Source organism: Hemitrygon akajei, chromosome 2, assembly GCF_048418815.1.
Source record: "Hemitrygon akajei chromosome 2, sHemAka1.3, whole genome shotgun sequence".
Taxonomy (NCBI): Eukaryota; Metazoa; Chordata; class Chondrichthyes; order Myliobatiformes; family Dasyatidae; genus Hemitrygon; species Hemitrygon akajei.
The window spans coordinates 180,357,122-180,429,210 of record NC_133125.1 but is presented as its reverse complement, the minus strand read 5'-3'; the positions used below and the strand labels follow the sequence as shown (position 1 = coordinate 180,429,210).

The 72,089-nt window shown below is 45.7% G+C and overlaps 1 protein-coding gene across 2 annotated transcripts; it reads left to right on the top strand.

Moving 5' to 3' along the window:
• The first annotated feature begins 28,594 nt into the window (after positions 1–28,594).
• LOC140718901 (zinc-binding protein A33-like) lies at positions 28,595–55,236 on the top strand. 2 transcript variants are annotated; one of them, XM_073033187.1, is made up of 6 exons: positions 28,595–29,744; positions 29,824–29,919; positions 36,298–36,531; positions 37,160–37,182; positions 37,270–37,388; positions 54,621–55,236. In XM_073033187.1, exons 1-6 carry the CDS (start codon positions 29,334–29,336, stop codon positions 55,151–55,153), a joined length of 1,416 nt encoding a protein of 471 aa, XP_072889288.1. In that variant the 5' UTR covers positions 28,595–29,333; the 3' UTR covers positions 55,154–55,236. The 2 variants fall into 2 exon arrangements, with proteins under 2 accessions (XP_072889288.1, XP_072889296.1); XM_073033195.1 differs by lacking the exon at positions 54,621–55,236 and adding an exon at positions 45,776–46,847 and having other exon boundaries at positions 28,879–29,744.
• The last annotated feature ends 16,853 nt before the right edge of the window (positions 55,237–72,089 follow it).

Sequence of the window (72,089 nt, the reverse complement as noted above, 5' to 3'; positions counted from 1 at the left end):
TGTCACTCTCCCATAAAGATGTGACTGTTGAGAACCCGGGTAACAGTTGTATGCACTGTCTCTCTCATCTCAGCCACTAAAGCTTGTAACTCCTCCAGAGTTGTCATATGTCCCTTGGTGGCTTTCTTCAATCGTCCCCTTCTACATGGTCACTCAGTTTTTGAGGACTGCCTGCTCTTGACAAATTTACAGTTGTGCCATTTTCTTTCCATTTCTTGATGATTGACTTCATTGTACTTTAAGGGATAGTCAGTGACTTGGAAATGTATCCATCTCCTGACTTGTGTTTTTCAACAACCTTTCCACAGAGTTGCTTTGAGTGTTCTTTTGTTTTCATGATGTAGTTTTTGTCAGGATACTGACTCACCAGCAATAGGTCCTTCCAGATACAGGTGTATTTTTTACGAGAATCAATTGAAACACCTTGACTGCACATAGGTATCTCTATTTAACTAATTCAACAACTTCTAAGACCAATTGGCTGCACCATTGATGATTTGCTGTGTCATATTAAAAGGGGTGAATACTTGTGTAATCAATTACTTTGTGTTTTATATTAGTAATTAATTTGCATCACTTTGCGAGTTCTGTTTTCACTCTGACACAAAAGACTTTTTTTTGTTGTGTTTATAAACAAGCTGAATTAAATCCATTGTGATTCAATGTTGTAAAACAATAAAAAATGAGAACTCCAAAGGGTGGTGAATACTTTTTATAGGCTCTGTATAAACAGACCCCTGATCAGGACTAAGAAGGCGATCTACAAATTACAATAGGAGATAGAAAATGGGAAATTGTGTGCCTCAGTGTCCTGGAGAGCTGTGTTGGCTGGGGTCAGTACCTTGTGTTTTGGCTCTTGGTAGGGTGACCTTTGACAAACAGGTCAAGGGTAGAGGTCAGACTATGAGTGATCCACTCGTCCTCCAAGTTCAGAGGTTCAGCTCAGGGCTAACAACCCTGACTAGTCAAAAATCAATTGTTACAGAAACAGCAGTAAAGAATCCTTCTATCATGGAGGATCTTTGTTGCTGGTCTAAACATCAGTGGTGTAACGGGCAGAGAGAAAAAAATTGGCAAGATGCCACACATGAGGCTGCTAAACAAGTTTAAATCCCATGGCATTACTGTAATCCCATGGCAGTGGCTGATTGGCAGGAGGCAAAGACTGGGAATAAATAGAGCCTTTGCTAGTTGGCTGCTGATGACCAGTGATGTTCCACAGGGGTCTGTGTGTTAGGAACGCTTCTTTTTGCCTTGTCTGTCAATGACTTGGATGTCAGAATTAATGGCTTTGTTGCAAAGTTTTTGTAGATGATAGGTGGAGGGGCAGGTAGATTTGAGGAAGTAGAGGTGCTACAGAAGGACAGATAGATTAGGAGAATGGACAAAGAAGAGGCAGATGGAATAGAGTGTTGCGAAGGTTATGGTCATGCACTTTGGTAGAAGAAAGTAAGGATAGACTATTTTCTAAATGGAGAGGAATTTCAAAAATCTGAGATGCAAAGGGACTTGGTGGCTCTGAGCCTCTACTCAATGGAATTCAGAAGAATGAGTGGTGTTGTCATTGAAACCTACTGAATTTTGAAAAGCCTTGATGGAGTGGATGTGGAGAGGATGCTCCAAGATGCAGCTCCAGCTGTATACTCCAGTCTGGGTCCATGTCTGATCCATGCTCCAGACCCTTGCTCCAGTTATATGCTCTATTCCAGGTCCAGGACTGATCTACACTCCAGGCTCTTGCTCCAGCTGTACGCTGCAGTCTGGGATCTGTCTGCACACTTCAGACCAGGCCCTGCCAACAGATGCACACTCCGTTCTGCATCCAGGCTCCAGTTACATGTTTCAGTCCACGGTCCAGAGTACTCTGTGCTCCACCTCCAGCTTTTAGTGGTGGTCCAGGCTCCCTGCTCCAGTTGCAGTGGGATCTCATTGAACCCGACTGAATGATGAAAAGATTAGATAGGATGGATGTGGAGAAGATGTTTCCTATGGTGGGGGTAACCGGAACAAGAGGGCACAGATTCAAAATTTAGGAGTGACCCTTTAGAACAGAGGTAAGAAGGAATTTTTTGAGTCAGAGGGCAATAAAATGAGGTATGCTCTGTCACAGACTGTGGTGGAGGCCAAGTCCGTGGGTACATTTAAGGCAAAAGTTGATCGTTTCCTGCTCAGTCAGGGCATCAAAGGATATGGTGAGAAGGCAGGTGTATGGGATTGAGTAGGATCCGGATTAGCCATGATAGAATGGCAGAGAAGATTCCATGGCCTGAATGGCCTTATTTTGCCCCTATGTCTTATGGTCTTCTGGTCTAATGTCTGTGCATATAACTAGTGCTGCCTTGCCTCGGTTCTCCTCCTCTTCCTGTCTTCCCGCAGTACGAGAAACTCAAACAGAACATGGAGTTTATCTTGTCCATGATCCACACCATCTGGTCCCTACGTGCCGACTACAACCTCACCAAGATCAGAGCTGCCTGTGAGTCCACGTTTCTACTCCGCAGCCCATGCGGTTCGCTTGAATTTCCTGGGCTGCGCGTCCCACACCTGCCTCTGTGTGGCGCTGTTCCCAGAGCTGAGTGACGGTTCAGTCTCCCTGGTCAGTGTGGATGGTCACCCAGATCCCAGCTGACGGCTGTCCGGTGTAGCACAGAGGGAAGTTAGCGCTGGGGGAGATGCTGTCCTTGAGAGGAAATGTTGGATGGTGAACCCTGCTTCTCTCCTACGTGTGGATCTCTGGGAGTCCATAACCAAGTGGGTTATCACGTTCAAAATTGAAGCAACACACACAAAGTGCTGGTGGAAAGCAGCAGGCCAGGCAGCATCTATAGGAAGAAGTACAGTCAGCGTTTCGGGCCGAGACCCTTCGTCAGGACTAACTGAAAGAAAAGATAGTAAGAGATATGAAAGTAGGAGGGGGAGGGGGAAATCCAAAATGATAGGAGAAGACAAGGGGGGGAGGGTTGAAGCTAAGAGCTGGAAAGGTGATTGGCAAAAGTGATACAGAGCTGGAGAAGGGAAAGGATCATGGGACGGGAGGCCTAGGGAAAAAGAAAGGGGGAGGGGAGCACCAGTGGGAGATGGAGAACAGGCAAAGAGTTCTCCTCTGAGAGGGGCAGAGAGAGAAAATAAAAGGGGGGGGGATAAATAAATAAATAAACAAACAAATAAATAAGGGATGGGGTTAGAAGTGGAGGAGGGGCATTAAAGGAAGTTAGAGAAATCAATGCTCATGTCATCAGGTTGGAGGCTACCCAGACGGCATATAAGTTGTTGTTTTTCCAACCTGAGTGTGGCTTCATCTAGACAGTAGAGGAGGCCATGGATAGACATATTCTCAGTGTGGATTTCTTTCTGCCACCCCTTCAGTCAATGGGCAAGAGCCTCGTTCGCTCCATCTGTCACTCAGCCTCACTCACGTGATCATTGGGGACACGTGTCACCCGAGCAAGGATTGTGTGAGGCATTTGGGTGGGAAGGAGAGGCCAATGCAGGAGACACAGCGAGGTATCACAAAGCAAACAGGGTGCAGCAGTGTTGGAGGCATGAGATCTGAGAAAGGGTGCACAGAGGGTGAGGAGCAGGGGAAATCCTGGAGGAAAGAACAAAACAGATTTTTAATTTATTTATTTGTTAAGATAACACAGAAGAGACCCTTCCAGCCCTTCACGCCAGGCTGCTCAGCTATCCGCCAGATTAATCCTCGTCTAAACATGGGACAATTTTTAATGAGTCAACTGGTACATCTTTGGACTGTGGCAGAATCCTGAGGTCTTATCAGGGAGAAGGCAGGAGATCGGAGCTGAGAGAGAAAATGGATCAGCCATGATAAAATGCAAAGCAGACTTGATGGGCCAAATGGCCTAATTGTTCTTTTTTGTTCATCCTTTTCTGTTAGGGATTAGTAGAGTTGAGAGAATGGCTCCAGGGGCAGTGTTTTGCACTCTGTGTGGGATGTGGCTCCCAGATAAACTCATCTGCACCAGGTTCACTGAGCTAAAACTCCTGAAAAATTGTATTAATGAACTGGAGCGGCAGTTCGATGACCTTCGACTCATATGGGAGAGTGAGGAGGTGATACATAGGAAGAACAGAGAAGTAGTCACCCCTGGAAGAGCAGAGGGATGAAGAGGACTGCAGTATTGAGAGGAGATTCCATAGTTAGAGGAAAAGAAGTGAGATTCTGTAGGCACGACAGAGACACCCGGATGATAAGCCAAACACTGCACATCATTAAATGCACTCCATCGCTACGGTGAATCACGGTGATGGCTGCACCATGCTGTGGGGATGCTTCACTGCAGCAAGCCCTGGAATGTCTGTGAAAGTAGAGGGTAAAATGAATGCAGCAAAATACAGAGAAACCTTGGAGGAAAGCCAGATGTAGTTTGCAAGAGTACTGTGACTTGGGCGACGATTTGCCTTCCAGCAAACAATGACCCCAAGCAGAAAGCAAAAGCCACACAGGAATGGCTTAAAACCAACAAAGTTAATGTCCTGGAGTGGTCAAGTCAGAGTGCAGACCTCAATCCAACTGAAAAGTTGTGGCTGGACTTGAAAAGGGATGTTCACTCATGATCCCCATGCAATCTGACAGAGCTTGAGCAGTTTTGTAAAGAAGAACGGAGGAATGGGTTAATGGGCAGTGATGAAAAATTGACAAGGTGCCACACATGAGGCTGTGGAACAAGGTAAGAGCCCATGCTATTACAGAAAATATATTAGTATTGATAAAGCAGTGGCTGATTGGCAGGAGGCAAAGACTGGGAATAAATGGAGCCTTTTCTGTTTGACTGCCAGTGACTAGTGATGGTCCACAAGGGTCTGTGTTGGAACTGCTTCTTTTCACCTTGTCTGTCACTGACTTGGACGATAGAGTTGATGGCTTTGTTGCAGAGTTTTTGCAGACAATAGGTGGAGGGGCAGGTAGTTTTGAGGAAGTAGAGAGGCTACATAAGGACTTAGATAGATTAGGAGAATGGGCAAAGAAGTGGCAGATGGAATACATTGTCCAGAAGTATATGGTCCTGCTCTTTGGTAGAAGAAAGAAAAGGCTAGACTATTTTCTAAATGGAGAGAAAATTCAAAACTCTGAGGTGCAAAGGGACTTGGTGGCTCTGGGCCTCTACTCACTGGAATTCAGAAGAATAAGTGGAGATCTCATTGAAACCTATTGAATGTTGAAAAATCTCGATAGAGTGGATGTGGAGATGATGCTCCGAACCTCATCTCCAGCTGTGCACCCCAGTCTGGTCCATGTCTGATCCATACTCCGGGCCATTGCTCCAGTTACATGCTCCAGTCCGGTCCGTGTCTGATCCATACTCCGGGCCATTGCTCCAGTTACATGCTCCAGTCCAGTCCGTGTCTGATCCATACTCCGGGCCATTGCTCCAGTCTGGTCCATGTCTGATCCATACTCCGGGCCATTGCTCCAGTTACATGCTCCAGTCCGGTCCGTGTCTGATCCATACTCCGGGCCATTGCTCCAGTTACATGCTCCAGTCCGGTCCGTGTCTGATCCATACTCCGGGCCATTGCTCCAGTTACATGCTCCAGTCCGGTCCGTGTCTGATCCATACTCCGGGCCATTGCTCCAGTCCGGTCCGTGTCTGATCCATACTCCGGGCCATTGCTCCAGTTACATGCTCCAGTCCGGTCCATGTCTGATCCATACTCCGGGCCATTGCTCCAGTTACATGCTCCAGTCCGGTCCGTGTCTGATCCATACTCCGGGCCATTGCTCTAGTTACATGCTCCAGTCCGGTCCGTGTCTGATCCATACTCCGGGCCATTGCTCCAGTTACATGCTCCAGTCCGGTCCGTGTCTGATCCATACTCCGGGCCATTGCTCCAGTTACATGCTCCAGTCCGGTCCGTGTCTGATCCATACTCCGGGCCATTGCTCCAGTTACATGCTCCAGTCCGGTCCGTGTCTGATCCATACTCCGGGCCATTGCTCCAGTCTGGTCCATGTCTGATCCATACTCCGGGCCATTGCTCCAGTTACATGCTCCAGTCCGGTCCGTGTCTGATCCATACTCCGGGCCATTGCTCCAGTTACATGCTCCAGTCCGGTCCGTGTCTGATCCATACTCCGGGCCATTGCTCCAGTTACATGCTCCAGTCCGGTCCGAGTCTGATCCATACTCCGGGCCATTGCTCCAGTCCGGTCCGTGTCTGATCCATACTCCGGGCCATTGCTCCAGTTACATGCTCCAGTCCGGTCCATGTCTGATCCATACTCCGGGCCATTGCTCCAGTTACATGCTCCAGTCCGGTCCGTGTCTGATCCATACTCCGGGCCATTGCTCTAGTTACATGCTCCAGTCCGGTCCGTGTCTGATCCATACTCCGGGCCATTGCTCCAGTTACATGCTCCAGTCCGGTCCGTGTCTGATCCATACTCCGGGCCATTGCTCCAGTTACATGCTCCAGTCCGGTCCGTGTCTGATCCATACTCCGGGCCATTGCTCCAGTCTGGTCCGTGTCTGATCCATACTCCGGGCCATTGCTCCAGTCCGGTCCGTGTCTGATCCATACTCCGGGCCATTGCTCCAGTCCGGTCCGTGTCTGATCCATACTCCGGGCCATTGCTCCAGTTACATGCTCCAGTCCGGTCCGTGTCTGATCCATACTCCGGGCCATTGCTCCAGTTACATGCTCCAGTCCGGTCCGTGTCTGATCCATACTCCGGGCCATTGCTCTAGTTACATGCTCCAGTCCGGTCCGTGTCTGATCCATACTCCGGGCCATTGCTCCAGTTACATGCTCCAGTCCGGTCCGTGTCTGATCCATACTCCGGGCCATTGCTCTAGTTACATGCTCCAGTCCGGTCCGTGTCAGATCCATACTCCGGGCCATTGCTCCAGTTACATGCTCCAGTCCGGTCCGTGTCTGATCCATACTCCGGGCCATTGCTCCAGTTACATGCTCCAGTCCGGTCCGTGTCTGATCCATACTCCGGGCCATTGCTCTAGTTACATGCTCCAGTCCGGTCCGTGTCAGATCCATACTCCGGGCCATTGCTCCAGTTACATGCTCCAGTCCGGACCGTGTCTGATCCATACTCCGGGCCATTGCTCCAGTCCGGTCCGTGTCTGATCCATACTCCGGGCCATTGCTCCAGTTACATGCTCCAGTCCGGTCCGTGTCTGATCCATACTCCGGGCCATTGCTCCAGTCTGGTCCATGTCTGATCCATACTCCGGGCCATTGCTCCAGTTACATGCTCCAGTCCGGTCCGTGTCTGATCCATACTCCGGGCCATTGCTCCAGTCCGGTCCGTGTCTGATCCATACTCCGGGCCATTGCTCCAGTTACATGCTCCAGTCCGGTCCGTGTCTGATCCATACTCCGGGCCATTGCTCCAGTCTGGTCCATGTCTGATCCATACTCCGGGCCATTGCTCCAGTTACATGCTCCAGTCCGGTCCGTGTCTGATCCATACTCCGGGCCATTGCTCCAGTTACATGCTCCAGTCCGGTCCATGTCTGATCCATACTCCGGGCCATTGCTCCAGTCCGGTCCGTGTCTGATCCATACTCCGGGCCATTGCGCTAGTTACATGCTCCAGTCCGGTCCGTGTCTGATCCATACTCCGGGCCATTGCTCCAGTTACATGCTCCAGTCCGGTCCGTGTCTGATCCATACTCCGGGCCATTGCTCCAGTTACATGCTCCAGTCCGGTCCGTGTCTGATCCATACTCCGGGCCATTGCTCTAGTTACATGCTCCAGTCCGGTCCGTGTCTGATCCATACTCCGGGTCATTGCTCCAGTTACATGCTCCAGTCCGGTCCGTGTCTGATCCATACTCCGGGCCATTGCTCTAGTTACATGCTCCAGTCCGGTCCGTGTCTGATCCATACTCCGGGCCATTGCTCCAGTTACATGCTCCAGTCCGGTCCGTGTCTGATCCATACTCCGGGCCATTGCTCCAGTTACATGCTCCAGTCTGGTCCGTGTCTGATCCATACTCCGGGCCATTGCTCCAGTTACATGCTCCAGTCCGGTCCGTGTCTGATCCATACTCCGGGCCATTGCTCCAGTCCGGTCCGTGTCTGATCCATACTCCGGGCCATTGCTCCAGTTACATGCTCCAGTCCGGTCCGTGTCTGATCCATACTCCGGGCCATTGCTCCAGTTACATGCTCCAGTCCGGTCCGTGTCTGATCCATACTCCGGGCCATTGCTCCAGTCCGGTCCGTGTCTGATCCATACTCCGGGCCATTGCTCCAGTTACATGCTCCAGTCCGGTCCGTGTCTGATCCATACTCCGGGCCATTGCTCCAGTTACATGCTCCAGTCCGGTCCGTGTCTGATCCATACTCCGGGCCATTGCTCCAGTCTGGTCCGTGTCTGCTCCATACTCCGGGCCATTGCTCCAGTCCGGTCCGTGTCTGATCCATACTCCGGGCCATTGCTCCAGTCCGGTCCATGTCTGATCCATACTCCGGGCCATTGCTCCAGTTACATGCTCCAGTCCGGTCCGTGTCTGATCCATACTCCGGGCCATTGCTCCAGTCCGGTCCATGTCTGATCCATACTCCGGGCCATTGCTCCAGTTACATGCTCCAGTCCGGTCCGTGTCTGATCCATACTCCGGGCCATTGCTCCAGTTACATGCTCCAGTCCGGTCCGTGTCTGATCCATACTCCGGGCCATTGCTCCAGTTACATGCTCCAGTCTGGTCCGTGTCTGATCCATACTCCGGGCCATTGCTCCAGTCCGGTCCATGTCTGATCCATACTCCGGGCCATTGCTCCAGTTACATGCTCCAGTCCGGTCCGTGTCTGATCCATACTCCGGGCCATTGCTCCAGTTACATGCTCCAGTCCGGTCCGTGTCTGATCCATACTCCGGGCCATTGCTCTAGTTACATGCTCCAGTCCGGTCCGTGTCAGATCCATACTCCGGGCCATTGCTCCAGTTACATGCTCCAGTCCGGTCCGTGTCTGATCCATACTCCGGGCCATTGCTCCAGTCCGGTCCGTGTCTGATCCATACTCCGGGCCATTGCTCCAGTTACATGCTCCAGTCCGGTCCGTGTCTGATCCATACTCCGGGCCATTGCTCCAGTCTGGTCCATGTCTGATCCATACTCCGGGCCATTGCTCCAGTTACATGCTCCAGTCCGGTCCGTGTCTGATCCATACTCCGGGCCATTGCTCCAGTCCGGTCCGTGTCTGATCCATACTCCGGGCCATTGCTCCAGTTACATGCTCCAGTCCGGTCCGTGTCTGATCCATACTCCGGGCCATTGCTCCAGTCTGGTCCATGTCTGATCCATACTCCGGGCCATTGCTCCAGTTACATGCTCCAGTCCGGTCCGTGTCTGATCCATACTCCGGGCCATTGCTCCAGTTACATGCTCCAGTCCGGTCCATGTCTGATCCATACTCCGGGCCATTGCTCCAGTCCGGTCCGTGTCTGATCCATACTCCGGGCCATTGCGCTAGTTACATGCTCCAGTCCGGTCCGTGTCTGATCCATACTCCGGGCCATTGCTCCAGTTACATGCTCCAGTCCGGTCCGTGTCTGATCCATACTCCGGGCCATTGCTCCAGTTACATGCTCCAGTCCGGTCCGTGTCTGATCCATACTCCGGGCCATTGCTCTAGTTACATGCTCCAGTCCGGTCCGTGTCTGATCCATACTCCGGGCCATTGCTCCAGTTACATGCTCCAGTCCGGTCCGTGTCTGATCCATACTCCGGGCCATTGCTCTAGTTACATGCTCCAGTCCGGTCCGTGTCTGATCCATACTCCGGGCCATTGCTCCAGTTACATGTTCCAGTCCGGTCCGTGTCTGATCCATACTCCGGGCCATTGCTCCAGTTACATGCTCCAGTCTGGTCCGTGTCTGATCCATACTCCGGGCCATTGCTCCAGTTACATGCTCCAGTCCGGTCCGTGTCTGATCCATACTCCGGGCCATTGCTCCAGTCCGGTCCGTGTCTGATCCATACTCCGGGCCATTGCTCCAGTTACATGCTCCAGTCCGGTCCGTGTCTGATCCATACTCCGGGCCATTGCTCCAGTTACATGCTCCAGTCCGGTCCGTGTCTGATCCATACTCCGGGCCATTGCTCCAGTCCGGTCCGTGTCTGATCCATACTCCGGGCCATTGCTCCAGTTACATGCTCCAGTCCGGTCCGTGTCTGATCCATACTCCGGGCCATTGCTCCAGTTACATGCTCCAGTCCGGTCCGTGTCTGATCCATACTCCGGGCCATTGCTCCAGTCTGGTCCGTGTCTGCTCCATACTCCGGGCCATTGCTCCAGTCCGGTCCGTGTCTGATCCATACTCCGGGCCATTGCTCCAGTCCGGTCCATGTCTGATCCATACTCCGGGCCATTGCTCCAGTTACATGCTCCAGTCCGGTCCGTGTCTGATCCATACTCCGGGCCATTGCTCCAGTCCGGTCCATGTCTGATCCATACTCCGGGCCATTGCTCCAGTTACATGCTCCAGTCCGGTCCGTGTCTGATCCATACTCCGGGCCATAGCTCCAGTTACATGCTCCAGTCCGGTCCGTGTCTGATCCATACTCCGGGCCATTGCTCCAGTTACATGCTCCAGTCTGGTCCGTGTCTGATCCATACTCCGGGCCATTGCTCCAGTCCGGTCCATGTCTGATCCATACTCCGGGCCATTGCTCCAGTTACGTGCTCCAGTCCGGTCCGTGTCTGATCCATACTCCGTGCCATTGCTCCAGTTACATGCTCCAGTCCGGTCCGTGTCTGATCCATACTCCGGGCCATTGCTCCAGATACATGCTCCAGTCTGGTCTGTGTCTGATCCATACTCCGGGCCATTGCTCCAGTTACATGCTCCAGTCCGGTCCGTGTCTGATCCATACTCCAGGCCATTGCTCCAGTCCGGTCCGTGTCTGATCCATACTCCGGGCCATTGCTCCAGTTACATGCTCCAGTCTGGTCTGTGTCTGATCCATACTCCGGGCCATTGCTCCAGTTACATGCTCCAGTCCGGTACGTGTCTGATCCATACTCCGGGCCATTGCTCCAGTTACATGCTCCAGTCCGGTCCGTGTCTGATCCATACTCCGGGCCATTGCTCCAGTCTGGTCCGTGTCTGCTCCATACTCCGGGCCATTGCTCCAGTCCGGTCCGTGTCTGATCCATACTCCGGGCCATTGCTCCAGTCCGGTCCATGTCTGATCCATACTCCGGGCCATTGCTCCAGTTACATGCTCCAGTCCGGTCCGTGTCTGATCCATACTCCGGGCCATTGCTCCAGTCCGGTCCATGTCTGATCCATACTCCGGGCCATTGCTCCAGTTACATGCTCCAGTCCGGTCCGTGTCTGATCCATACTCCGGGCCATTGCTCCATTTACATGCTCCAGTCCGGTCCGTGTCTGATCCATACTCCGGGCCATTGCTCCAGTTACATGCTCCAGTCTGGTCCGTGTCTGATCCATACTCCGGGCCATTGCTCCAGTCCGGTCCATGTCTGATCCATACTCCGGGCCATTGCTCCAGTTACATGCTCCAGTCCGGTCCGTGTCTGATCCATACTCCGGGCCATTGCTCCAGTTACATGCTCCAGTCCGGTCCGTGTCTGATCCATACTCCGGGCCATTGCTCCAGATACATGCTCCAGTCTGGTCTGTGTCTGATCCATACTCCGGGCCATTACTCCAGTTACATGCTCCAGTCCGGTCCGTGTCTGATCCATACTCCAGGCCATTGCTCCAGTCCGGTCCGTGTCTGATCCATACTCCGGGCCATTGCTCCAGTTACATGCTCCAGTCCGGTCCGTGTCTGATCCATACTCCGGGCCATTGCTCCAGTTACATGCTCCAGTCCGGTCCGTGTCTGATCCATACTCCGGGCCATTGCTCCAGTTACATGCTCCAGTCCGGTCCGTGTCTGATCCATACTCCGGGCCATTGCTCCAGTTACATGCTCCAGTCTGGTCTGTGTCTGATCCATACTCCGGGCCATTGCTCCAGTTACATGCTCCAGTCCGGTCCGTGTCTGATCCATACTCCGGGCCATTGCTCCAGTCCGGTCCGTGTCTGATCCATACTCCGGGCCATTGCTCCAGTTACATGCTCCAGTCCGGTCCGTGTCTGATCCATACTCCGGGCCATTGCTCCAGTTACATGCTCCAGTCTGGTCTGTGTCTGATCCATACTCCGGGCCATTGCTCCAGTTACATGCTCCAGTCCGGTCCGTGTCTGATCCATACTCCGGGCCATTGCTCCAGTCCGGTCCGTGTCTGATCCATACTCCGGGCCATTGCTCCAGTTACATGCTCCAGTCCGGTCCGTGTCTGATCCATACTCCGGGCCATTGCTCCAGTCCGGTCCGTGTCTGATCCATACTCCGGGCCATTGCTCCAGTTACATGCTCCAGTCCGGTCCGTGTCTGATCCATACTCCGGGCCATTGCTCCAGTCCGGTCCGTGTCTGATCCATACTCCGGGCCATTGCTCCAGTTACATGCTCCAGTCCGGTCCGTGTCTGATCCATACTCCGGGCCATTGCTCCAGTCCGGTCCGTGTCTGATCCATACTCCGGGCCATTGCTCCAGTTACATGCTCCAGTCCGGTCCGTGTCTGATCCATACTCCGGGCCATTGCTCCAGTCTGGTCCATGTCTGATCCATACTCCGGGCCATTGCTCCAGTTACATGCTCCAGTCCGGTCCGTGTCTGATCCATACTCCGGACCATTGCTCCAGTTACATGCTCCAGTCCGGTCCATGTCTGATCCATACTCCGGGCCATTGCTCCAGTTACATGCTCCAGTCCGGTCCGTGTCTGATCCATACTCCGGGCCATTGCTCCAGTTACATGCTCCAGTCCGGTCCGTGTCTGATCCATACTCCGGGCCATTGCTCCAGTCCGGTCCGTGTCTGATCCATACTCCGGGCCATTGCTCCAGTTACATGCTCCAGTCCGGTCCGTGTCTGATCCATACTCCGGCCCATTGCTCCAGTTACATGCTCCAGTCCGGTCCGTGTCTGATCCATACTCCGGGCCATTGCTCCAGTCCGGTCCGTGTCTGATCCATACTCCGGGCCATTGCTCCAGTCCGGTCCGTGTCTGATCCATACTCCGGGCCATTGCTCCAGTTACATGCTCCAGTCCGGTCCGTGTCTGATCCATACTCCGGGCCATTGCTCCAGTTACATCCTCCAGTCCGGTCCGTGTCTGATCCATACTCCGGGCCATTGCTCCAGCTGGGATCCAGGCTATGGTTGTACACTTCAGACTGGCCTGTAGCAACAGATGCACACTCCATTCTGGTTCCAGGCTCCAGCTAAAGCTCAAGTCTGGGATCCCGAGTACTCTGGGCCCCAGCTCCAGCTGTTAACGTTGGCCCAGGCCCCCTGCTCTTCCCCAGATAGAGGCTCCCTGCCCCTGCTCCGGCTGCACGCTCTGTCTCCCAAATTCGGTGAGGCTCCATCTTCAGCTGCAAGCTCTGGCTGGCCCTCCACCTTCTGATCTCCTTCATGCCTTTCGTCACCGAGGAGCTGTACCAAAGTTTGTCCAGGTGACTTGTTCAGGACCCGTCGAGTATCACCGTGACCTCGTACCCCCAGTGTGATGAGGTTTGTGTGTGTCTGTGTGTATGTTTGCTCGCTGTAGAACTCACAAGTAACCGGTAATCAGAATCAGGTTTATTACCACTGACGTCTGTCATGAGATGTGTTGTTTTGTGGCAGCAATACAGAGCAAGACATAAAAATTAGTATGTTACAAAAACAAACATATAAAAATAAATAAATCGTGCAAAAAATGCAAACAAAATAGAACACTTAAACACAAGCGACTCTGCAGTTGCCGGAAATCTTAAACGTATATGTTATTATTGGAGAGAGTCCAGAGAAGGTTCTCAAGGATGATTCTGGCAATGAAGGGGTTAAAATACGAGGAAGATTTGTCAGCTTTGGGCCTGTATTCACTGGTATTTGGAAGAGTGCAGTAGGTTCGCATTGAAACCTATCGAATATTGAAAGGACAAGAGAGGGTGGATGTGGTGATGTTTCCTGTGGTGGGGTATTGAGAACTAGAGGGGACAGCCTCAAAATTGACGGGCGACCCTTTAGAACAGAGGTAAGGAGGAATATTTTTTGCCAGAGAGCAGTAAACCTGTGGAATGCTCTGCCACAGACAGCAGTGAAGGCTAAGACTGTGTGGATATTTACGGCAGAAGTTGATCGGTTCCTGATCGTCAGTGCATCAAAGGATAAGGCGGGGGTATAGGGTTGAATAGGATCCGGATCGGCCGTGCTGGAATGGCGGAGCGGACTCGATGGGCTGAATGGCCTAATTCTGCTCCTCTGTCTTATGGTCTCATGTCTGTGAATGTAACTAACACTGCCGTGCCTCGGTTCTCCTCCTCTTCCTGTCAACTGGAGGGACAAGGAACTCGACCATAACAGGGAGTTTGTCTTGTCCATCATCTGCACTGTCCAGTACCTATATGCCAACTACAACCTCACCAAGATCAGGGCTGACTGTGAGTCCGTGTTTCCACTCCGCTGCCCTGCACAGTTTGCTTGAATTTCCCTGGCTGCGCTTCCCACGCCTGCCTCTGTGTGGCGCTGTTCCCAGAGCTGAGTGACGGTTCACTCTCCCCGGTCAGTGTGGACGGTCACCCGGATCCCAGCTGACGGCTGTCCGGTGTAGCACAGAGGGAAGTTAGTGCTGCCATGCTGTCCTTGAGAGGAAATGTCGGATGGTGAACCCTGCCCCCTCCCTCGTGTGGATCTCTGGGGTTTCACAGCCATTGGTTATCAGTTTCAATATTGATATTGTTTATGATTATGATTGTCACATCACAGGAAGCAGCATCTCCCCTATGGTCTCTTGTCGATACTCTCACTGTCTCAGTCAAACAGCCCGTATAATCAAAGACCCACCCAATCCGGACAGTCTCCCTTCTCCCCTCCCCATCAGGCAGAAAATACAAAAGCCTGAAAGCATGTACCACAGGCTCAGAGACAGCTTCTATCACACTGTTATAGACTATTGAACAGACCTCTTGTACAATAATATGGACTCTTGGTGCACAATCGACCTCGTTATGATCTTGCACTTTATTGTTGACCTGCACTGCACTTTCTGTGTAGCTGTTACACTTTATTCTGCATTGTTACTGTTTTACCGTGATCTACCTCAATGCACTGTGTCATGATCTGATCTGTATGAACACTCTGCAAGACAAGCTTTTCACTGTATCTCCGTACTTGTGACAATAATACACCAAAACCAGTAATAGACCAATACAAATCACGGGGAACTGAGGGGGAATTTCTTCACTCAGATGGTGGTGAGAGTGTGGAATGAGCTGCCAGTGGAAGTTTAGAGAAGTGTGTCATCTGGTCTGAGATGGGGAATATGTTTACTGCTCTCTGCCCTACCTGTACCCATGCTTGTCTGAACAAGCCTCCCTCCCTTTGACATCAAGCATCTCCTACCACCTGGGCCATGGTATCTGCTCACAGCTACCACTGGACAGGAGGTGCAGGAGACTGAAGTCCCAGATTGTGGTGCAATGGTAGAGTTGTCCCTGTACCATGCCTTACCTGAGAATTCTTGCTCTCATAGTTTGTCTGCTTCTCGCCTGAAGGTTACTTGAAGTGCTTGGACAAAAGTACAGCTGACCTGGTGGTTCTGTTCACCTCCTACATCGAGATGCTGTCCTCCTGCAAGACAGCAATGGTGCTGGTGGACAAGGACTGTCCAACTGGCTGTGCCGTCGCCATCGCCTCGGACCGCTGCTCTGTCCACCTGATGCTGAAGGTAAGCTGATCTCAACACCACCTCCCTGACACAGTTCATCCACAGATGTTGCCTGACCCCACTGAAAGTTCCTCCAGTATCTTGTAAAGAGGACCTGACAGGTTGCAGGGACGTCAACATTCCCAAACCTGGAGATGCTGCCCATCTCAATTCCCATTTTGGAGATAATATTCCACCGCCCAGGACATGGCATGGTTCTTGTTGGCCGTGTCTTTGTGGGTTCATGATATGGTTTTTGGAATGTCTGTTTTTACTCCGTTTCTTTGTCACCAGCACCACAAAGCTTCTCTCCTTGTTGTTACCAGTGTTGGATCAGGGGATGATATTGTCCAGATGGTTCAATGGAAGTCAGGAATGAATCACAAATCTTGTGGTTACATCCATTTTATTAGATATTCATAACAAAGAATTAAGTTGATTGGCTGGTTAAATAAGTTTGTTGCATTGGCCTTTGTTAGTTGGTGGATTGAGTTCAAGAGCCGAAAGGTAATATTGCAGCTCTATAAAACTGTGGTGAGACAATAGACAATAGGTGCAGGAGTAGGCCATTCAGCCCTTCTAGCCAGCACCACCATTCACTGTGATCATGGCTGATCATACACAATCAGTACCCCGTTCCTGCCCTCTCCCCATATCCCTTGACCCCGCTATCTATAAGAGCTCTATCTAACTCTCTCTTGAATGCATCCAGAGACTTGGCCTCCACTGCCTTCTGGGGCAGAGCATTCCACATATCCACCACTCTCTGGGTGAAAAAGTTTTTCTGCATCTCAGTTCTAAATGGCCTACCCCTTATTCTTAAACTGTGGCCTCTAGTCCTGGACTCACCCATCAGCGGGAACATGCTTCCTGCCTCCAGCGTTTCCAATCCCTTAATAATCTTATATGTCTCAATCAGATCCCCTCTCATCCTTCTAAATTCCAGTGTATACAAGCCCAGTCGCTCCAATCTTTCAACATATGACAGTCGCCATTCCGGGAATTAACCTTGTGAACCTACACTGCACTCCCTCAATAGCAAGAATGTCCTTCCTCAAATTTGGAGACCAAAACTGCACACAATACTCCAGGTGGGGTACAGGGTACAGGGCCCTGTACAGCTGCAGAAGGACCTCTTTACTCCTATACTCAATTCCTCTTGTTATAAAGGCCAGCATGCCATTAGCTTTCTTCACTGCCTGCTGTACCTGCATGCTTGCTTTCATTGACTGATGTACAAGAACACCTAGATCTCGTTGTGCTTCCCCTTTTCCTAACTTGACTCCATTTAGATAGTAATTTGCCTTCCTGTTCTTGCCACCAAAGTGGATAACCTCACATTTATCCACATTAAACTGCAACTGCCATACATTTGTCCACTCACCCAACCTGTCCAAGTCACCCTGCATTCTCATAACATCCTCCTGACATTTCACACTACCACCCAGCTTTGTGTCATCAGCAAATTTGCTAATGTTACTTTTAATCCCTTCATCTAAATCATTAACGTATATTGTAAACAGCTGCGGTCCCAGCACCGAACCTTGCGGTACCCCACTGGTCACAGCCTGCCATTCCGAAAGGGACCCGTTAATCGCTACTCTTTGTTTCCTGTCAGCCAGCCAATTTTCAATCCATGTCAGTACTCTGCCCCCAATACCATGTGCCCTAATTTTGCCCACTAATCTCCTATGTGGGACTTTATCAAAAGCTTTCTGGAAGTCCAGGTACACTACATCCACTGGCTCTCCCTTGTCCATTTTCATAGTCACATCCTCAAAAAACTCCAGAAGATTAGTCAAGCATGATTTTCCCTTCATAAATCCATGCTGACTTGGACTGATCCTTCTACTGCTATCCAAATGTGTCATAATTTCATCTTTTATAATTGACTCCAGCACCTTTCCCACCACTGACGTCAGGCTAACCGGTCTATAATTCCCTGTTTTCTCTCTCCCTCCTTTCTTGAAAAGTGGGACAACATTAGCCATCCTCCAGTCAGCAGGAACTGTTCCTGAATCTATAGAACATTGGAAAATGATTACCAATGTGTCCACGATTTCTAGAGCCACCTCTTTAAGTACCCTGGGATGCAGACCATCAGGTCCCGGGGACTTATCAGCCTTCAAACTCAACAGTCTATCCAACACCATTTCTTGCCTAATATAAATTTCCTTCAGTTCTTCCTTTACCCTAGTTCCTTTGACCACTATTACATCTGGGAGATTGTTTGTGTCTTCCCTGGTGAAGACAGATCCAAAGTACTTGTTCAACTCATCTGCCATTTCCTTGTTCCCCATAATAAATTCACCCGTTTCTGTCTTCAATGGTCCAACTTTGGTCTTAACTATTTTTTTTGCTATTCACATACCTAAAGAAGCTTTTACTATCCCCCTTTATATTCTTGGCTAGTTTACCTTTGTACCTCATTTTTTCTTGGCGTATTGCCTTTTTTGTTATCTTCTGTTGCTCTTTAAAAGCTTCCCAGTCCTCTGGTTTCCCGCTCATCTTTGCTGTGTTATACTTCTCTTATTTTTATACTGCCCTTTACTTCCCTCGTCAGCCACGGCCACCCTTTACTCCCCTTAGGATCTTTCTTCCTCTTTGGAATGAACCGATCCTGCACCTTCTGCATTATTCCCAGAAATACCTGCCATTGTTGTTCCACTGTCTTCCCTGCTAGGGTATTGTTCCATTGAACTTTGGCCAGCTCCTCCCTCATAGCTCCATAGTTCCCTTTGTTCAACTGTAATACTGACACATCCGATTTTCCTTTCTCCTTCTCAAATTGTAGGTTAAAACATATCATATTATGGTCACTACCTCCTAATGGTTCCTTTACCTCGAGGTCCCTGATCAAATCCGGTTCATTGCACAACACTAAATCTAGAATTGCCTTCTCCCTGGTAGGCTCCAGTACAAGCTGTTCTAAGAATCCATCTCGGAGGCACTCCACAAACTCCCTTCCTTGGGGTCCAGTACCATTCTGATTCTCCCAGTCTACCTGCATGTTGAAATCCCCCATGACAACTGTATCATTACCTTTGCGACATGCCAATTTTAACTCTTCATTCAACTTACACCCTACATCCAGACTGTTGTTTGGGGGCCTGTAGATAACTCCCATTAGGGTCTTTCTACCCTTAGAATTTCTCAGTTCTATCCATACTGACTCTACATCCCCTGATTCTATGTCCCACCTCGCAAGGGACTGAATATCATTCCTCACCAACAGAGCCACCCCACCCCCTGTGCCAGTCAGTCTGTCCTTTAGATAAGATGTATAGCCTTGAATATTCATTTCCCAGGCCCTGTCCACTTGAAGCCATGTCTCAGTTATTCCCACAACATCGTACTTGCCAATTTCCAACTGAGCCTCAAGCTCATCTACTTTATTTCTTATACTTTGTGCATTCATATATAATACTTTTAATTCGTTGCTCCCCTCACCTTTCATATCAATTCCCATTTCACTTGGCCATACTGTATGATCTCTTCTTGAGCTTTCTACTCCATTGATTCTGTTGTCCTTTTTAACTTTTCTTATTTTCACTTTCCCTTTAACTCCATCCTTATATTTCCAGTTCAACCCCTCCCCCTCCCCCTCCCCCCCACTACTTAGTTTAAACACATCCGTGTTGCAGTGGCAAACCTGTCTGCCAGAATGCTGGTCCCCCGCCTATTAAGGTGCAACCCGTCCCTTTTGTAAAATTCATCCCCACCCCAAAACAGATCCCAGTGGTCCAAGAACGTAAATCCTTGCTTCCTGCACCAGTTCCTCAGCCACGCATTCAGATACATTATCTCTCTGTTCCTGCCCTCTCCAGCACGAGGAACTGGAAGCAAACTGGAGATAACCACCCTGGAAGTCCTGCTTTCCAGCCTTCTTCCGAGTTCTCTGAAGTCCCGCTGCAGAATTTCCTTCCTCTTCTTCCCGATGTCATTTGTGCCGACATGCACTACCACTTCCAGCTGTTCACCTTCACCCTTGAGGATTCCCTGCAATCAGTCCATGATGTCCTGGATCCTAGCACCAGGGAGGCAAGATACCATCCTTAAATCTTGCCTGTTGCCGCAGAAACCTCTTTCTGTACCTCTCACTATGGAGTCCCCTACTACCACGGCTCTTCCTGATGTCTGACTCCTCGGCTCTGCTTCTGCACCAATTTTCAGCTTGCAGACTTTTTCGCCTCTCAGCCTGGCAGTATCTTCTGTCCTGACAGCTTCCAAGAGGGTGAACCTGTTTACGAGAGGTACATCCCCTGGGGTCTCCTGTATTTCAAGCGTCCTTTCCGTCCTCATCATCGCCCCCTTTTTCTCTTCCGGTATCCTCGGTGTAACATTCTCACTGTAGGTCTTGTCCAGAAAACTCTGGTTTTCGCGGATGAACCTGAGGTCATCCAGTTCTTTCTTCAGTGCTACAACATGCTCCTTCAGAAGCTGAATCTGGACACACTTTCCACAGCTGTAGCAACTGGGGGCACCATCAGTGTCCCTGAACTCCCACATCATGCACGCAGCACACTGAATCAGCTTAGCGGTCATGTCTTCACCCTCTGCAATTGTGCCTGACTTAGTCTCCTCCCTCAGCCTCCTCGCCGAAGACTCTCGAGTCAAAGAGTAGCACTTCTCACACCAGATACTTCCCTCAACCAGGCCGCTTTCGGACCACTCTTAAAAAAAATATTGTGGTCATTTCTGGTCACCTGAATATAGGAAGAATGACAAAGATTTAGAGAAGGTGCAGAAGAGATTTATGGGAATGCTGCTAAGGTTAGAGAGTGTGTCTAATGAGGATGGATTAAGTGAGCTAGGGGCTTTGCTTTTATGAGCCAAGGTGGATGAGAGGATTCCTGCGGGTTAGATTGATATTAAAATAATTTTTAAAAATTGGATCGAAAGGGCAGGCAGATATACAGAGGCATTGGAGTGGCTCTGTTGATAAAAAAATGAAATTGAATACTTAGTGATGAAATAAGATCGAAAGATATACAATCATTGTGGGTAGATTTATGAAACTGCAAGGGAAGTTATATAGAGAGATATAAATTGAAATGGCAGATAGGGAAGGCATGTAAGAACAGGGCAATGTTATGATAGTCATGGGGGATTTCAATATGCAGGTAGGTTGGAAAAATCAGGTTGCTGATGGATGCCAAGAGAGGAATTTGCAGAATGCCTCTGAGATGGGTTTTTAGAGCAGCTTGAGGTTGAGAACAGTAGGGGAAAGACAATTCTGGATTGGGTGTTGTGTAATGAACCGGATATGATTAGGGAGGTTAAAGTAAAAGAACCCTTGAGAGGCAGTGAACGTGATAGAATTCACCCAGCAGTTTGAAAGGGTTAAGTATGAGGAGTGTTTCATTGCTCTGGGCTTGTACTCATTGCAACTCAGAAGAATGAGGGAGGATCTCATTGAAACCTATCCAATATTGAAAAGGCCAGGATAGGGGGGATGGACTGAATGGCCTAATTCTGCTCCTATGTCTTATGGTATAAAATGTCAGCACCCTCACCCCAACCTCACACACCTCACCGGGTACAGGGTTCCTCTGTCCTCACCTACTATGCTACCAGTCTCCACGTCCAGTACAGAAGTGCTCCGTAAATTCTGCCATCTCCAACAGGATCCCACCAGGTACATCTTTCCCTCTCCCCCACTTTCTGTTTTCCACAGGGATCACCCCATTCATGACTCACTTGTCCATTCGTCCCTCCCCACTGATATCCTTCCTGACAGTTATCCTTGCAACTGAACAACTGCTACACCTGTCCCTACACCGCCTCCCTCACTACCATTCAGGGCCCCACACAGTCCTTCCAGGTGAGGCGACACTTCATCTGAGAGTCTGTTGGGGTCATCTAACGTATCTGGTGCTTGTGGTGTGGCCTCCTGTGTATCATTGTGACCCAACATGGATTGGGAGACCACTTCGCTGAGCAGCGATGCTCCATCCGCCAGAAAAAGCAGGATCTCCCAGAGGCCACCCATTTTAATTCCACTTCCCATTCCCATTCCGTCATGTCTGTCGATGATCTCCTCTACTGCTGCGATGAGGCCACACTCAAGCTGAAGGAGCAACACCTTATATTCCACCTGGGTAGCCTCCAACCTGATGGCATGAAAATTGATCCCTCAAACTTCCAGTACTGCCCTTCTCCCCCAACACCACACGTCTCCTTCACCATTCCTCATTCGTGTTTCCCTCTCTCGCCTTATCTCATTATGTTCCTATCTCCTCCCTCTGGTGCTCCTCCCCTTCCCTTTCTTCCACGGCCTTCTATCCTCTCCGTTCAGATTCCCCCTTCTCCAGCCTTTATCTCTTTCACCAATTGACTTACCGGCTCTTTACTTCACCCCTCCCCCTTTCCGTTTTCACCTATCACTACTTCCTTATTTCTCTCACCCCTCCCCCACCTTCTCCCTCTGACCTCATCCTTTTCTCTCCAGTCCTGATGAAGGGTCTCGATTCAAAACGTCGACTGCTGACTCTTTTCCACAGATGCTGCCTGGCAAATTAAAATAATAATTCATATCAGCAGAACCAACTGACAGCAATTCAGTTTATAGTATCACTTGGAAGCAGATTAAAAACACAAAACATGGATGTTTCTCCTTCCTTGCCCCAGAAGACACGTCATTGAACCACACAAAGTGCGAGATAGTTCCTCTAGGACAGGGGTTCCCAACCTGGGGTTTACAACCCCTCAGTTACTGGTAGGGATACGTGGCATAAACCTCTGCTCTAGCATTTTGTGAACATACACAAAGTAGTAGAGGAATTCAGCAGGTCAGGAGGTATCCATGGAGGTGCAGTTGTCAAAAGGAAAAATGTAAATAATACTGAAAGAGTACAGAAAAAATTACAAAGGATGTTGATGTTGTGTTTGGAGTGAGCAGTGGAGTGAGAGGTAGCAGAGTGATAGGGCTTTGGCTCAACGGGCTGAGGCGGTAACGGGACGAGGTGAGATAGGTTTACCTTTGTTAATTGCGGAAAGGAAGTCGTATGTGTGTGAGGCCGGATTTCTGTGCTCGGTGTCAGGTGTGTGAGGTCCTGGAGTCTCCCAGCCTCCCGGACGGCTACATCTGCACCCGGTGTGTCGAGCTGCAGCTCCTAAGGGACCGTGTTAGGGAACTGGAGATGCAGCTCGATAACCTTCATCCGGTCAGGGAGAGCGAGGAGGTGATAGAGAAGAGTTATAGGCAGGTGGTCACACCGGGGCCATGGGAGACAGACAAGTGGGTCACTGTCAGGAGGGGGAAGGGGAAGAGGCAGGTACTAGAGAGTACCCCTGTGGCTGTACCCCTTGACAATAAGTACTCCTGTTTGAGTACTGTTGGGGGGGACAGCCTACCTGGGGGAAGCAACGGTGGCCGTGCTCTGGCACAGAGCCTGGCCTTGTGGCTCAGAAGGGTAGGGAAAGGAAGAGGAAGGCAGTAGTAATAGGGGACTCTACAGTTAGGAGTCAGATAGGCGATTCTGTGGACGCAGGAAAGAAACTTGGATGGAAGTTTGCCTCCCAGGTGCCAGAGTCCGGAATGATTCAGATCGCATCCAAGATATCCTGCGGTGGGAGGGAAAACAGCTAGAGGTTGTGGTACATGTTGGTACCAATGACATAGGCAGGAAAAGGGAAGAGGTCCTGAAAAAAGACTACAGGGAGTTAGGAAGGAAGTTGAGAAGCAGGACCGCAAAGGTAGTAATCTCGGAATTACCGCCTGTGGCACGCAACAGTGAGAATAGGAATAGAATGAGATGGAGGATGAATGAGTGGCTGAGGGAATGGAGCAGGGGGCAGGGATTCAGATTTCTGGATAATTGGGACCTCTTTTTGGGCAGCTGTGACCTGTACAAAAAGGACGGGTTGCACTTGAATCCCAGGGGACCAATATCTTGGTAGGGAGATTTGCTAAGGCTACTGGGGAGAGTTTAAACTAGAATTGTTGGGGGGTGGAAACCAAACTGAAGTGATGGAGGAAGAGGCGGTTGGCTCACAAATAGAGAAGGCTTGGAGACAGTGTGTGAGGGAGGATAGGCCGGTGATAGAGAAGGGACGCGCTCAGACGGACGGTTTGAGGTGTGTCTATTTTAACGCAAGGAATATTGTGAACGAAGTGGATGAGCTTAGAGCTTGGATCAGTACTTGGAGCTATGATGTGGTGGCCATTACAGAGACTTGGATGGCTCAGGGGCAGGATTGGTTACTTTAAGTGCCGGGTTTTAGATGTTTCAGAAAGGACAGGGAGGGAGGCAAAAGAGGTGGGAGTGTGGCACAGTTGATCAGAGATAGTGTCACTGCTGCAGATAAGGTGGATGCCATGGAGAGATTGTCTACGGAGTCTCTGTGAGTGGAGGTTAGGAACAGGAAGGGGTCAATAACTTTACTGGGTGTTTTTTTTTAATAGGCCTCCCAATAGTAGCAGGGATATTGAGGAGCAGATAGGGAAACAGATCCTGGAAAGGTGTAATAATAACAGAGTTGTCGTGATGGGAGATTTTATTTTCCCACATATCGATTGGCATCAAACTAGAGCAAGGGGTTTAGATGGGGTGGAGTTTGTTCGGTTGTTCAGGAAGATTTGACACAATATGTAGATAATCCTACAAGAGGAGAGGCTGTACTTGAATTGGTATTGGGAAATGAACCTGGTCAGGTGTCAGATCTCTCAGTGGGAGAGCATTTTGGAGATAGTGATCATAATTCTATCTCCTTTACAATAGCATTGGAGAGAGATAGGAACAGACAAGTTAGAGAATCATTTAATTGTAGTAAAGGGAATTATGAGACTATGAGGCAGGAAACTGGAAGCTTAAATTGGGAGCAGATGTTTTCAGGGAAAAGTCGACTGTTGACTCTTTTCCACAGATGTTGCCCATCTCCCTGAATGACGGGTTTTAAGACGCCATTAACTCGCCTTTGCCCCTTCTCCAATCAGTAGAACCGGTTCCGCCAGGCATAGTACATAAGCCACATGTGAATGCCCGGATCTAGACTTGTTTGTCAGAGCTTATTGAAGATATAGACCATTGAGGGCATTTAATAGTTTGTGGGAGCTTAAACTCACCACTCCCACCCCCCGGCTAAGACAAGCTTAAGGAACCGATAATCAGGTTTATTATGTGAAGTGTGTTGTTTTGCAACAGGAGTACAACGCAAAGACATAAAATCACAATGAATTATAAAACAAATGGTGCAGTAAAAGGAATAATGAGGTAATCAACGGGAATCAGGGGAAACCCCTCCGGAGGCTGGAACAATCCCTGGCACAAAGAAAGTGATTGTGGTGTTTGGAAGCCAATCATCTCAGCCACAGAACATCTCTGCGGGAACATCTTCAGGGCAGTGTCCTAGAGCCAAACATCCCCAGCTGCTTCATCAATGACCCTTTCATTCCTATTCACGGGTAGGAAGTGACCAAGCAGAACATCAAGAAGTTCATTGTCCCCAAAGGGGCTTAGACAGCAAGGCAGGGTCAGAGACAACTGAGGAAACTGCGGTGTAACACCTCATGCGCCCAGCAGGCGGCGCTGCCACCTCCAAGAGCAATGTTGTCATCTGTCTGGGAGGGGATCCTCACTCTTCATCACTAGGAGGAATCTCAATAGGATTTACGAGACACACCCGAGACTGATTGAGAGGTGATTAATGCTGGTGGCTGCTTCTGCCAGTTGCTCAGTCTTTATACTCTCTCTCTTTGTCAGAATCAACCGCTGGAGTTATTCGTTCTCTGTGGATTTACTGACCTGCGGCTGTACTGTGTAAAGTCTGGCCTGGGATCTCACCTGTGGAAACGCCCCTGTGTTCTGTGGAACGACGTCTGTTGTTCTCCTGAAGGCTTGGTCCTTGTGAGACAGCTTATCTCAAATCTTTTTGTTATATTCTATGGGAACTCTTAAACTGCCCGTCTGGTTGGACTCTGAACAAGTGAATGTGGGAAGACGGTTGTGCTGAGCGCCTCTGACTGTTGAAGTAACATTTGAAGACATTTGACCAACACTGTCGCTGTCTCTGTCTGCAATTGTACTGAGACCCTCCTACACCCGTTACAGAGTTGCAGCAACGACTGCAGTGAACGCTGTGGATTGAGGGAGGAGTACGAGAGGTGTAAGGGCGGCAACCCAGCACTTCATCACCGAATCCTCCGTGATCAGCTTCCATTCTCGGGTCCGCTCCATGGAACTGGATGAGACCTGCTCACATTTCTTCGAACAAATGTCTCCCGGGGGGAGGGGGGGGGAGTTCTGTGATTCACAGCCTTATGGAAGAGGAAATACTAGGTAGCATCCTCACAGACAGACCTACTGAGGATCTGTTGGTCCTTCTATAACGGTCTGTATGACCGAAAGGCCACAGAGTGCACAGCCTCCCGAACGTCCTATCATCTATCACGCAGGGGTTAGACAACAGCAAGCGGGAGAGGCTGGACCAGCCACTGACACTGGAAAAGATCCATCCGGCTGAGTTGTGCTCGGCTCTGTTGGACTGGATGGGCCCAGACCTGCTGATGTGTACAATGCTATGCTGCTAGCTGGCAGAATGTTGGAATCCATAAGGAAAAGCATCATATCGTCATCTACAAGCAGAATGGGAAAGGGATGACATCAAGTATTGGATACATTTTGCTCTTTAATTTAGACTACAAAAACGTGCCCCATGCCATCGCCAACAGAGTCAAGTCTGTTCCGGGACGGGTGATCCACCCAGACCAAACCTGCGCTGTACCTGGCAGGAAGATCTTTGACAGATTCGTGCTGCTGAGGGACACTATCACCTCCATCCAGGACTGGAGGATGGGGGGGGGGGGAGGGGGGAAGGTGGACGCCTACCTGGTCAGCTTGGAAGAGGGAAAGCCTTTGACAGGATATCACACACATACTTGATGAATGGACTCTCCAAAATGGGATTTGGGGAGGGAGTCATCAATGGATCCAACTGCTCTACACAGATATCAGTAGTGCAGTCAATTCAATGGGTGGGAGGCAGCTAGCTTTCCCATCAAGTCTGGAGTCAGGCAAGGTAGCTCACTCTCCCCTGTCTTGTCTGTGTGCTTCAGAGAACACTTTGCAGAATCCACCAGGAAGGAAAAGAGCACAAGAGGACTGACACTGCCGGGTAGTGGAGGGACCCAAATGAACCCCTCCCTGTGCATGAACCATCTTCTACTCAGATCTGAGGTCAGTTCGCAGATCGATCAGCATCCTCGCCTAGTTTGAGTTGGTATCGGGGCCTGGGTTAACTGCACGAAGAACGAGGCCCTGTTCTTCGGTAACTGGCTCAACCGATCCAGTGTCCTCTTCACCATCAGGTCTGATTATGTGAAGATGCTGGAGACCTGGTTTGGATGGGTCGAGGTCTGTAACAAGATTTGGCTGGAGCGGACTGAGATGGTAAAACATAAACTGAGACTTTGAGGTTGGCGTTCTATGTGGATAACTGAAAACAACCTGGTCATCAGGTGTGAGGTGCTCTCAGGGCTGCTGTACCTGGTGCAGCTGTGACCCACGTCCCGCTCCTCCAGCTTGGGAATCACCCGAACCGTCTTCAGGTTAATCTGGTGATCCAAGATGGAGCGGGTCAGATGGATTACAGCGCACAAGTTCCTGGACAACGGGAGCGAAAACGTCCCAATGTCGTCCTCACTCTGGTAATCACCTTTGTGCATGGCTGCACCAGGCTGTGTGTGGAAACTAAATACGTGCTCACCAAGTACCACTACTTATCGAGGTTCCGTTTGTCACCGATTTTCCGAAAAATGGGTCTGGCGCATTGCCGCACATCGCCCTGTCAGCTGGATAGTGCCACATACCTGTTCTCCATTGAAAAATTAGTCCACAGCAACACCTTTGACCACAAGGCCATTAGGCAGTGGTCAGCACGGAACTTCCCACAGACACTGCAGGAGGAGGACTCAATGGACATGGTGAGGTGGTGTCCCTAACAGACTGTTCAAACCTTCTGGCAGAACTCCTCATCGCAGGCCTCACCAATCGGCCTAACCAACAGGGACCAGGACGCTGAGAGGGTCAGATCATTTCTACCTGCCCAGAACATTATCCTCACAACCCGCTGCCCGCGGGACAACTGTAGTGGGGAAGAGACAGTAACCCCACTCTCTCCGGACTGTGGGTTTGTAAAAAGGGTCTGGCGGAACATGAAAGGCCCCGTGTCGCTGCGTGATGAGGACTCTCTGATCTGCGGCTGTTCCCGGGGACACACACGGAGACAAACATCAAGCGCTGCTGACAGATCATCAGCTCGGCGGAAGACGCTCTTTGGTCATCCGGAAACTTGTTGGTATCCCAGCACATCGAGATTTCCGAGGAAGGATTCTGACAACAGGCACATTCCAGGCTGCGGGAGTACGTGCCGAGGGTCGCAGTGAAGCTCGGTGCGGCCATCGCGAGGGCTCGGTGCGGAAGGACCACGTTGTAGGGTTCTTCTCCTACTGGAGAGGGAGGGGTCAGGTGGGGGAAGCCCCTCAATGATTGTAGTATTTAATATAAAACCGCAAAGTGTCACATGAATGGTAACAGTTCCAGAACAGTCTGGGAAACATTGATCATGTCTCTACGGAATGGAAAGGCATGGAGTGGTTTGTCCTTGTAAATGATTTTATTATGAATAAATTATCTTCTGTTAATAACAAAAATAAGCGGGAGACCGGGCCCCACAACACTCAGCCCCCACCCATCATGGAAGGAGCCGATGCTGTAGAAGCCCCCTGTTGAACAGTGTGAGGCTGGGCGGCAATTGGGGAAGCCGGCTCTCTGGAGATGAAGGGGTTCACAGGACAGGCCGAGGGAAACGATTTCCACGCGTGGGCTTGAGTTCACGGCTGAAGTCAGGAAACTTTACATGAAGAGCAGTAAAAATCAGGTCCTCAAGGATAAACTGAATGTTTTCCACCCTGTGATGTATAATGTCCAGTCCTGTGCTTTCTCCTTCAGCCACATCTCGGTCATCGCCCCCGGCATCTGTCTCCTCGCAACACAATATTCTCTCAACACCCCCAGTTTCATGGTTTATGTAATAGTTGCTGTAAGTTTATACTGAACCACTGTTTTACACCCTAGTCTGACTCTCCTTGGTCCTCCAGCAAAAAAGTAACAGGAGGGAATCAGCGGGTCGGGCGGGATCTCCGGAGGGAAATCAACAGCCAACGTTTCGTGTCGAGATCCTTCATCTGAAACATTGACGGTCTATCTCGCTTTTCAGGAATTGTCCCTTTCAGTCCTGTCTTGCAACGAACCAGCATCTTCTCTCTGTTTCTTTTATATTCTGAACTGTTTACTGTGTTTCTGATCCCACCCTGATGTAAAACTGGCCGCGATTCTTTCACCTTGAACACTTGCAGCGATATAACGTTCGCTCAACACACACAGAATGCTGGAGGATCTCAGCAGCCCGGGGAGCATCTATGGGAAAGAGTACAGTGGATATTTCGGGCCGAAACCCTTCAGCAGGACTGTTCATCACTGAGACTCGGCGCCTCTAGCGGACAGTCCCGGTACTGCAGGGATTCAGCAGCTCCCCGAAAGTGAAAGCATTCTGAGTCAGGAAGTACCGGGACTGAACATGGCTTCGAAACGACAGGTCGAGAGTTTAACCGAGGAGGTAATTTGTCCCATCTGCCTGGATTTCTTCACCGAACCTGTCATTCTGGAGTGTGGACACAACTTCTGCCGCTCCTGTATCACACAGTGTTGGGAAAGACAGGAGAGAAACTCCTGTCCGGAATGTAGAGAGGAGATTGCAGACCGCACCCTCAGGGTCAGTCGGGCCTTGGCAAATCTGTCTGAGAAAGCTCGAAAACTAAACCTGAATCCGAAAGAGAAGGAGAGTAAACTTTACTGCGAGGAACATGAGGAAGAGCTGAAGCTGTTTTGTGAGACGGACAAGACACTGATCTGCCTGATCTGTGCGACTGCGCGGGAACACAAGTCCCACAACTTCATGCCGGTTAAAGAAGCCGTTCAAGTCTACAAGGTAAAAACAAACCACTTTCGCTCGTCTGTTTCTGTTGTGCCATGTATTGTGTCCAATCTATTCACTCTTTAATTCCCAGGATCGGGTTAAATCTTCCTTCGACTCTCTCACAAAAAACAAAGCGGACTTCGAGGAAATGGAGCAGCAACAGAAGGAGAAGATTTCCGGAGTTCGGGTGAGGATTCCTGAGCTGAATTTCTGATATTGTTGTGTGGATTTGTTCCCTTTAGTGCAGGATAGCTGAGTATCGCAGATCCAGTGACTTGGGCTCAATCTGACATCTGGTGCTGTCTGTGTGGAGTTTGCATGTTCTCCCTGTGATCACGACAGTTTCAGATACATCTCACAGACATGTTCTTTGAATGGTTAATTGGTTCCTGTAATTAACCCTATTTACTACTTCAAACATGGCACCGGTAAACGGCAGCAACTTTCTGCGGACTCCTGACAGTACTTATAAATATATTTTTTCTAAGTGTACTCTCACTGCAAAATGTAGTCTGCAATTTCCTTTTAAGTAACATACTTTTTAAATGTTTTAATTAATTTGTAATTTTTCTATCTTCTGAAGCACTCCGTGTCAAACATGCAGTTCTGGCATGTTTAAGTGGACGAAGGTTCATGGTCATGGCCAAAAGAGAGGGAGGAGGGGAGCATTTCAAGCCAGGCCGAAACACAGAGTCATAGAGGCTGAGAGTCATTGAGAAGTACAGCACAGGAACAGGCCATTTTGCCCATCTACTCCATGATGAGTCTATTTAAACTGGCTACTCCCATTGACCTGTACCTGGACCATAACCCTACATATCCCTACTATCTATGTATCTGTCCAAACTCTCTTAAACATTGAATCAAGCTCGCATGGAACCCTTGTGCTGGCAGCTCATTCCACACTCTCACAACCCTCTGACTGATTAAGTTCCCTTCATTATCCCCTTAAACTTCTCACCTTTCACCCTTAAACCATGACCTCTGGTTGTATTCCCACCCAACCTCAGTGAAAAAAGCCTCCTTGCATTTACCCTACCTATACCTCTCATAATTTAATTACTTCTATCAAATCCCCTCCGAATCTTCTCCATTCTGAAGAATACAGTCCTAACCTGTTCAATATTTCCTGAGAACTCAGGGTCTCCAGACCCTGCAGCATCCTTGTAAACTTTCTCTGTACTCTTTCAGCCTTGTTGACATCTTTCCTGTAGATAGGTGACCGAAACTACACACAATACTCCAAATTAGGCCTCAGCAATGTCTTGTACAACTTCAACATAACATCCCATCTCCAGTACTCGGATCATTGATTTATGAAGGTGAATGTGACAAAAGCTTTCATCGGACCTTATCTACCTGGGACACCACTTTCAATTAATTATGGGGTTGTATTCCCAGATCCCTTTGTTCTACCACACTCCTCAGTGACCTACATTCACCATGTAGGACCTACCCTGGCTGGTCCAACTGAAGTGCAAAACCTTGTATTTGTCTGAATTAGATTCCATCTGCCATTTTTTCAACCCATTTCCCAGCTGACGCAGGTCCCTCTGCAAGCCATGATAGTTGTCCGCACTGTCCACTACACTCCCAGACTTGGGGTCATCTGCAAATTTGCTGATTCAGTTAACCACATTATCATCCAAATCATTGATATAAAAGACAAACAACCAAAGACCCAGCACCAATCCCTGTGGCACACCACTGGTCACAGGCCTCCAGTCAGAGAAGCAACACTCTACTACCACACTCTGGCTTCTCTCACAAAGCCAGTGTTTAATCCAATTTATTACTCATCGAGAATGCCGAGTGACTGAATCTTCTTGATTAACCTCCCATGCGTGACCTTGTCAAATGCCTTTGTAAAATCCATGTTGACAGCATACACTGCCTCACCTTCAACCATTTCCCTGGTCAGCTCCTAGAAAAACTCCATAAGTTTGGTTGGCCATGACCTACCATGCACGAAGCCATGCTGACTGTCCTTTATTAGTCCATGTCAATCCAAACACCTGTATCTGGTGTCTTAGAAAAGTTCCAGTGGTTTTTCCACAACTGATGTCAGACTTAACAGCCTATAATTTCCTGGTTTCTGTCAGAGCCATTTATAAATAGTGGGACAACATTGCCTATCCCCTAATCATTAGGTACCTCTGCAATTGCTAAGTATGTTTTAATAGGCTCTCTGCTAGAATCCTGACAATTCCTGCACTTGCCTCCTGTCAGGCCCTGGGGATTTATCCACCTTGATTTGCCTCAGGGTAGCAAACAACTACTCCTCAGTAATCTGTACAGGGTCCATGAAGTTGATGCTGCTTTGCCTCACTTGTATAGGCTCTGTACCCATCTCCTGAGGAAATACAGACACAAGGAATGCATCTAAGATCTCTCCCATTCATTTTGACTCCACGCGTGGATTACCATTCTGGTCTTCCAGAGGATCAATTTTGTCCCAGGCAATCCTTATGCTCTTAACATAGCTGTAGAATCCCTTGGGGTTCTCCTTTACCTTGGTCTGCTAGAGCAATTTCATCCCTGCTTTTTACCTCCCTGATTTATATTATAAAATGTTCTCTTGCTTTTCTTGCATCCATCAGCACCTCAGTTGTTCCTACTTGCTTATAGCTGCTATGCACCTTCTTTTTTCTCTTCTCCAGGGCCTCAATATCCTTCATAAACCCAAGTTCCCTACACTTGTCATCTTTGTGTTTCATTCTGACAGGTGCATACTCTCAAAATTTTCCTTTTGAAGGCCTCCCACTTTCCAAGTACAGCTTTGCTGGAAAACAGAGTGCCCCAGTCCACACTTGCTGATCATTCTGATACCATCAAAACTGGCCTTTTTTCAATTCTGAATCTGAACCCGTGGACCAGACGTATCTCTTTGCATATTTACTTTGAAATGAATGGCTTTGTGGTCAAATGATCCAAAGTGTTCCCCTACACAAACTTGTTTCACCTTCCCTGTCTGATTCCCTAACAGCAGATCTAGAATCGCACGCTCTCTTGTCAGGACTTCTGCATACTAATGAAAGAAACTTACCTGAACACATTTGACAAACTCTGTCCCATCTAGTCCTTTTACAGTATGGCATTTCTAGTCAATATGTGGAAAGTTAAAATCATTAACCTTGTGTTTCTTGCAACAAATCTCTTTACAAATTTGTTCCTCTTAATCCCTTCCTCAGACTTTTGGGTAGTCTTTAATATTATCCCTATTGACACGGTCATACCTTTCTAATATCTCAGTTCAACCCCTAAAACCTCACTGGTCACGTTCCCCAGTCTATCCTGATGGAGTACTGCCGTGACGTATTCGCTGACTAGTAACACCACCCCTCCTTTAATCGCTCCTGCTCTCTCATGTCTAAAACAACGGAACTCCGGAATACCGAACTGCCAATCCTGTTCCTCCTGCAACCGTCTCACTGATGGTGACAAGGTCATAATTCCTGGTGTTGATCCATGCCCTGAGCTCACCTGCCTTTCCTGCGATACTTCTTGCATCAAAATATACACAACTCAAAACACTCCCCCTGCAACTCTAGTTTAAACCCCATCATGCAGCATTAAAAAACCTTCCCGATGATATATTAGTCTCTCTCCAGTTCACGTGCAAACGACCCCTTCTGTACAGGTCCTACCTTCCCTGGAAGAAAGCCCAAAGTCTAAAAATCTTCTGCCCTCCCTCCTACACCAACTTCTTAGCCATGTGTTATACTGTATAATCTTCCTATTTCTGGCCTCACTAGCACGTGGCATAGGGTAGCAATCCTGAGGTCACAGCCCTGGAGGTCCCACCCTTTAACTTAGCACCTAAGGACTGCATTTTGAAAAATCTGATCACTTGGCCTCCTCCGACCTGCATTCAGGCAGAGGGTAAAGAGCAAGACTCCGGAGATAAGGACAACACTGAGGTAGCTGCGGGATGATTGCTAAAGTCGGTAGATTGGGCCGTGCTCAAAGACTCAACAGACAATCTGAATGAATAAATCACGGCTATCGCAGACTTATAAAAACGGTTCTATAGGAGTTGTCCACGCAAAATAATTCAGAATTTTCCCTACCCAGGAAGCTGGATGAATCAGATCAGTAACATTCTGGTCTGGCAAGTTACAAGCTTCAGTGACTGAGATGGGAGAGATTGCACATACAACAACTGTTGCCCGGGTGCTTCACCAGTCACAGCTTTATGGGAGAGGGGCAAAGTAAAAGCCACTGTGGGGAAAAAAACTCACATGAAATCTCCCCTTGAGTTTGCCAGAAGTCATGTGGGAGACTCTGCAGTCAGCTGGAAGAAAGTTCTATGGTCTGATGAAATGAAAATTGAGCTTTTTGGCCATCAGACTATACGCAATGTTTAGTGTAAACCGAATAATGCGCATGATCAAAAACACACCATCGCTACTGTGAAACATGGTGGTGGCTGCATTATGCTGTGAGGATGCTTCACGGCAGCAGGCTCTGGAAGGCTTGTGAAGGTAGAGGGTAAAATAAATGCGGCACAATGCAAGTTAATCTAGGCGAAAATCCTGATGCAGTCTGCAAAGAGAACTGCCACTTGGGAGAAGGTTTGCTTTGCAGTGAGCGAATGGCCCCAAGCATAAAGCCAAAGCTACACAGGAATGCCTTAAAAACAACAATGTTAATGTCCAGGATTGGCCAAGTCAGAGTCCAGACCTCAATCCAACTGAGAATTTATGACTGAACTTGAACAGGGCTGTTCACTCAGGATCTTCATGCAATCTGACAGAGCTTGAATACTTTTGTAAAGAAGAATGGGGAACAATTGCAGTGTCCAGATGTGCAAGGCTGATAGAGACCTATCCACACAGACTCAAGGCTGCAGTTGCTGCCAAAGGTACATCTACTAAATACTGACTTGATGGGGCTGAATACTTATGCAATCAATGATTTTGTGTTCTATACTGATAATTAATTTAGATCACTTTGTACGGATCTGTTTTCACTTTCACACGAAGGAGTCTTTTTCTGTTGCATAGTGTCAAAAAAAGCCAAGTTAAATCCACTGTGATTCAATGTTGTAAAACAATAAACCATGGGAACTTTCAAGGGGGATGAATACCTTTTATCAGCACTGTACATCAGGATGCTCTTCACTGCCTACAGCTTGGCCCCTCAAAACTAATCAATAAAGTTCATGTCCTGGGTCTCAATACCTCCTTGTGAAACTGGATCCTCAATTTTCAGACCCCAGTCAATTCAGATTGGTAAAAACATCTCCACCATTTCCCTCAGCTCAGGAACACCACAACGTTATGTGTTAGCCCCCTGCTCTACTCACATTATGACTGGGAGGTGAAGTGCAACTCCAGTGCCATAGTTAAGTTTGCTGATAACACCACAGTCATTGGCCAAATGAAGGGTGCTGACAAATCAGGATATTGGAGGGACATGGAAAATATTGCTGAGTGGTGTCATAACAACAACCTCTCACTCAATGTCAGCAAGACCAAGGAGAAGATTATTGAATTCAGCAGGAAGAAACTGGAGGTCCACAAGCCAGTCGTCATTGGCATCTCAGAGGAGGAGAGGGTCAGCAACATTAAATTCCTACGTGTTATCATTTTACAGAGGATCTGTTCTGGGTCCAGCATGTAAATGCCATTACAGAGAAAGCACGGCAGCACCTCAACTTTCTTAGAAGTTTTTGAATATTCTGCATGACGTCTAGAACTGTGACAAATTTCTATAGATATGTGGTAGAAACTATATTGAAGGTTGCATCCTGGCCTGGTATGTAAATACCAGTGTCCTTTTGTGGTAAAACCTACTAAAAAACTAGTGGACATGACTCTGTCTATCCCGGGATGAGTAAATCTCTCCCCACCATTGAGCATATCAACTTGAAGCTTTGTTGTAGGAAAACAGCATCCTTCATCATGGATCCAAACCAGCCAGGCCATGCTCTCTTCTCACAGCTGCCATCAGGAACAAGGTACAGGAACTTCAGAACCAGCACGACCAGGTTCAGGAACAGTTATTATCACTGAACCATCAGGCTCCTGAACTAGTGGGGATAACTTCACTCAGCCCATCACTGAACTGTTCCCACTGAACTGGACTCAAGATCAAAGACTCTTCATCTCATGTTCTCTGTATTTATTTATTATTGTTTGTTTGTTTATTTATTATTATGGATTTTTTTCTTTCTTCTTGTATTTGGACATTTGTTGCTTTTTCTTTGCACATTGATATTGTCCGCCCCGTTGGGTACCGTCCTTCATTGAGTCAATTGTGTTTCTTGTATTTAACGTGACTACCTGCAAGAAAAGGAATCTCAGGGTTGTACATGGTGACACGTCTGTACTTTGATAATAATTTTGCATTGAACTTTGAGCTTAAGATGGGGTATGTGACTCAGGTCAGAGTTAATGGGCACTTGAGGGAGAAATGGGTTCAGGACAACATGAGGAAATGGGATTGATGGGATTGTTCTGAGAACCAATATATATTTGATGATTTGAACACACATCTTCCATGTCAGAAGGAAATACATCAAAGGAAAATAGTAAATTAATCTTCACCTTTCACTTGACAGAAACAGTCACACACCCTTCAGTCCCACGTCACATCGCAGTTTGCTGAACTGCACCAGATTCTCACTGAGAAAGAGCAGCGTATACTCAGAGATCTCAGGGAAGAAGAGGAGAGGATTCTAAATCCAATGGAGAAAAATCTTCAAGAGATTCAAAAGAATTTAAATTCTATTCAGGAGGAGATCTCAAGGTTACAGGAACAGATGGATCAAAAAGAGAGTGTGATATTTCTCAAGGTGAGAGATTATATTTCTTTTTGCTTTTTGTAAAGATAGACAAAATTGGGATCAATATATTTGAAGTAACTGTGACATTTACAAATGGTTGTAAACTGATTTAAGACCGAAAGATGTTTCAGAAGTTCAGGACTGTTGTTGTCCCAAAACTGGAATTCCACAATATTGGCATGTCACAGGACCATCTGCAATATTCTTGTGAATGAGTTACTCTGAACATGACACTGAACTGGTGATTGTTTCCTCAATTCCCGTATCAAATATCCCTGAAACTCACATTAATATCCAGTCCCAGTCACATGCTGTGTGTGTCTGGTACCGTGGGTGAGACGGTCTCTCTGTCAATCAGTGAGAACAAAGGATCAATTCCAGAATGTGACCCACACATCAGATTTATCATCAATAGGTAAATGTGCTTTCCATTAGATTAGAGAATTAAGGGAAACCTACATTGTGTCTTTACATTTTCAGAAATATTCCTTGTCATTTACCAAGTCGTTCTGTGTTGTCCGTACATGCGTGTGACTGTAGGGATGTGAATTTACAACATCTTGTAATGATTTGGATGAAATTCAGGATGAGGACTGTAACTCTCAGTCTGTTCAGATTTGTGTTTTATTTATTTCAGGAGGAAACTTCTCGGAAGAGGAGGTAAGATATGCTCTTTACTGAATCTCTGTATGGATTTGTAAAATAATTCAACACTGAAGTTTATAACCAAGAATTTTATATTTGCAGAACTAGTGATGACTTCCAGCAATTGTCAGTGACAGATGCTGATCTTCCGGTTGAAAAATTCGATCATTTCTATTTATTGAACAGAGTGTTGAGAGAAACACTTGATGACATTAATCGAGGTAAAACTTACACTGATTCATTTGTCCTTGTTTATGAGACACAATTCATTAGAATTAGAAGCAAAGATTGTCTGTAACAATGGACTGAAGGGGATCTGTAGTTTTATTCCAGTTTCAATCCCACCTGCTGGGAAACGTCACTATCACATGGTCAGCTGGAGATGTCAGACCCCTGAACACACCGACACAGGGTCACAATACAACCAGTACACGGGACTGTTAGATTAAACACTGCATCCTGGTCCCATCCAGACTGTACAAACACGACAGGACACGAGTGTGAATCCTACCACATAATCTGGGGAATTAATGTTTATTTAATGGTATTATAGGGAATAAAGGGCAGACACTGTAACGTCGCAGTTAGTGCAAAGTTATTCCAGCTCTGGGTGTCAGAGTTCGAGTTCAATTCCAGCGCTGTCTATACGGGTTTGTATGTTGTCCCCGTGAACACATGTGTTTCCTCCGGGTGCTCCGGTTTCCTCCCACAGTCTGACGATGTAGCAGTTGGTAAGTTAGTTGGGCATTGAAAGTTGTCCTGTGATTAGTGTCAAATAGGTGGGTTGCTGCTCAGTGTGGCTCGTTGGGCTGGAAAGGCCTGTTCCATACTGTATCTCTAAATTAAATAAATTAAAGCTTGGATCGGAGTGGTGTCCAGTATTGTCAGAAAGATGCACACGAGACCCTCGTTAGCCACTGACCCTGTCTGACCTGTCTGTGACTGCAGACTCAGGTCTGCCCCCTGCTGGACTCGCGAGTCTCACTGTTGTTATCAAACCACCACATTGAATCATTATCAGACTGAGCCCAGACACACTAACCAGCATTGACCTCGGTCAAGATTTCACCAGCACCTCCTATTTTGCAATGAGATATGTTCCAAACCATCATTTCCCAAACTTATTTTCCTGAATTCCTTGGATTCTGTGAACTTCTCCCTGGGAAGTATAGATGAGAAATATTCATTTAAAACCACTTCCCTCCACAGTGGCTCCAGATTGTTCCATAAAGAAGCCAATTCTTTCCCAAGTTACTCCTTCATTTAATATACACATGGAACCCCTTAAAACTGTCCTTTACCTCAATTGTGGGGTGATCACGTGTTCACTTTCTGCCCTTGAGTTTCCCTCTTCCGTACACTCCTCTGTCTCTGAAACTCCTCGGGTCAGAGAGCTGTGAGCAGATGTTTCTCAGAGTTCAATCCTCCCTTGTTTACTCTTTGTGAACGGAGCCTCCACAATGTATTTTCTCAGTTCCCTCAGTAACCTGGTCTGTGCTGACCATGAGACCAAATTACACTAATTCCACCTGCCTGCCCATGTTCTACATCCCTCCATTCCCTGTCTGTTCATCTCTCTGTCCGCCCACGTTCTACATCCCTCCATTCCCTGTCTGTTCATCTCTCTGTCTGCCCACGTTCTACATCCCTCCATTCCCTGTCTGTTCATCTCTCTGTCCGCCCATGTTCTACATCCCTCCATTCCCTGTCTGTTCATCTCTCCGTCTGCCCATGTTCTACATCCCTCCATTCCCTGTCTGTTCATCGCTCTGTCTGCCCACGTTCTACATCCCTCCATTCCCTGTCTGTTCATCTCTCTGTCCACCCACATTCTACATCCCTCCATTCCCTATCTGTTCATCTCTCTGTCCGCCCATGTTCTACATCCCTCCATTCCCTGTCTGTTCATCTCTCCGTCTGCCCACGTTCTACATCCCTCCATTCCCTGTCTGTTCATCGCTCTGTCTGCCCACGTTCTACATCCCTCCATTCCCTGTCTGTTCATCTCTCTGTCCACCCACATTCTACATCCCTCCATTCCCTATCTGTTCATCTCTCTGTCTGCCCACATTCTCCATCCCTCCATTCCCTATCTGTTCATCTCTCTGCCTGCCCATGTTCTACATCCCTCCATTCCCTATCTGTTCATCTGGGATCCCACTACCAAACACATTTTTCCCTCCCCCCCCCCTTCTGCTTTTCGCAGGGATCGCTCCCTACGCGACTCCCTTGTCCACTCGTTCCCCACATCCCTTCCCACCGATCTCCCTCCTGGCACTTATCCTTGTAAGCGGAACAAGTGCTACACCTGCCCTTACACTTCCTCCCTCACCACCATTCAGGGCCCCAGACAGTCCTTCCAGGTGAGGCGACACTTCACCTGTGAGTCGGCTGGTGTGGTATACTGCGTAGTGGGATCCCGTTGGAGGTGGCGGAAGTTACGGAGAATTATACGTTGGACCTGGAGGCTGGTGGGGTGGTAGGTAAGGACAAGAGGAACCCTATCTCAAGTGGGGTGGCGGGTGGATGGGGTGAGGGCAGATGTGCGGGAAATGGGAGAGATGCGTTTGATGGTGGACGAAGGGAGGCCCCTTTGTTTAAAAAAGGAAGACATCTCCTTCATCCTGGAATGAAAAGCCTCATCCTGAGAGCAGATGCGGTGGAGACGGAGGAATTGTGAGAAGGGGATAGCATTTTTGCAAGAGACAGGGTGGGAAGAGGAAGAGGAAGAGGTAGCTGTGAGAGTCTGTAGGCTTATAGTAGATATCAGTAGATAGGCCGTCTCCAGAGATGGAGACAGAAAGATCAAGAAAGGGGAGGGAGGTGTCGGAAATGGACCAGGTAAATTTGAGGGCAGGGTGAAAGTTGGAGGCAAAGTTAATGAAGTCGACGAGCTCAGTATGCGTGCAGGAGGCAGCGCAATGCAGTCGTCGATGTAGCGAAGGAAAAGAGGGGGATGGATACCGGTATAGACCTGGAACATGGACTGTTCCACAAAGCCAACAAAAAGGCAGGCATAACTGGGACCCATACGGGTGCCCATGGCTACACCCTTGGTTTGGAGGAAGTGGGAGGAGCCAAAGAAGAAATTATTGAGAGTAAGAACTAATTCCGCTAGACAGAGGAGAGTGGTGGTAGAGGGGATTTGGTTAGGTCTGGAATCCAAAAAGAAGCGAAGAGCTTTGAGACCATCCCGGTGGGGGATGGAGGTATATAGGGACTAGACGTCCATGGTGAAAATAAGACGGTGGGGGTGGGGGCCAGGGAACTTAAAATCATTGAAAAAATTCAAAGCATGAGAAGTGTCATGAACATAGGTGGAAAGAGATTGAACAAGGGGGGTATAAGACAGTGTCAAGGTATGCAGAAATGAGTTCAGTGGGGCAGGAGCAAGCTGAGACAATAGGTCTACCTGGACAGGCAGGTTTGTGGATCTTGGGTAGGAGGTAGAAACGGGAAGTGCGGGGTGTGGGAACTATGAGGTTGGTGGCAGTAGATGGGAGATCCCCAGAGCTGATAAGGTTGGTGATGGTATAGGAGACAATGGCCTGGTGCTCGTTAATGGGGTCATGATCAAGGGGTAAATAAGAGGAGGTATCAGAGAGTTGTCGCTGTGCCTCAGCCAGGTAGAGGTCAGTACGCCAGACAACAACGGCTCCCCCCTTATCAGCAGGTTTTATAGTGAGGTTGGGATTGGCACGGAGGGAGCAGAAAGCTGAGCGTTCGGAAGGAGTGAGGTTGGAATTGGAACAGGGTGTGGTGAAGTCGAGACGGTTGATGTCCCGTCGGCAATTAGCAATAAAGAGATCCAGAGCAGACGGAAGACCGGAGCAGGGTGTCCATGAAGAGGAGGAGGGTTGAAGACGGGAGAAGAGGTCATCGGTGGGGGTAGCAGAGTCCTTGTCAAAGAAGTAAGCTCGGAGACGGAGCTGGCGGAAAAAGAGTTCCACGTCATGGCGTATGCGGAACTCACTGAGGTGTGGGCGAAGGGGGACAAAGCTGAGGCCCTTACTGAGGACAGAGCACTCTGCCTCAGAGAGTTGAAGGTCGGAGGGAATGGTAAAGACCCGGCAGATCTTCTGCTTCCATCTGCATTAACAGTTCATCCACACACTTCTCACCATGGCCCATCCGGTTCTGGTTCATTCTGCCATTCATCTCTTTCCTAATGGTTCCCATTATCACCTCCTTCACTGACAAGATTCCTTCACACTCTCTGCTTGCTTCATCTCCCTCTCATTTTATCCTCTGGTCTGTCTCCCAACTCCAGCCCACACCCCACCCCTCCCCTACCTGGAACAACCTGCCTGTCATCCCTCCTCAGTCCACAGTCACCTCTGACTCCTGTCTCATCACTCCCCTTCTCCTCTGTGTACCGGCCATCTCCCCTCTCCACTCTCAGTCCTGATGTAGGGGTTTGATCTGAAACGTCGACAGTCCCTTTTCTCCCACAGATACTGCTCGACCCACTGAGTTCCTCCAGCAGATACTGTGAAGCCTGATAATTGGATATATTCAAGGTGGAGCCAGAGCAACTTTTGAAAGATTGAGAGATTGAGGTTTTGGGGATCTGGTACAGAAGAGGAATTGATGCCGGTATCGATCAGTCACGGTCACATTGAATGAAGGGCCCGTTCCTGTGTCGTACTGTTCTATGTTCCCTGTTCAGACGAATGAGAGGAGATTTCAGGGAAATGCAAAATTCTTCCCGGGTTCAACCAGCGGGATGCAAGGAGGGTGTTTCCCTTGTGAGGAGTTGAAGGTCAGGGGTCACTATCAGAGGATGGAGTAGCTTTGGGATTCTCTGCACCAGAGGTTGTGGGGTCTCAGTCATTCAGTTTATTTAAAGTCACAGAGTCATCGTCTTACAGCACAGAAACAGGCCTTTCCACCCATCAACTCTGTGCTAACCTATTCACTCATTCCATTGGCTAGCCAATGACTGGTCAGTCTCCTTCTGTGCCTTGTCTATTGAAGTGCCTGTCTGAGTGTCTCCGAAACACAGTGATTGTATCTGATTCCATCACCTCCTCTGGCAGCAAGTTCCAACATCAACCACTCACTGTTCAAATGAGCTCACCTTTAAACTCCTTCCTCCCACCTCAGGCACGTGACCTCTTGCATTTGATCCCCCTCCTGTGGGAAAAAGATTTCAACCATCTGCTCAATTTATATCCCTCATAACCTCATATATTTCTGACAGATCACCCCTCGGCCTATTTACCTGCATTTGGCCCGCATCCTCCTAAACCTTCCCTGTCATCATTTCCCTGTCCCAGACCTCAACTCTTCTTCTGTGCCAGTTCCACTGGTGTATAATTTCTTGGGCTATCTCTACTCCCTTTCTTGAATAAGGGAACAACATCTGTAACCCTCCAATCCTCGGGAACCTCTCCCGTCCCCATCTTTGATGCAAAGATCATTGCCAGAGGCTCAGTAAACTCCTCCCTCACGTTCCACATTAGCCTGGGGTACATCTCGTGTGGTCCCAGTGATTTATCCAACTTGATGCTTTCCTAAAAGCTCCAGTACATCCTCTTTCTTAACATCTATATGCTCAAGCTTTTCAGTCTGCTGTAAGTCATCCCTACAATCACCAAGATTCTTTTCCGTAGTGAATACTGAAGTAAAGTATTCATCAAGTACCTCTGCTATCTTCTCCGGTTCCATTCACACATTTCCACTGTCACACTTGATAGGTCCTATTCTCTCACATCTTATCCTCTTGCTCTTCACATACCAGTAGAATGCCTTGGGGTTTTCCTTAATTCTGTCTGCCAAGGCCTTCTCATGGCCCCTTCTGACTCTCTTAATTTCATTCTTTAGCTCCTTCCTGCTAGCCTTATAATCTTCTAGATCTCTATCATTACCTAGGTTTTTGAACCTTTTGTAAGCTCTTCTTCTTGACTAGATTTACAACAGCCCTTGTACACCACGGTTCCTGTATCCTACCATCCTTTTTTTGTCTTATTGGAACGTACCTACTCAGAATATTATGCAAATATCCCCTGAACATTTGCCACATTTCTGCTGTACATTTCCCTGAGAACATCTGTTCCCAATTTATGCTTCCAAGTTCCTGCCTGCTAGCCTCATGTTTCCCCTTACTCCAAATAAATGCTTTTCTAACTTGTCTGTTCCTATCCCTCTCCAATGCTATGGTAGCAATTATAGGCCTGTCAGTTTGACGTCAGTGGTTGGTAAATAAATGGAAAGTATTCTTAGAGATGGTATATATAATTATCTGGATAGACAGGGTCTGATTAGGAACAGTCAGCATGGATTTGTGCGTGGAAGGTCATGTTTGACAAATCTTACTGAATTTTTTGAAGAGGTTACGAGGAAAGTTGACGAGGGTAAAGCAGTGGATGTTGTCTATATGGATTTCAGTAAGGCCTTTGACAAGGTTCCACACAGAAGGTTAGTTAGGAAGGTTGAATCGTTAGGTATTAATATTGAAGTAGTAAAATGGATTCAACAGTGGCTGGATGGGAGATGCCAGAGAGTAGTGGTGGATAACTGTTTGTCAGGTTGGAGGCCGGTGGCTAGTGGTGTGCCTCAGAGATCTGTAATGGGTCCAATGTTGTTTGTCATATACATTAATGATCTGGATGATGGGGTGCTAAATTCGATTATTAAGTATGCAGATGATACTGTTATGAACCCCGTAACTGGGTCACTTACCAGCAAAGATAGAGAGGTCCGTTGAAGTCTGATGGTTCTATTTTTAACAGTATTTATTAGTAAATATACACAAAAATAATATCAATGCAAATATACAGATAATATACGTCGTCAATACTAAATCTAAAAGTGCGGGTATAATAATAATCAATAAGAAATAAGCTCTATCGTTGTCTAGGGGATAATGTATTGTCCGATGGAAATATAAAAGTCACTCAGTTCATGCAGGCTGCAGCCTTTGGGAACCGCTGTGTGGCAATGGTTGGAGAAAGAGAGAGATTTTGAGAAACTTGCCGGCTTTCCTTTTATGATTTCGATCCGTCAGAGTCTCGTTGGTGTGGCCGTTCAATTGTGGCCTCTCCTTTAGCTAAGCCGTTCTTCCGTGGCGAGCCCGCCAATCCCAGGCAAGGGAAGGACGCACACGAGCCCCCTACTGGCTGTCGCTATTAAACGCTGTCACGGGATTTCTAGCGTTTCTCCTGGTGCGTCTAAAGGGGTTGTTCCCCAGACCCTCTTTTATCCTTACTCACGGGGTCTCAGATGTCAATCAGGTTGGAATGATGCAATCCCTCAACCAGCCCACTCTGGTCATCCCCTGAGGGGTTTCAATGAATAGTACAGTACTCAATATACAATTCCGTCTCCAAGAGACAATAGCCGTTATCACGTGTTTTGTTTCGCTGAGGCAGGACACATCCCATACCTTGTGGATTCTCTCTCATTTCCTGGGTCCCAGACCCGAATTAATAGCGATCTTGCGATTCTCAAAAAGGAGGGGGCGACTCTGTACCCTTCGGCCCCTCAGAGTTGCTGCACATTCGTAACAATACTAAGTTAGGTGGCGTTGTGGATAATGAAGTAGGTTTTCAAAGCTTGCAGAGAGATTTAGGCCAGTTAGAAGATGGGCTGAATGATGGCAGATGGAGTTTAATGCTGATAAGTGTGAGGTGCTACATTTTGGTAGGAATAATCCAAGTAGGACATATATGGTAAATGGTAGGACATTGAGGAATGCAGTAGAACAGAGTGATCTAGGAATAATGGTGCATAGTTCCCTGAAGGTGGAATCTCATGTGGATAGGGTGGTGAAGAAAGCTTTTGGTATGCTGGCCTTTATAAATCAGAGCATTGAGTATAGGAGTTGGGATGTAATGTTAAAATTGTACAAGGCATTGGTAAGGCCAAAATTGGAGTATTGTGTACAGTTCTGGTCACTGAATTATAGGAAAGATATCAACAAAATAGAGAGAGTACAGAGAAGATTTACTAGAACATTACCTGGGTTTCAGCACCTTAGTTACAGGGAAACGTTGAACAAGTTAGGTCTTTATCCTTTGGAGTGTAGAAGGTTGAGGGGGGGACTTGATAGAGGTATTTAAAATTATGAGCAGGATAGATAGAGTTGATGTGGATAGGCTTTTTCCATTGAGAGTAGGGGAGATTCAAACAAGAAGACATGAGTTGAGGGTTAGGGGGCAAAAGTTTAAGGGTAACATGAGAGGGAATTTCTTTACTCAGAGAGTGGTAGCTGTGTGGAACAAGCTTCCAGTAGAAGTGGTAGAGGCAGGTTCAGTATTGTCATTTAAAGTAAAATTGGATAGGTATATGGGCAGGAAAGGAATGGAGGGTTATGGGCTGAGTGCGGGCCAGTGGGACTAGGTGTGAGTAAGCGTTCGGCGCGGACTAGAATGGCCAAGGTGGACTCTTTCCGTGCAGTAGTTGTTATATGGTTGTAAAGGAGATAGAATTGTGATCACTGTCTCCAAAATGCTCTCCACTGAGAGATCTGACACCTGATCAGGCTCATTTCGCAATACCAGATCAAGTACAGCCTCTCCTCTTGTAGACTTATCTACACATTGTATCAAGAAACCTTCCTGAACACAGCTCACAAACTCCACGCCATTTTAACCCCTTGCTCTAGGGAGATGCCAATCAATATTTGGGAAATTAAAATCTCCCACCACAACAATCCTGTTGATTCAAGATGGCGACGCGACGCAGCTTGCAGCGGCCACTCCAGAACTGATTATCTGTTATTTGTGAAGTGGGGTGCCGTGCGTAATCATAATCAATTCAAAATGGATGTGGGACCACGGAGGAACATCGAGAAATCTCCAGGAAGATCTTTTTCGTTGCTACTGCTGCTGTGAGGTCCGTGACTCTGCTGGGAAGAACAGGGCCCCAGTCCTCAGGGTCGCGTTGCCAATGGCCGTTGGCGGGGCCTTCTTAATACGCTGGGCAGAGGATGGTGCTCAGAGAAGCTGTGCCGGAGGGGATGGTCGTCGGCTCGGAGGTTCGACGGACTTGAATTCCGATGCGGTCAGGTCGCTTTCGGTGTGTGCTGCGTCTGCGAGGCTGAGTCGGGCGGCGCCATGAAAGTCCATAGCGGGGGTATTCCCTTCTGCCGCCGGCGTGGGATGGCGAGTCTGTCGGGATCCTGGGGACTTGTGGAAACTGTGTGGTGATTTCTTTTGAACTTATAGTCCTTTAACATCTTTGGACTATTTTTACTGTGCCCATGATCTGTTTTTTATCAATTATGCTATTGTTTGCACCGTTGTAAATACATGTTGTAACTATGTGGTCTTGTGCAGGTCTTGTAGTTTTAGTTTTTTGTCTTGTTCTGTCTGGTGGATTTGGAGCTCCTTTCCGGGGAACGCGCTAGATGGTAGCGCAATATTAATACGCAGCAGCCTCTCCGGACTCTGGATTGGGGATTGACAAACGTTATGTGGATTTTCTGGTGTAGTCTGTTTTGTCATATGCTTTTGTGATATCATTCTGGAGGAACGTTGTCTCATTTTTTAACTGCATTGCATTTGTGGTTTCTAAATGACAATAAACTGAATCTGAATCTGATTGCCTATATGATCTATATAATTTATATAAATTTACAACCCTATGTGATTTATAGGGAGGCAGCTCGTTCGGCACTCAGAATCTGTAGTGGAGCATTCCAGACCACACCAAGAGATGCATTTGGGGTTGAACTAGGAGAGATGCCTCTTGACCAGCAGAGTGAAATTTTGAGCCTTGCATACCGGACTTTCGTAGTAAGGTGTGGGACGTCTCATTTGATGAATTTGGTTTTAATGGATTGCTGAGAATATACTAACAGAGATGGTGATTATTTTGGGTGGACAAGTAGGGAATACGTGCGGGAGTATGGTCTTGACAGTTTGCAGATTAGCCCATCAGTGGCGTGGCCAGGAGTACAAATTTGGAAATTTCCAGACGTGGAAATAGATTTGTCGTTACTGGGGGATAGACAGGGTCTTGTGGGTGGTGAGATTAATGTTGAGAAGGGAAAAGGCTGACAGGTGGATTATCTGTCAATACGGCAAAAGTTATGGCTATTATCATTAGTTTGCAATGGGTAGAACAAGTTAAACTAAGAAGAGTTGTGATCTGCTCAGACGCTGCCTCGGAACTGCAGAGTTTAGAAAAGAAGCATTCAAGGAGACCTGATCTGTTGATGGAAGTGTACTACGATTTGTATGTTCTGGAGAGTGTGGGAATAGTAGTGAAGTTTTGTTGCGTCCCAGCACATCTGGGTGTATCGGGTAATGATGTTAGAGCAAAACATCGGGATGAGTAAAGGTAGAATTTGTGGGAGGTGACATTATAATTTGGTTCTATCAGTCCAGGGAGGTTCCTGAAGTTGTCAGGGCTGGGGGTGGTAGTGGGGATAATCTCCCGTTACTTATAAAGTTCTCCAAATGGCTTGCGCCTCTAACAGCCTCTGACAACCAAGTCCAACTCTTGGCCTTCACATGTGGCTTAGCTACTAGGCCCAGCGGAACTATCTCCAATGCCAAAGGAAGGGGCAAATGTGGACCTCTGGCTCCTCAAACCCATTTGCTTCAGGCAGGTGGGGCCCATCAGCATTGGACGGCCAGGAGAAGGAAAACTCTGATTTTTAACCTCCGCTGCCTTGTGGCCAAACCCACCCATGGGAGAGGCTTCAGGAGTAAATCCCAAGGAAGAAATCCAGAACTGGGTCCCTAAGGCAGTTTGATGTTATTTACAACCTCACTTTGGCAACCTCTGTGACGACACTGGTGCCAAGCTGTATCAGTGCTTGCCCTTCCCTTGGGCTACATCAGTGATGCAGAGCAGGGAACCCACTGCATGGGCAACAGCCGGTTCTCAGATCTTCCCACCCAGGCTTGCACCCTGGAGAGGACACAGTCCACCAGAGGCACAAACCCATGATCCCCTGGGATTGACAGCTGTGGATGAGTTCGGGGAGGCGCCAGTTGGGAAGGAATATTAGGGAAGTTGCGTGATCGGCGACATTCACTCGGATTTGCACTCCACCCACTATGGCACTTGTCGGTAAGTATGGGAGTGAGTTGTGTAATTTTTTTAAGGTTTCAGAGACAGTGGAACATGTGATCATGTTGTGCCACAGATATTCAGCATAACGTAGGAAGCTGTTTAGACAATTATTGGGTAGATCTGTGGTGCCTAGGTCGCAGGATATTCTGGCACCTGAAGCAGGGATGGATAAGTCATGTAAGATCCTGGTGAAGTTTTTAATTAAAACAGGTTTGGGAAGCAGGACCTGATCCCCGTGACAACTCCTACCATACTCCAGTCCAATAGGTGGCGGTAATGCACCTTCCTGATAGGTGCGAGCTGCCATTAGCACAAAAGTCAGTGGATGAAGAAGGTTCGGTGCTCAGTTGTCAGCTGGACTCTGGATTCTGGTCTCAGTCTCATATCGTGTATCGATTCTACTCTCGGACACTCCAGCACTCGGGTCCTTACCGTCCTCACCTCGGACTCTCGTCCCGATGTGTGTATCAACAATAGGTACGGGTGAGGGGCCAGAAGACCGGAGGGTGGTTATTGTTGAGCATTTCTTTAAGATAGACTGTCGGGGAAAGCCTGGGATGTACAGACTGGTGAGCGTAACATCAGTGGTGGGTACATTAATGAGGGGATTCTGAGAGACAGGATCTACATTCATTTGGAAAGGCAAGGACTACTCAGGGATACCCGACATGGGTTTCTGCATGGTTGAGATAATGGATGATGGAAATGCAGTAGAGAAAATCTGTGTGGAATTTAGCGAGATATTTGACAAGGTACTTTATGGGAGAATTTTCCAGAGTGTTAGATCACACGGGATACACTATGAGCTGGCCATTAGGATACAGAATTGCCTGGGATGTGGCCTGTGTCCAGTGGTGTTCTGCAGGGTTCGGTGTTGGGTCCACTGTTTATCATCATTCTTATTAATGATTTGGAAGTGGGAGTAGGTGACATGTTTTGTATGTTTATGGAGGACACTAAAATTGTTGGCCATTGAGGACTGCAGGGCTTGGGTTATAAGGAGAGGCTGGATAGGCTGGGAATTTTCCCTGGAGCTTAGGCGGCTGCCAGAGGAAGTGTCGAGGTGGGTGCTGTTAAATACTTTTAAAGACATTTGAACTAGTGCGCGGGTAGGAAAGGGTTAGAGGAATAATGGGCAAATGGGACTAGCTCACTGAAACAAGTAGCTCAGCACGAGTGAATTCGGCCGAAAAGCCTGCCTTACCTCCTCTTTAAATGCCTCCAGTGTTCACTCACCCCCTCCTCATCTGGATCCAGTGTTGCTCCACCCCTTCCTCACACCAGTTTCCACTGGCTATCCCCCGTCTTTCTTTATTTATGTCCTCCTTAGTGAAGACAGAACCAAAGTAGTTATTCAATTGGTCTGCCATGTCCTTGTTCCCCATGAACAATTCACCTGTTTCTGACTATAAGGGACCTATATTTGTCTTAACCAATCTTTTTCTTTTCACATATCTATAAAAGCTTTTACAGTCAGTTTTTATGTTCCCTGCCAGTTTTCTCTCATAATCTTTTTCCCCTTTCCTAATTAAGCCCTTTGTACTCCTCTGCTGGACTCTGAATATCTCCCAGTCCTCAGGTGTGCTGCTTTTTCTGGCTAATTTGTATGTTTCTTCTTTGGAATTGATACTGTCCCTAATTTCCCTTGTCAGCCACGGGTGCACTACCTTCCTTGGTTTAATCTTTTGCCAAACTGGGATGGACAATTGTTGTAGTTCATCCATGCGATCTTTAAATGCTTGCCATTGCATATCCACCGTCAACCCTTTGAGTGTCATTTGCCAGTCTATCTTAGCTAATTCACGTCTCATACCTTCAAACTTACCCTTCTTTAAGTTCAGAACCTTTGTTTCTGAATTAACTATGTCACTCTCCATCTTAATGAAGAATTCCACCATATTATGGTCACTCTTACCCAAGGGGACTCGCACGACAAGATTGCTAACTAACCCTTCCTCATTGCTCAATACCCAATCTAGAATGGCCTGCTCTCTAGTTGGTTCCTCGACATGTTGGTTCAGAAAACCATCCCGCATACATTCCAAGAAATCCCCTTCCTCAGCACCCTTACCAATTTGGTTCACCCAATCTATATGTAGATTGAAGTCACCCATTATAACAGCTGTTCCTTTATTGCACGCATTTCTAATTTCCTGTTTAATGCCATCCCCAACCTCACTACTACTGTTAGGTGGCCTGTACACAAGTCCCACCAGCGTTTTCTGCCCCTTAGTGTTATGCAGCTCTACCCATATCGATTCCATATCCTCCAGGCTAATGTCCTTCCATTCTGTTGCGTTAATCTCCTCTCTTACCAGCAACGCTACCCCACCTCTTTTTCTTTCCTGTCTATCCCTCCTGAATATTGAATATCCCTGTATGTTGAACTCCCATCCTTGGTCACCCTGGAGCCATGTCTCTGTGAACCCAACTATATCATATTCATTAATAACTATCTGCACATTCAGTTCATCCACCTTGTTACGAATGCTCCTCGCATTGATACACAAAGCCTTCAGGCTTGTTTTTACAACACTCTTAGCCCTTATACGATTATGTTGAAAAGTGGCCCTTTTTGATTTTTGCCCTGGATTTGCCTGCCTGCCACTTTTACTTTTCACCTTACCACATTTTGCTTCTACCCTCATTTTACACCCCTCTGTCTCTCTGCACTTGTTCCCATCCCCCTGCCACATTAGTTTAAATCCTCCTGAACAGCAGTAGCAAACGCTCCCCCTAGGACATTGGTTCCAGTCCAGCCCAGCCAGGTGCAGACCGTCCTGTTTGTACCGGTCCCACCCGCCGCCCCCCCCCCCCCACCCAGAACTGGATCCAATGCCCCAGAAATTTGAATCCCTCCCACTTGCACCATTTTTCAAGCCACATATTCATCTGAAATATCCTCCTATTTCTGCTCTGACTAGCAAGTGGCACTGGTAGTAATCTCGAGTTTATTACCTTTGTGGTCCTACTTTTTAGTTTATCTCCTAACTCCCTAAATTCACCTTGTAGGACCTCATCCTGTTTTTTACCTATTTCGTTGGTACCTATGTGCACCACAACCACTGGCTGTTCACCCTCCTCATATGTCCAAATCTAAACTGTCCCAATTTTACCCTAATATTAGTCCTATTTGTGACAAATGCAGAAGTGGTGAGGCTTCTCTCATTCATATGTATTGGACCTGCCCTAGTCCAGAGAAACTTTGGAGAGATGTTTTCTTAACTTTATCTCATATTCTGAATTGCCACTTAGAACCTAACCCTTTAATTGCTCTTTTTGGTTCCTTGGGTGAGACAGATATACATTTGAGCTCAACTAAACATCGAACGTTATCTTTTGCTTCTCTTCTGGCTAGGCGTCTAATTCTTCTTAGATGGAGAGATGTTGCCCCACCCACGCACGCTCAATGGCTCAATGATATTATGTCCTGTTTAAACCTTGAAAAAAATGCATTACTCAATTCTTAATTCGGACATAAAGTTTCATAAGGTCTGGGGACCTTTTCTTGAATATTTTCATAACTTCTCTTTTGATTAAGTTTTTTTTCAGTCCCTTACTTTCAGCTTTTTTTTTCTCTTGGTAGTAGGCATTATTATCTTCCGTTTTTATTTGTACTTACTGTTTTGGGGGTTTGTTTGTTTTGATTTATATTTCCTACATTTTGCTGTGATTGGTCTGGAGGGGTTTTTTTCTGTGGGGGTGGGGGGTGGATACTAACTTTACACGACTTTAATATGAGTGCTTTTTCAATTATTATCTTGAATTATGTTATCATTGTATGTTTATCTTGCACTGTATTAATTTCCTATTTTATTCTTGGGGTTTTTTTGTTGTAGTGTTGTAGAAAATGCATTAAAAAATCAATTAAAAAACACAAAAGTAAACAAACGACTAACGTAACCAGAAGTCGGCTGCTGTGCGGCAGCTTGAACAGTTCTTAAAGTGGTAATACAAAAACAGTTCTTAAAGTGGTATTGCAAAAACAGTTCTTAAAGTGGTAATGCAAAAACAGTTATTAAAGCGATAATGCAAAAACTGTTCTTAAAGCGGTAATGCGAAAACTGTTCTTAAAGCGGTAATGCGAAAACAGTTCTTAGAAGTAGTAATGTGAAAGTATAAAGTTTTACCCAGTCGCTTAGGAGAGTCTTTCCTTGAAATAATTCAGGTTCTCTTTTGTGGCGTTACTACTGACCCCTGTCGAAGTATGCTTTGATCAAAGGATTTACGATGAAGAAAATGGAACGGCATAAAGGCACTGACCTTTCCTTGGCGAAACTCTGCATCCAACTATTTCTGCCCCTTCTAGCAGGAGTTATCGCGGCTTGCAGGTTACTAATTCCTTGTACGAAGATTAAATAAGGTCGGACCGGTTTCACCATCACCACCAACTTTTCCAATCTTTCAGCTTCCTGAACTTCGATGAATCTTCATTCTCCACTGACTGGACTGGCAATATTGTAGCAAAATTGCCGGCAATAACCTTTGAGACTTAAGGCAGAAAGTAAAACTCCACTTTTAAACAAAACTGCATCATAATAGCGAATACGCAGTGAAACGGGAGTCTCTGGTGAATTCTACCATGAACTGCCCCCTCACAGGGAGAGGTCCTCCTTTTATACCCTGTTGAAAAAACCTATCACATGACCTCTCACTGGCGGGAAAATGATGTCACTCCACCATCACAAGACCATTGCCTCATGTCCAGCATAGCCTCAATTACACCACGGTCACGTGACAAGTACAGGATACCCACGGGTACGTAACAACCAAAGTTTGGGAAGCCGAAGGATCGAGTAAAGTTGGTGTCATCGGCAGTAATACAGGATCGACCTTATGGGATCTTCGTTCAGAAATAGTAACCTGCACCCAAGATAGTCCCTGCTGCAAGAGCAGAAAGGATTGGGCAGCGTTATTTGTCAAGGAAAAGGTCAGTCCCTTTAATCTGTTTTTAATTCCTTTCTCGTAAATCCTTCAGGCAAGGCATATTTCGGCTGGGATCAGTAGTAACGTCATGTCGTTGAGGAATTTGTTACCTCAGGAAAGTCTGTCCTAACTGACTGTGTAAATCATTTGGACTTTCGCATTCACCACTTTTAAGAACTGTGTTCGCATTCATCACTTTAAGAACTGTTCGAGTTGCCGTATAGCAGTTAACTTCCGGTTAAGTTAGTCATTTGTTTACGTTTCATTTGTTATTGAGCTGCTTTTAAATACATGTTTCTTTGTTTATAAAAACCCTGTGTCAATTCTATATTCATTTTTGCCATTACCATACCAGCTTTCATTGCTAGAGGGATTGAATTCGAGAGCAGGGAGGTCATGCTGCAACTATACAGGGCCGCACCTGGAGTACTGTGTGCAGTTCTGGTCTCCATACTTGAGGAAGGATATACTGGCTTTGGAGGCAGTGCAGAGGGGGTTCACCAGGTTGATTCCAGAGATGAAGGGGTTAACCTATGAGGAGCGATTGAGTTGCCTGGGACAGTACTCTCTGGAATTCAGAAGAATGAGAAGGAATCTTATAGAAACATACAAATTTTTGAAAGTGATAGATAAGATAGAAGTAGGAAAGTTGTTTCCATTGGTAGGTGAGACTAGAACTAGGGGACATTGCCTCAAGATTCAGGGGAGAAGATTTAGGACGGAAATGAGGAGAAACTGTTTTTCCCAGAGAGTGGTGAATCTGTGGAATTCTCTGCCCAGGGAAGCAGTTGAGGCTTCTTCACTAAATATATTTAAGATACAGTTAGATAGATTTTTACATAGTAGGGGAATTAAGGGTTATGGGGAAAAGGCAGGTAGATGGAGACAGATACGGACAGATTCAGCCATGATCTTATTGAATGGCGGGGCAGGCTCGATGGACCGGATGGCCTACTCCTGCTCCCATTTCATATGCTCTTATGTGAAACATCCACAGTCCATCTCATTCCACATGTGCTGCTTAAACCACTGAGTTTCTTCAGATTCTGTGTATTTTGATTGCGAAAACTCTGCTCTCCATCCCAGAGGAAAAACCTCGGGAATGTTTTAGTTGTCCATCCGCCGTAAAACCCGGGAAAGGTTCCTGTCGGCCACCCGACTGTGCCTGAGGCCCAGCGGCCTTTCCCCCGGTCCCGGGGCCGCGCTGCCCGAGTCTCCCCCCGATCCCCGGGGCCGCGCTGCCCGAGTCTCCCCCCGATCCCCGGGGCCGCGCTGCCCGAGTCTCCCCCCGATCCCGGGGCCGCGCTGCCCGAGTCTCCCCCCGATCCCCGGGGCCGCGCTGCCCGAGTCTCCCCCCGGTCCCGGGGCCGCGCTGCCCGAGTCTCCCCCCGATCCCCGGGGACGCGCTGCCCGAGTCTCCCCCCGATCCCCGGGGCCGCGCTGCCCGAGTCTCCCCCCCGATCCCCGGGGACTCTCTAATTCTGTGCTTCTCCCCCCAGACTCTGTCACCCTGGATGTGGAAACGGCGAATCCGTGGCTCGAGGTGTCTGAGGATCGGAAGAGTGTGAGATACACCGGGACCCGGAGGGATCTCCCTGACACCGGGAAGCGATTCACATACTTCGCTTGTGTGCTGGGATCGGAGGGATTCACATCAGAGAGACATTACTGGGAGGTAGCGGTGGCGGGGAATCGGTACTGGAGTCTGGGAGTCGCCGCAGGGTCTGTGGAGAGGAAGGGATGGGTCACATGGAGTCCGGAGACCGGATTCTGGACCATCGGGCGGCGTGATGACGGGATGTGGGTTCTCACCTCCCCTGTGTCCCGTCTCCCTGCCGGTCCCATCCCCGGGAGGGTGGGAGTTTATCTCAGTTACGAGTCCGGGACAGTTTCATTTTACAACGCGGAGACCAAGTCCCATCTCCACACCTTCACTGGGAATAAATTCACGGAGAAACTTTATCCTTACTTCGGGTTTGGATATAAAAACGAGTTGCTGAGAATCTGTTCCGGTTCCGCTCCGGGTTTGTAAACGGGTCGGGTCCGGGACCGGCGTCAGGAGTAAGTCAGTGTAAATATAAATGTGCGGAGAGTGAAATAAACACGATGTGAGAATTATCGATCCATTAATTTTAACTCGTTCACCACACCCGTCAACGGAACAGAAACACTGCGGATTCAGCAGCAGCCGCGGGCGGCGGGTCCTGAGCTCCCCGGCTCCCCCGGGTGCTAAAGTCCACCGGGACTGACAGGGTAACTGGGGCAAATGGTGGTGGTGCTGACTGGAAGAGGGAGTCAGAGTGAATCTTGGAAAGACGGGACATGTAGTGGTGATAACACACAAAACGCCGGAGACTCCCAGCACGTCAGGTAACATCTCAACAACAGTTCTATCACTTTGGATACTGTTATGGGGGATGGCCTGGCAGAGGAAAGTCACCGCGTAGGGTCTCTGGCACTGAGTCTGCCTCTGTGACTCTGCAGGGAAACCGGGAGAAGAGCTGTGTTGTGTGATAGGGGGTTCATCAGTTAGGGGAACATAAAGGAGGTTCTGTGGGCGAGAACAAGATCCCCGGATGATATGTTGCCTCCCCGGTGCCAGGGTCCAGGACATCTCACATCGAATTGTCAGTGTATTGTTGTCAGATGTCGTGATCCACGTAGGTACCAATGATATGGGTATGACGACTGACAGGTCCTGCATAGGGAACTCTGGGAGTTCGGTGCCAATTTAAAGGGCAGGACCTTCAGGTCTGTGATCTCAGGATTGCTACCTGTCACATGCTAGTGAGGCCAGAACGAGGAAGATTATAACACGTAACTAAGGTATTTGTGTTTGGGGGGGTGGGGCATTAAATTTTTAGATCATTGATCTCTCTTCCAGGGGAGGTGGGATCTGTACAGCAGGGACTGTTTGCACCTGAACTGGAAGGGGATTCATATGCTTGTGGGAAAGTTTGTTAATGCTGCATGGTGGGGTTTAAACTAGAGTTGCGGGGGATGGGAACCAGAGTGCCAGAACAGTCAGTGGAGAAGTTGTTGAGATAGAGGTTGGTAAGACCTCAGACCGAGTCAGGAATCAGAAGGTTGAGCATGGTGTAACTGGTATCTGAGCTGTGTAAATATCAATAAATGACGTGCCGTAGGAAAGGGGAATGAGCTCAGGGCATGGATCAACACCTGGAATTATGATATTGTAGCGTACTGGGAGGGGTGTGGTCGACTGCTGCTGTGAAATAAGAAAGGTCTTACCACATTAATGGGACTATATTACAGACCAGCCAACCATCCTGGGGATTTAGAGGAACAAATTTTTTAAGAGATCACAGACCGTAGCAACAAACATAAGATTGTTATATTAAGTGGTTTTAACTTTCTACATATTGACTGGGAATCCCACATATTGACTGGGTACCAGAGGATTGGAGGTTATCCAATGTTGTTCCATTGTATAAAAACGCTCCAAACAAAAACCAGGAAATTATTGACCTCAGTTGTGGGATGGTTATTGGAAGGTATTCTAAGGGATCAGATATATAAATTTGGACAGACATGACTGATTAATGATAGTCAGCATATCTTTGTGCATTGGTAGATCATGTCTAACCGATCTTATAAAGTTTTTCAATGTTGTTACCAGGAAAGTGGATGAAGGCAAGGCAGTGGATGTTGACTACATGGACTTTAACAAGGCTTTTGACAAGGTCCTTCATGAGAGGTTGGTCAAGAAGGTTCAGTCGCTCGGCATTCAAGATGAGGTAGTAAACTGGATTAGTCATTGGCTTTGTGGGAAAAGCCTGAGAGTGGTAGTAGATGGTTGCCTGTCTGACTGGAGACCAGTGTCTTGTGGTGTGCCACAGGGATTGGTCCCTTGATATTCATCATCTATATCAATGATCTGGATGATAACATGGTCACTGGATCAACAAATTTGTGGATGTTGCCAGGTCTGCCAGCACGTGGGGGTCCATGGGACCTGATTTCAACATTTGAGAGAAATTTGGATGGTAGGTGAAAGGTGGCTCTGGTCCTTCTGCAGGTCGATTGGAGTCGGCAGTTTAAATGCTTTTTGCATGGACTAGATGGGCTGAAGGGCCTGTTTCTGTGCTGGACTTCTCTGTGACTATCTGTGGAGGGAGATGGACAGTTCACGTCTCAGCTCGAGGCCCTTCACCTGGACTGAAAGGAAGAGGGGAGACAGTCAGCATAGAAAGTTGAAGGAAGGGTGGAGTAAACACTGGCAGCTGATCCAGAAGAGGGAGGGGTGGAGGTGGGAGAGACAATGATGACATCTGGGAGGAGAGGGAGATGGAGCCTGGAATAAAGGGAGGGAGGTGGGGAGGAGGGTGAAGGTGATGGGCAGATGGAGAGGGTGAGGGAGGAGGAGAAAGAGATCGGATGATGGTGGCTGGTGCATCCTCACCACCCAGGCAGTGCCCTGTTGTGGCTGTTGCCATCAGGGAGAAGGTCCACATGCCTCAGGACTCGCACCACCAGGTTCAAGAACAGTTACTACCCCTTAAGCTCTTCCTCTAACTTACGAGACAAGTCGAGCCGGGATCACAACCAGTTTTCACATGGAATCAGTTTTTCTATTTTGGATACGTTTTATCCCCTGGAAATGCAGGGAAAATTACAGCCGATCCACAGGGAGAGAAACGGAGTTTGCGTTCCAGATCGATGACATCTTGTGGAATTCATTCAAACGCTGCCTGGCCCTCTGTGGTTTTCAAGTATTTCCTGTTCATTTTTAGTTTATCGACCCTCTGATTCAAACAAACTAAAAAATAATCATTTGTTACAGGAAAGCTACGGGCATTCATAGAGGAATGGCTGAGTCAGGAGGGAGTAAGTGGGAATGAAGGGGCTTTTTCTGGTTGGCTGCCAGTGTCTAGCGGTGTTCCCCAGGGACCGCTACTTTTCACATTGTTTGTCAATGATTTAGATCATGGAGGAGTCAGCGGGAGACGCTCATGGAGTGAGTACTGTTTCAGATCCGCTCCATAATCTTTACTTATTTTAACCTTTGATCACCCTTATTCAACTTATTGTTACCTACACCAAAAGACTTTTGCTACTTTCTCGGGCTTATTGTTAAGATTTTATCGTGAATTTTGGAAGATATGCAAACAGAAATGGCTCTTAGATCCAAAGGACGAGAACCGGGGCGAAACCCGAACGGTAATGGAAAGAAGCCAGCTCAACCTCAACGCACTGAGTTAACTTATGAACTGCTTATGGAGCTTTTGGATAAAAAATTTGAGGAACAACGTCAGGCTCTTCAACGAGACATAAAGGTTTTTCAAGATTATATGGTTAAGACGGATTCAGTAATTAACCAGCAGCAAGCGCTTATCTCATTGCTGCAAGAGGAAGCGCGGAAACGAGATTCGACAATTGAAAAATTGCAACAAGATTTAATTTCGACTATTAAATTGGTGGAGACACTTAAAGCCAAGAGTGTCGATTTGGAGAATCGGTCCAGAAGACAGAACCTACGCATACTTGGTCTCCCAGACGGCATAGAACAAGGCGATCCTTCGAAATACTTTGCTCAATTTCTAAAAGATGCGTTTCCGTCGGTTTTTCCAGTAAACCCTCCGCTACTTGACCGAGCACATAGAATTTGGAGTCGATCACCGACGGTTTCAGATAAGCCCCCGGTGGTAATCGTCCGATTTCATTACGTACACGATAAAGAACAACTCATTCGTGAAGCTCGAAGGGCTGGGATGATTAAATTTCGTGATTATTGTTTTCGCTTGGTCCAGGATTTTAGCCCAGAAATCATGAGAAAAAGGCTGCTTTTTAAACCTCTGATGTCTGAATGTTACGAGAAAAATCTAAAACCTGCGCTCTTATACCCGGCGAAGCTCAGGATCTCCCCCCCGAATGCTCCGCGTAAAGTATTTTTGTCTACCTTCGAAGCGAAAAAGTATTTGGAAGAGAACTTCCCTACTGATACAGTTACTACTCTCCAGTAAATGAGTGATTCTGATCGTGAAAGATGGTTTTTGATTTTTTAAATCAGGGTTAGTCTCTGGTTATTGGTGTAGGTTTATCCTATACTTCATATTTAAGTTAAAGTGTGTTTTCGTTATATTAATCGCTCTGTCTTATACACTTTAACTACTATACTATATTTTTGTCTACTATTTTTGTTCCCTTGAAGGTATATTTTTAACCTTTCGAAGTGAATTTTTTGTTTAATATCAAGATAATGGTTTTTTGTAAAGTATTGGTTTAGTTTAAGATGGCGTTATTGCTTCTTTTTTCGTCTTCTTCCTATAATGCATCGCTTATCATTGTTTAAATACTTCTTGATTTGTTTGGGTTATAACCCGATTTATAAACTTTTAATGATTTTATTCCCTTTTTCTTTACAACTCAGCATATTAAGAAGCGTAGTTTTTAGTACTGTGATCATAATTCTTAAAGTTCGGGTGGTTTTTTATATATATCCGTTAATCACGGAGTGATCTGCCGCTGATATGGGGTTAGAGTTAGTTTCATTTTTTCTTTTTTCTAGCCATATTTTGGCTTTTTTTCTTTTTCATATGGGGGTGGGGGTTGGTCTGTTCTCTTTTTTAATTTCTTTCTTATCAATTTGTTTTAGTTTTTTTACTTGGGCTGTTCATGAACTACAAATATGTCTACGATGTCGTCACTTCCGGGTCCGCTCTTTATTTTTGTCCCTCTTCCGGATGCATGAGTTTATAACATGGTTAACCCTTTATATACCAAAGGGATGACTTTGGAAACATGGTTCAAACCATTAACTTTGTGTCTTGGAATACTAATGGATTAAACCATCCGATTAAACGAAAGAAGATTTTCAAAGTATTCCAAAGACTTAATGCTCATATTATTTTTGTACAAGAAACTCATGTGAGGAAGGAGGACAAATATCGCTTTTTTAGGTCTTGGCGGGGTCAACAATATCATTCGAATTCGAATGCCAAAGTTAAGGGAGTTTCAATTTTTATTGACTCCTCTATTACATTTGTTCAACACGATATTCTTTCGGATCCGAATGGTAGATTTTTGTTAATTACGGGTTTACTCGGTAATAAAAAGGTTGCTATGGTTAATGTTTATGCCCCAAATGTGGATTGTCCTGACTTTTTTAAGTCCTTATTTACTTCTTTACCTAATTTAAATGAATATAAATTAATAATGGGTGGTGACTTTAATTGTTGTTTAATTCCTTTGATGGACAAATCTACAACTATTCAGACTCTACCCAATAAGTCGGCCACTTGTATTAACTCCTTTTTGACTGATAATGGAGTTTTTGATATTTGGAGATTTCGTCATCCTAATGACAAAGAGTTTTCTTTTTTCTCACATGTTTATCACTCCTATTCGAGAATTGATTATTTTTTTATTGACTCTTGTTTTATTCCATCGGTAATTGGTTGTAATTATGATATTATAGCTATTTCTGACCATGCTCCTTTAAAACTTTCTATTAATTTTACGGATACAGCTTTAAATGCTAGACAATGGCGATTTGACTCTACCTTATTGCAAGAACCGGACTTTATTAAATTTATGAAGGAACAGATTGATTTCTTCTTTTCAACTAATTCCACGGAGGATATCACATGTGGAACACTTTGGGACACTTTAAAAGCGTATATACGTGGACAGATTATCTCGTATTCTGCTGGTCTGAGAAAACGTATTAAGAAGGAAACTCTTTTACTGGTTGATAAAATTAAAGAGATTGACAAGAAATATTCGACTACTCCTAGCATGGAACTTTATAAACAAAGGGTTGAACTTCAAATGGAACATAGTTTATTACTTACATCTCCGATAGAAAATCAATTAATGAAAACCAAATCTGATTTCTATATACATAGTGATAAATCAGGAAAACTGTTAGCTAGTCAGCTGAAGAATGTTTCAGTTAAACGCCAGATTACTAAGGTTCGACAGCAGAATGGGGATTTGACAGTTAACCATGATGACATAAATAAGTCTTTTCAAGACTTTTATAACTCCCTGTATAAATCTGAATTCCCTCAGGATCATAATACCATGTGTGATTTTCTCGGGAAATTGAATTTTCCAAAACTATCATCTGATGATATTTCAGTAATAGATACTCCGTTTACAGATGCGGAAATTAAAGGGGTTATTTCCACAATGAACTCTGGGAAAGCACCAGGTCCAGATGGGTTTACAGTAGAATTTTTTAAATGTTTTTCTGATACTCTATCTCCTTGGATATGCAAGGTGTTTGAAGAAGCAATTAGATTGGGGAAGTTGCCACAATCTTTTTATAGAGCTTCCATTTCTTTAATACTGAAGAAAGATAAAGACCCTACTGATTGTGCATCCTACAGACCAATATCTTTATTGAATGTGGATTCTAAGATTTTTTCCAAGTTGCTGGCTTCTAGGTTGGAGAAGGTATTACCCCAAATTATTTCGGAAGATCAAACCGGTTTTATTAAAAATCGCTATTCTTTTTTCAATGTTAGGAGATTATTGAATATTGTTTATACTCCTTCACATAATACTTCAGAATGTGTTATATCATTAGATGCGGAAAAAGCATTTGATAGAGTTGAATGGCCCTACTTATTTTATGTGTTGGAGAAGTTTAATTTTAGTCCGACCTTCATTTCTTGGATTAAACTGATATATCAAACTCCAGTAGCCTCGGTGTTTACTAATAATCAAAGATCTCCATTTTTTCGTTTATTTCGGGGCACTAGACAAGGTTGTCCTCTTAGTCCATTACTATTTAACATCGCCTTAGAACCTTTGGCAATTGCCATCAGAGAATCACATGATATTTTGGGTATTAATCGTGGAACAGATATTCATAAGGTATCTTTATATGCAGACGATTTATTATTATTCATCTCTAATCCTGAGAAATCTATTCCAGCAGTCTTATCATTGTTGGCTCAATTTAGTGAGTTTTCTGGGTATAAGTTAAATCTTAATAAGAGTGAATTGTTTCCTTTGAATAAACAGGTCCCAAATTATGGTATTTTACCTTTTAAATTAGCTAACGATTCTTTTACTTATTTAGGGATTAAAATTACCAAAAACCATAAAGAATTATTTCGGTTTAATTTTTTACCCTTAATTGATCAGATTAAAGGTTTGTTTACTAAGTGGTCACCATTATCTTTATCTCTGATAGGTAGGATTAATGCTATTAAGATGGTTATTTTACCTAAATTTTTATATGTTTTTCAAGCGGTACCAATTTTTATTCCGAAATCCTTTTTTACTAATGTTGATTCAAAAATTTCTTCATATATATGGCAGAATAAAAATCCCAGGTTAGGTAAAATATACTTACAGAAGACAAAGAAGGATGGTGGGTTGGCATTACCCAATTTCAGATTTTATTATTGGGCAGTTAATATTAGATATTTGATATGTTGGTTGAAAGAATGGGATGGTCCTTTTGGCCCTCATTGGGTGAGTTTGGAAACCAAATCGGTTTCTGCTTATGCTCTGGGTTCTATCTTAGGGACATCTCTCCCTTTTGCTCTTTCTAAATTGCCGAAGCGAATTGACAACCCGATAGTTAAATATACCTTACGTATATGGTTTCAATTTCGGAAATTTTTCGGATTGACTCAATTCATGTTAAATAGTCCTATTGTATCTAATTGTTTTTTCCATCCCTCAATTATAGATCATGCTTTTTTGGCTTGGAAAACTAAGGGATTATTAAGATTTTCCGACTTATTTTTGGACAACTGTTTTATGTCCTTTGAGCAACTAGCTAATAAATATAATTTGCCTAGATCTCATTTTTTTAGATACTTACAGGTTAGGCATTTTTTAAGTACGGTACTTCCTTCGTTCCCAAATTCTCTGTCTTCAGATACTTTGGAAAGTTTGTTAGAACTAAACCCTTTTCAAAAAGGGCTTATATCAAAACTTTATAATATAATTATGAAGATACGTTCAGTGCCCTTTGATAAGACCAAAAATGATTGGGAAAGAGAACTTAATCTTATTATTCCTATTGAGAATTGGGATAGAATTCTTAAATTAGTTAATACATCATCTATATGTGCCAAACATTCATTATTACAATTTAAGGTTGTACATAGGGCCCATATGTCCAAGGATAAATTAGCTCATTTTTATTCTCATATAAACCCTATTTGTGACAGATGTCATTTAGAAATCGCTTCTTTAACTCATATGTTTTGGTCATGTCCACTTTTGAGAAAATATTGGAAAGATATTTTTGATATTATTTCGGCGGTATTGAACATTGATTTACAACCCCATCCTATTACCGCAATTTTTGGTTTACCGATGATGGACTTACTTCACTTATCTCCTTCCGCCTGTCGAATGATTGCTTTTCTCACTTTGATGGCTAGAAGATCTATTCTGTTGAATTGGAAGGAAATTAATCCTCCCACGGTATTTCATTGGCTTTCTCAAACTATGTTATGTTTAAATTTAGAAAAAATTAGAAGTGCTGTATTTGATACTTCTATTAAATTTGAAAAGATATGGAGACCATTTATTCAATATTTTCATATGATGTAATGGCCCTGTGCCGGGCTTATTGGTTTTTTTTCAGCCTTAATCGTATGTATGTTGAGAGGATCGGAGTTGACGTCATTGATGTTTATGTATACTCGTGAGATACTATGAACAGCCCTTTTTTTTTCTCTTTTTAAAAGTTTTTTTTATTTTTTTTTCTTTTTTGTTTTTTTTTTCTTTTTCTTGATACTAGATTAGTAGATTAGCTAACTTCCTTAGATAGATTTTTTTTTTCACTTTTTTACATTATATATTATGAAATATCTAAACTTACCTTGTTCATATATATACTATACGGTTGATGTTTTGGGAAACTTACTTATGCTCTATTCATTGTTTATGTAATACTTTATGTATAATGGGAGTCTATATATTTGTAATCCCTTACCATTATTTGAATTGTATCTCATTCATAATAATTTAAATATTAATAAAAAGATTGAAAGAGAGAGATCATGGAAGTGTGGCAAAGTTTGCAGATGACAGAAAGATAGGTGGAACGGTAAGTAGTGCTGAGGAAACAATGCGATTGCAGCAGGACTTAGACACATTGGAAGAATGGGCAAGAAAGTGGCAGATGGAATACAGTGTTGGGAAATACACGATAATGCATTTACGTAAAAGGAAAACTGGCCTGGACTATTATCTAAATGAAGAGATGGTTCAGATATCAGAGGTGCAGAGAGGTTTAAGAGTCCCGTGCAAGACTCCCAGAAGGATAATTCGGTGGCTGAGTCTATGGTAAAGAAGGCAAATGCAATGATGGCATTTATTTAAAAGGAAATAGAATATACAAGTAAGGAGATAATGCTAAGCCTTTAAAAGACACTAGTCAAGCCACACTTAGGGTATTGTCAACCATGTTGGGCCCCATAACTCAGAAAGGACGTGTTGTCATTGGAGAGTCGAGAGGAGGTTCACAAAGATGATTCTGGGAATGAAGGGGTTAACATGTGAGGAGCGTTTAGCAGCTTTGGGCCTGTTCTCACTGGAATTTAAAAGAGTGCGGGAGGATCTCATTGAAACCGACTGAATGTTGAAAGGTCCAGATGGGGTGAATGTAGAGAGGATGTTTACTCTGGTGGGGGTACAGTAACCAGAACTAGAGGGCACAGCCTCAAAATTGAGGAACGAGCTTTGAGAACAAAGATAAGGAGGATTTCTTTTTTAGCCAGAGAGTAGTGAATCTAGAATCTTCTGCCGCAGAATATGTGGAGGCCCAATCTGTGGGTAAATTTACGGCGGAAGTTGATAGTTTCCTGATCCGTCAGGGCATGAAAGGATATGGCGAGAAGGCAGGTGTATGGGGTGGAGTGGGGTCCAGAATCAGCCATGGCAGAATGGCAGAGCATCTCGATGGGCTGAATGGCCTATTTCTACTCCTCTGTCTTATGGTCTATCTGACACAAGAGATTCTGCGGATGCTGGAAATCCCGAGCAACACAAGCAAAGTGCCGGAGGAACTCAGCGGGGCAGGCAGCACTAATGGAGGGGAATAAGCAGTTGATGTTTCGCGTTGAGAACCTTCATCAGGACAAGAAGGAAAGCAGCAGAAGCCAGAATTAGACGGGGAGGATAAGGAGTACAAAGGGTTTGTGATCGGTGAGGCCAGGTGAGTGGGTGGGGGAGGGAGCATGAAGGAAGAAGCTGGGAGGTGACAGGTGGAAAATGTAAAGAGGTTCAGGGAATCTGATGTTGAGGGGTTGGACCCCAGAATAAAGGGGAGGATGAGGGTTCCAGAGGGAGGTGATAGGTGGGGAGAGGAGAAGGGGTGGCAGTGGAACCTAAATGGGGAATGATAAAAGAGAGGGGGAAGGGGGATAAATTACTGGACATTGGAAAAATGGATTTTCATTCGGTCAGGTAGTAGCTACCCAGACAGTGTGTTACGTGTTTCTCCTCCGACCTGAGTGTGTCCTCATCGTTGCAGTAGGGGAAGCCATGGAGTGACATATCGGAATGGGAATGGGAAGTGGAATTGAAATGGATGGCCACTGGAATCCCAGCTTTTGTGGCGGGTGGAGAGAAGGCGCCCGATGATATGGTCTCCCATTCTATGCCGTATCTCACCGATGGATCAGGGAGTGGCAAAGAGAGCGATCCCAGTGATATTAGAGATACTAGAGGAAGTCTTTTCCACAGAGAGTGGTTGGTGTGTGGAATGCACTGCCTGAGTCAGTGGTGGAGGCAGATACACTAGTGAAGTTTATATGTATATGGAGGAATTTAAGGTGGGGTGTTATATGGAGGCAGGGTTTGAGGGTCGGCACAACATTGTGGGCCAAAGGGCCTGTAATGTGCTGTACTATTCTGTTCTATTCCAGTGGAAAGCTGAGGAAAAGATTCCTACAGAAAGTTGGAAAATTAGTCAGCTACATCATGGGTACTAGCCTCTGTAGTATCGAAGACATCTTCAAGCAGCGGTGCCTCAGAAATGCGGCCTCCATTATCAAAAGTAACCATCAGCCAGGACACACCCTCTTCTCGGTTTTACAAGCCTGAATGCCCACACTCAGCGATTCAGCGACAGCTTTTTCCCATCTGCCATACTTCCTCTAATTCATTGATTTATTTTTTTCTTTTCTTTTCAAATCTTTCTGTTATTATTCAAAAATAATACAGGTACATCAAAGTAACAACACTTACAATGCCTCAAAAAAAAGAAATTATCTTAAAGATTGAAAATTTTTGTGTATATAAATTAACCCTACTAAGCAAGAAAGGTGAGAAAAAAAACCCATTTGGGGTACAACCCCGGAGCCATGAATCATACAGAAAGCTTCTAAAAATAAACAATAAAAATAAAAATAAACCGCCAACAAGAAAAAAAGATATATCAAAAAAAATTTACACTTAGATCGTGGAGGAAATCTAATCAGTTAACTGAAATAATAATAGTGAGCAAATGAGCCCCATCTCAAAATCAAATAAAGGTTCAAAGGTTGGGCTTCTAATTTTCTCCAAACTAAGAAACTGCATCACTTGAGAGAACCATTGTGACAAAGTAAGAGCTGATATATCCTTCCATTTCAACAAAATGGCCCTCCTAGCTATCAATGTAACAAATTCAATAACATGTTGGTCAGACACAGAAATACCATGGATATTTTGAGGAATTATTCCAAAAAGCACAGTCAATTTATTAGACTGTAAGTCGAGTGCTCTAGAAATTGTCAAAAAGACTGACTTCCAAAACTGTTCTAATATAGAACATGACCAGAACATATGTGTCAGTGTAGCTATCTCAGTTTTACATCTATCACAATACTTGTCAACAGTGGGAAATATTTTAGAAAGTCTCTCCTTCATCAAATGGTAACAATGTACAATTTTAAATTGAATCAGTGAATGACTAGCACAGATCGAAGAAGAGTTAACCAGCTTCAGAATCTGCGTCCAATCCTCCCATATAAAAGTCAAATTGACTTCCTTCTCCCAATCCTGTTTAATCTTAAGTAAAGGACGCTTATCCCATTGTAACAATAAATTATAAATTCTTTCACTAGAACCTTTCACCGAAGGGTTCATATTCATAATAGTATCTAACAAGTCCGTTTCCAATATGTAAAGAAAATTACTTAAATATTTCTGTAAAAGATGTCTAACTTGAAGATATTGTAAAAAGTGTAAATATGAGAGAGAATATTTATTGACCAATTGTTCAAAGTACATCAATCTGCCTTCTTTAAATAAATCCAAAAAAGAATTAATACCTTTATTTTTCCAAAGTAAAAAACTTGGATTGCTCAGGGAAGGTTTAAAGAAGTAATTACGATAAATGATACTATAAAGTTTAAATTTTTTCAGATTAAAAAAAATTGCGGAACTGGAGCCAAATTTGTAAAGAGTGCTTAACCACAGGATACAGGTTTAAATCAGCAACTTTAGCTAATTGCATAGGTAGAGCAACTCCTAATAACGAAGTTAAATAAAACTCACAGCTCTCAGTTCCAGGTCTACCCAAATTGGCTGGTCATTCCTATCACCCCAATATAACCAAAAGGACATATATCGCAAATTAACAACCCAATAATACATGCTTAGATTAGACAAAGCAAGACCTCCATCCTTTTTCAACTTTTGTAAATGACATTTACTAATTCTTGGTCTTTTATTATCCCAAATAAAAGATAGAATAATATAATCAATCCGATCAAAAACCTCTTAGTCAAAAAAAAAGGAATATTCTGAAATAAATATAGAAATTTTGGTAAAATCATCATTTTAACTACATGAATATGACCAACAAGTGAAAATGTAGGTGGGCTCCATCTACTAAATGAGTACCGTACTTCATAGAGTCCACTAAAGAAGGAAAATTGGCTTTATAAAGATCCTTATATTTTTTATTAATTATGACATCTAAATATCTAAAAGAATCCATAACTTTGAAAGGAATATTATCATATATAGAGACAGATTCATTTAAAGGAAGCAATTCACTTTTACTAATTCAGAAGTAATTCATTTTTGGCTTCATGAAGAGCAATAGCAAGCAGTTCTTTTATTAAATTAAATAACAAAGGACTTAATGGGTAACCTTGTCTTGTCCCCCGTGATAGATGAAAAAAAGACCTACAGTTATCAGTGACAACAGTAGCAACAGGAACTTTATATATCATTTTAATCCAATTGTTAAAATTAATAACAAAACCAAATTTTTCTAAAACATTAAATAATTATTTCCATTTGACTCAATCAAATGCTTTTTCAGCATCCAAAGATACAATGCATTGTGGAGTTTTAGAATAGGGCGAATATATAATGTTTAAAATAGTCTAAGAACATTTGAAAAAGAGTAACAACCCTTTATAAAGCCTGTTTGATTTTTAAAAATGATTTTACCCAAAATACTCTCACCCGATTGGCAATTATCTTTGACAGAATCTTAGCATCAACAGTCAATTATGAAATAGGCCTGTATGAGGCACAATCAGTGGGATCTTTATCCTTTTTGAGAATTAAACAAATAGAAGCCTCATAAAAAGTAGAGGGTAAATCACTTTTCACAAAAGAATCTTTAAGCATCTCCAAAATTTATGAAGAAAGCAGTTTTCCAAATTTTTTATAAAATTCTACAGGATAACCATCGCGTCCCGGGGCCTTACCAAATTGCATTGAAAAAATAGCTTTATGAATTTCGGATTCAGTAATTTGGGAATCAAGAGTTTTTTGATCCTCAGCAGAAATTTTAGGAAAAGCAATCTTTCGTAAAAAAGCATTCATTTCAGAAGAATCTACTGAAGATTGAGATTTATAAAGTTCAGTATAAAAATCTTGAAAAATCTTATTGATTTCTTCATATTCCCGAGTCAAGGTACCATCCTTCCTACGAATTTTCAAAGTTTGCCTTTTGGCTCCAGCCGATTTTAATTCAAATGCTAGTAGTTTATTATTTTTATCTTCAAACATATAAATTTGGCTCTTTAGCTTAAGTAGATAACCTTCAATTGGATGAGTTAATAATAGGTTATATTGTGATTGAAATTCCACCCTTTTTAAAAATAAGTCAATATTAGGGGAAGTTGAATAAATATTTATCTAAATCTTTAATTTGTTTTGAAATTTTGTCTAATTCTGCTTTCGTCTGTTTTTAAAAATTTAGTTGAATAAGAAATAATCTGACCACGTAAAAATGCTTTGAATGTATCCCATATAATTAATTTGGACATACCTCCTATATCATTAAAAAGAAAAAAATCTTTTATCTGGCTTTCAATAAAACTGATAAAATCAGAGTTTTGCAATAAAGTCTGAGACATGCGCCATGGTGGACGGGCAAGAATGACATCATCAAACTCAAAGGCGCATGATCAGATACAGCAATAGCGTCAGATTCACAGTTTTTAACATTAGGCGAAAGGAGGGGATCAAGTATAACATAATCAATCCTCGAATATTTTTATAGACATGCAAAAAAAAGGAATATTCTCTGTTATCAGGGTGTAAATGCCTCCATAATTCGATATGCAGAACGATTTGGAAGTCGCTGTGATGCACCGTCAATAACTCTCGGAGACGTGAGGTGAGGTAAAGGCTTTTATTGGCTGAAAGAAAGAACAAGCAGCAAATTGCCACCACACAACATCCTGGAGATTGAGACCGGGGCTGTGCCTCCAATCGCCTTTATACCGGGGTCTGTGGGCGGAGCCACGGTCCGTGGGAGGAGCCACAGGAGCAGTCAGCGGGTGGGGGGGGGGGGCGTGAGACAGGTATATGTAATTCACCACACGCTGATTAGTTGAGCTCTTGTCAATCATAGGATTTCAACAACAGTTAAAATCTCCACCCATTATCAACATATATTCATTTAAATCCAGCAATAAAGCAAATACTTTTTTTTTAAAAAAAGGATCATCTAAATTAGGACCATACAAATTGACCTTTCTGTTACAAATCACTCCTTTAACAATTAAAACCCTACCGTTAGAATCTGATTCAATATCCTCTTGAGTAAATATATTAGATTTAATAAAGATAGATACGCCTTTAGTTTTACTCTGAGAAGTAGCATGGAGCTGTAATGCATTCCACTATCCAAAAAACCTATTTTGATCTCCCGCCCTGATATGCATCTCCTGAGCAAAAATTAGATCAGGTTGGAATCGATTAATAATTTTAAGTCTTTTTTTCATTTAATAGGATGATTCCAACCAAGTACATTCCAACTTATTACATTAATCCGTTTAACTTCCATACTATAATTTTATTCTAAATTACATTATACATGCGCAGAACGCATACCAATATGGGATTATCACAGATGGCGGTGATGAAGAGTTACAACCATATAAAAAACACGCATGTTCCGGTCCACCCAATGGGAAAACATTCCTAACTCTAGACACACCCACCCTCCCAAAAGCCCGAAAAAAGGCAAGCGAACTAAGATAGAATACAAAGCCACATCGGCACGACATTGTGGGCCGAAGGGCCTGTAATTTCACCAAGACCAAGGAGATGGTGGTGGACTTTAGGAGATCTAGGCCTCATATGGAGCCAGTGATCATTAATGGAGAATGTGTGGAGCAGGTTAAGACCTACAAGTATCTGGGAGTACAGTTAGACGAGAAGCTAGACTGGACTGCCAACACAGATGCCTTGTGCAGGAAGGCACAGAGTCGACTGTACTTCCTTAGAAGGTTGGCGTCATTCAATGTCTGTAGTGAGATGCTGAAGATGTTCTATAGGTCAGTTGTGGAGAGCGCCCTCTTCTTTGTGGTGGCGTGTTGGGGAGGAAGCATTAAGAAGAGGGACGCCTCACGTCTTAATAAGCTGGTAAGGAAGGCGGGCTCTGTCGTGGGCAAAGTACTGGAGGGTTTAACATCGGTAGCTGAGCGAAGGGCGCTGAGTAGGCTACGGTCAATTATGGATAACTCTGAACATCCTCTACATAGCACCATCCAGAGACAGAGAAGCAGTTTCAGCGACAGGTTACTATCGATGCAATGCTCCTCAGACAGGATGAAGAGGTCAATACTCCCCAATGCCATTAGGCTTTACAATTCTACCGCCAGGACTTAAGAACTTTTTAAAAGCTATTATTAATGCTTTTTGAGATGGTGATTTAGATGCATATCATATTTTTTTTTACTGAGTTAAGTATTGTATGTAATTAGTTTTGCTACAACAAGTGTATGGGACATTGGAAAAAAAGTTGAATTTCCCCATGGGGATGAATAAAGTATCTATCTATCTATCTATCTATTCTATTCTATTCCAGTGGAAAGCTGAGGAAAAGATTCCTACAGAAAGTTGGAAAATTAGTCAGCTCCATCCTGGGTACTAGCCTCCGTAGTATCCAAGACATCTTCAAGCAGCGCTGCCTCAGAAATGTGGCCTCCATTATTTAAAATAATCAATAACAACAACAATAATAATAATAATAATAATAATAATAATAATAATATAATTATTATAATAAAAACAATCAGCCAGGACACACCTTCTCAGTTTTACACGCCTGAATACCCACACTCAGCGATTCAGGAACAGCCTTTTCCCCTCTGCCATACTTCCTCTGATTCATTGATTTTTTTCTATATTTATCATGTATTGCATTGTACTGCTGCCGCTAATTTCACGACCTGTTCCGGTGATGTTAAACCTGATCATGTTCCCGGTATTTTCGGCTCTTCCTGCAGTACCGGTTACCAGCAGCAGGTGGGGATCTTCTCCGTGAAGTTGACCTTCGGGCCGCTCGCTATCCCCATCGTCTGGTTGAAAGCGGTACTGCCATGAACTGAACTTCCAAACATTTATCAGTTGGACTGGCCGAGTCCTGAATTAAGAGCATTAACAACGGATGACCGAGGTGGAGGGTCACCCTTTCCCCTCACACCCCTCCTCCATGTGATCCGCAAACTCAGTGCTTTCCACTCGCTCACTCACTCTCCAGTCCTGTGAACCTCACTGGGACCCAAAAT

What these genes read in the sequence shown, in the direction of transcription:
- LOC140718901 (XM_073033187.1), top strand. Translation starts at nt 29,334, where the DNA reads ATGGCTTCGAAACGACAGGTCGAGAGTTTAACCGAGGAGGTAATTTGT. An exon ending in AGAGTGTGATATTTCTCAAG is followed by an intron (nt 36,532 to 37,159) that starts GTGAGAGATTAT and finishes TATTTATTTCAG; the next exon opens with GAGGAAACTTCTCGGAAGAG. An exon ending in GAAACTTCTCGGAAGAGGAG is followed by an intron (nt 37,183 to 37,269) that starts GTAAGATATGCT and finishes TTATATTTGCAG; the next exon opens with AACTAGTGATGACTTCCAGC.